Source organism: Pseudochaenichthys georgianus, chromosome 8 (genome assembly GCF_902827115.2).
Source record: "Pseudochaenichthys georgianus chromosome 8, fPseGeo1.2, whole genome shotgun sequence".
Taxonomy (NCBI): Eukaryota; Metazoa; Chordata; class Actinopteri; order Perciformes; family Channichthyidae; genus Pseudochaenichthys; species Pseudochaenichthys georgianus.
Window position 1 is genome coordinate 15,712,713 of NC_047510.2, and position 72,089 is coordinate 15,784,801.

At 40.8% G+C, this 72,089-nt stretch overlaps 3 protein-coding genes across 7 annotated transcripts; 2 read left to right on the forward strand and 1 right to left on the reverse strand.

Annotated features, from left to right (window-relative positions):
* Positions 1–594: 594 nt before the first annotated feature.
* On the forward strand, positions 595–8,620 carry LOC117451682 (cyclin-dependent kinase 6-like). Its single transcript, XM_071204008.1, has 5 exons — positions 595–842; positions 1,052–1,161; positions 1,301–1,351; positions 5,694–5,826; positions 8,120–8,620. The coding sequence occupies exons 1-5, from the start codon at positions 606–608 to the stop codon at positions 8,195–8,197; spliced, it is 609 nt and encodes a 202-aa protein (XP_071060109.1). The 5' UTR covers positions 595–605; the 3' UTR covers positions 8,198–8,620.
* Positions 8,621–11,669: 3,049 nt separating this feature from the next.
* svilc (supervillin c) lies at positions 11,670–34,846 on the forward strand. 4 transcript variants are annotated; one of them, XM_034088874.2, is made up of 33 exons: positions 11,670–11,758; positions 14,641–15,129; positions 16,485–16,634; positions 16,755–16,931; positions 17,827–17,861; positions 19,096–19,157; positions 20,134–20,279; positions 20,908–21,136; positions 21,425–21,966; positions 22,634–22,763; positions 24,158–24,205; positions 24,328–24,390; positions 24,906–24,980; positions 25,066–25,159; positions 25,377–25,409; positions 25,502–25,667; positions 26,494–26,660; positions 27,130–27,249; positions 27,340–27,476; positions 28,141–28,288; positions 28,898–29,043; positions 29,168–29,343; positions 30,115–30,259; positions 30,615–30,933; positions 31,078–31,229; positions 31,844–31,946; positions 32,413–32,620; positions 32,721–32,854; positions 32,935–33,090; positions 33,499–33,642; positions 33,728–33,840; positions 34,261–34,416; positions 34,622–34,846. In XM_034088874.2, exons 2-33 carry the CDS (start codon positions 14,864–14,866, stop codon positions 34,709–34,711), a joined length of 4,830 nt encoding a protein of 1,609 aa, XP_033944765.2. In that variant the 5' UTR covers positions 11,670–11,758; positions 14,641–14,863; the 3' UTR covers positions 34,712–34,846. The 4 variants fall into 4 exon arrangements, with proteins under 4 accessions (XP_033944765.2, XP_071060106.1, XP_071060107.1 ...); XM_071204004.1 differs by lacking the exon at positions 11,670–11,758 and adding an exon at positions 13,375–13,432; XM_071204005.1 differs by lacking the exon at positions 24,328–24,390.
* A 103-nt stretch (positions 34,847–34,949) lies between these two features.
* tmem98 (transmembrane protein 98) lies at positions 34,950–43,575 on the reverse strand. Of its 2 annotated transcripts, none has more exons than XM_034088875.2 (7): positions 43,480–43,575; positions 41,030–41,267; positions 40,139–40,270; positions 39,527–39,560; positions 39,334–39,449; positions 37,480–37,539; positions 34,950–37,130 (listed from the first exon to the last, which is right to left on the reverse strand). In XM_034088875.2, the coding sequence occupies exons 2-7, from the start codon at positions 41,158–41,160 to the stop codon at positions 36,929–36,931; spliced, it is 675 nt and encodes a 224-aa protein (XP_033944766.2). In that variant the 5' UTR covers positions 41,161–41,267; positions 43,480–43,575; the 3' UTR covers positions 34,950–36,928. The 2 variants fall into 2 exon arrangements, with proteins under 2 accessions (XP_033944766.2, XP_071060108.1); XM_071204007.1 differs by lacking the exon at positions 43,480–43,575 and adding an exon at positions 42,025–42,111.
* Positions 43,576–72,089: the final 28,514 nt, after the last annotated feature.

The window sequence follows — 72,089 nt, forward strand, 5'->3', positions numbered from 1 at the left end:
CCTAAAACCTAGGATTGATAAACTGTAGGAGCCACCAAGCCCACCCCTCCCACTAGTGAGGGAACAGGTATACACAAAGAGACACACATAGTGAAATGACAAGGACTGTTTATAACTGAAGACACACTGAATGTAATGAATAAATGGCAAAACAAACTTATACTTAAAAATACTGTACATGTTAACTATTAATATTACTGTTGAATAGTATGTATAATGTTATATATATATATATATTATTAAGACAGAAATAACTTTAAAAAATGCTCAAAATATATGTTTATTGTTCATATTACTGTTGAATATTATATTATTAAGACAAATCACGTTGTACTGTATCTACTGTTGATATTACTGTTTAATATTTTGTTAAGAATATTTGTAACAGAAGACACAATGAATGTAATGAATGAAAAACTAAAGATAAAAAACTAAAAATGTTTACTGTTAATAGAAGAATATCTGATTATTAATTATTAATAAAAAAATATATTAAGAATATTTATTTAGAAGCTGTATGTTTAATTTCTTACATTTGCCATCATAATGTACACATCATTTAAACAAATTGCAACAGGGGGGTCCCTGCCAGAGGATAATGCTATATGGGGGTCCTTGGCATGGCAACGTTTGGGAACTCCTGTCTTAAGCCATGCTGCTGTGTGTCTGTACAGGATTTGATGTGGCAGCTGCTGCAAGGATTGGACTTCCTACACACCCACATGGTGTTGCACCGTGACCTGAAACCAGAAAATATCCTGATCAGTAGCCGCAAAGAAGTCAAGATTGCAGACTTTGGCCTGGCACGCATCTACACCTATAATATCGCTCTCACTCCAGGTGTAAGTACGGCAACACATGAAGAAAAATTATTGTACAATGCTAATTATAACTGCAGAAGTCTATCCTTTGTCGTTTTACAGTACATGTTTTCCTAAATATAGCCCTGTATTCTGTTTGTTCCTAAGCCTGAGGTGAAATATGTTCTTTTGTCACTTCCCCCGCCCTGGTTGTGTCATCTCATTATGTTTGGCATCCTCTCTCTGTTCAGGTGGTGACGCTTTGGTACAGAGCTCCAGAGGTGCTGCTGAACTCTGTTTACATGTCCTCAGTGGACATGTGGAGCGCTGGCTGCATCTTTGCTGAGCTCTTCCTCCTGAGGTAAAGAGTCTGTGTCTGGCTCGGGGAAATATGTGCCACTGGAGACTAACATTTAAGATGTGAAACATTCTCCACAGTCTTCAAAAATCGAGATATCGTTTTATTTTCCTTTTTCATTGTTCCTTTAACACTCCCACAGACCACTGTTTAAGGGATACACAGAGGTTCAACAGCTGCAAAAAATCTTTGAGTGAGTATTTTTCCTAAATCTCTCTAGGTACTGTAGACTGTAAAGAGTATATTTACAGTTGTATGCTCATACTATCAAAACAGGCATTTTAGCTCAAACATACTTTTTAAATGATTCGTATTGGCTGTTTAAAACAATGCCAATATTCACTTCAATGTCAGCAAGAATGTCTTCCATTTTTGGATTCATTGTGCAGGCGCCATGGTATTTGCGGGCATTAGCATTATTAGCATTAGCCCTGCGCACCAACGGAGAGAGACTAACTTATGGCAACACAAAAAAATATATTGGAGCGGTGGAGTGATGAGGAGGTGTCGGCGTTCTGGCGATTTACTTGGAAGGCTTCTACTGAAGCCAGTCCCCAACTCCGGGGACTTCAGGTGGCAGTATACGCCGTGAAGTTGTTTGCGGCCTGCCAGTAAACCCAAAGCAGAAGAAGAAGAAGTGACGTCATCGGCTTCATTTGCGTAATCTTCCCTCAGGGAACTTATTCCAGTGTGAACGCGATCAGCTCTTAGTTCCATGGGGGTACTAAGTGCTGGGAACTAAGTACGGCAAAGTACTTGATCTTAGAGACATTTGCTTTTCAATGTTAATAAAATAAACCTGAAAAAGAGGCTTGATAGCAGACACACTGGTAAAAGCAGCATATTTTTTTTTTTTTTTAACCTTTAATTATACAGATAAAATCCCATTGAGATCATTGATCACTTTTCCAAGGGAGACCTGTTCAAGTAGTTCCACATGAAACATAAAAGCATAAACAGAACAACAAAAGGACATCATCCAGCATCATTTACATAATTATCCACATAAACAGGTACCAATAGCTTCTGATTGACTAGCATCCAACCGAGCTTTAAAAACATTTAGTGGCACCAGATTGTTCAGTTTCCATTTAATTTGCAGACTATTCCAAGACAGAGGAGCTGCGCATCTAAAAGCTGTCTTCCCTAAGACAGTCCTAGCAGTTGGCACATTTAATAAAACCACAGCATTCGATCTCAGGCAGTAGCCACTTACAATTTTCCGTGAGATCAGGGAGCAGATATAAGATGGAAGTTTCCCTAGCATGGCTTTGTATATAAAAATGTACCAGTGACTGAGCCTCCGTACAGTTAGTGAAAGCAAACCAGCCCTTGCATACAGGGTACAGTGATGGGTTAATGCTTTACAGTTTGTCACAAATCTCAGTGCACTGTGATACGCAGCATCTAACTTGACCAGGCAATTGGCAGGTGCATTCATATAGACCAGATCCCCATAGTCCAGCACAGGTAAAAAGGTCACAGTGACTAGCCTTTTCCTGGCCTCAAGCGAGAAACAGGACTTGTTTCTGAAAAAGAACCCTAGCCTAACCCTCAGTTTTTTTAGCAGGTTATTGACATGAAGTTTAAAAGAGAGACAATCATCAAGCCAGATACCAAGGTATTTGTAACAGGCAACAACTTCAAGTTTTGTTCCTTGCGTAGTTACAATATCTAAAACAGGCTCTGGTGTCTTTTTTGCTTTTGAAAAGAGCATTACCTTGGTTTTCTCAACATTTAAAAGAAGCTTTAGTTCAGAGAGCTGAGTCTGAATAGTGTTAAAAACAGCCTGTAATTTAACACCAGCCTCCTTAATGGAGGGACCTGCACAATACATCACAGTATCATCCGCATAAAAATGTAAAGTAGCTTCATCCACATTATCACCTAAACTGTTAATATATATGGAGAATAAAAGTGGTCCTAAAACAGAACCTTGTGGTACACCATTAGAAATGTTTAACCACTCAGAAGACAGTCCATCAAAATGAACACATTGGGACCTTTCAGAGAGGTAGTTCACAAACCACCCCACTGCAAGGCTGGATAGGCCAATACTGAGTAGCCTCTGCTTTAAGATGAGATGATCAACGGTGTCAAACGCTTTGGAAAGGTCAATAAACAGAGCTGCACAACTCTGCTTATTATCTAAAATACTAGTAATGTCATTCACCACTTTCATTGTCGCAGTGATGGTACTGTGTTTCTTTCTGAATCCTGACTGATGTTTAGACAGGATGTCATTTGTACATAAAAACTCCTTTACTTGTTCACTCACTAGGCGTTCAAGAACCTTAGCCAGAACTGACAATTTAGAGATTGGCCTATAGTTCTTTAAAATAGTTGCCTCCCCTCCTTTCAGTAAAGGCAAGACATAAGCAGACTTCCATACTTTTGGAATTGTGTTCGTGCTGAGGGAGAGGTTAAAAAGAGAAGTAAGAGGTGGAGCAATAAAGTCTGCAGCTATCTTTAAAAAGAAAGGTTCTAAGTTGTCCGGGCCAGCCGGTTTCCTAGGATCTAGCTTAGATAAGGCTTCATGAACAACATCAACAGTAAAAGGGGTAAAACTGAAAGGGTTTTCCGGACCACGTTGTTCAGAGTCACAGACTGTGGTGTTTACAGAAGCAGAATTAGTGACAGAATCAAATAGAGAACCACAGGACACAAAATGCTCATTAAAGCAATTTAGCATAGTAGCCCTGTCCGATATAGGGCCAGATGCTGTGGTAAGGCACGGAGGTAGCTCATTACGGATCTCACCGGTTGATATCGATTTTATTGCTTTCCAAAATGTCCTAGGATTATTTAGGTTTTCTGTGGTAACTGACAGATAGTACTTCGACTTTGCACTTTTGACATTTGAAGTGAAGCTATTCCTTAGCTGCCTAAAACACAGCCACTCTATCTCTGAGCCTGATTTCCTAGCCTTTGCCCAGGCCTTGTTTCTCTCATGAAGGAGACTAGACAGCTCAGCAGAAAACCAAGGATTGTCTCGTCCCTTTACTCTACATTTACGCAGGGGTGCATGTCTATCAATGATCTCCATAAAACCAAGATAAAAATAAGACCATGCGGTTTCAACATCAGCACACAGATCGATTTTACCCCAATCAAAATCAAACAGATCATGCACAAAACCCTGCTCCACAAAATGTTTTATGTCTCTCTTGATGATAATGTGAGGTTTAACCTTTTGGACCTTAGTGTCCCTAATTGTGGCTACAACACAGTGATCGCTCAGATCATTTGCAAATACTCCCACAGAAGAATATTTATGGGGAACATTAGTTAAAATGAGATCAATTAGGGAGGATTTATTAGGGGACTTAATATTTGGGCGAGTAGGACTGTCCACAATCTGAGTAACATTTAAAGAGATACAAAGGTTTTTTAAATCCTCTGACACTGCACTTAACCAGTCCCAGTTAAAATCTCCAAGTAGCACTATTTCCTTATAGTCTAGTTGTGATAAAAGATTTTCTAGTGAAGACAAGGAGTCTTTGACAGCTGAGGGGGGTCTGTAGCAGCCCACCACCATGACCTGTTGACCCTTTGTCACTTCTATATTTAAGGCTAAAAATTCAAATTGCTTACTGATCGATTTGGAAATTAATGTGGTTACACTGAACTTATTCTTAACATAAATTGCAACGCCACCACCTTTATTAGGCCGGTCGGTACGATACACATTAAAACCATTTAAGGAAATGTCAAAGGCCAAAATAGACTTATTTAGCCATGTTTCAGATAAGACAATGACGTCAGCGTCAGTCGATTTTGCCCAGATACGGACAAAATCTAGTTTACCTAACAGACTGCGCACATTCACGTGGATGAAACCCAACCCAGACCTAGCTTTAAAATCAGCAGGAGTAGCGATCTGACTATTACTACTGGGCGGACCAGGGTTAGGTTGTACATTTCCTGACAGTAATAACAACAACAAAAACAGGCATCTTTTCCTCTTAAATGACACACATACATTGTCATCTAATTTAGAAACACCGGAAAAGTCTGCGAGAGTGTGATTAGAGCTTAAGAAGCAGTCCTGAAGAACCATCATCGCAGGAAAATAAAAAAGACAAACATATTTTGTCGAGCAGATTGACTGTGACAAGGCAACCGGTAATTGTTTGTGTAACACATCCGAACCTTTGCAGGGGATGCCCACTGCAGGTGGCAGCACAGACCTGAATCCAGTAGTCTTCTCAGAATGACTAGAGATCTTCTCATAGTCCAAAACAGTTAACAGGCACAGCAGAATCCCGATATGGGCCATTTTCCCAGACCAGCAGAGCATCCGGATAGGCGTGCAAGCAGGCCCGAAATGTGGAGGCGCTCCGTTCTCCTCGCGATATCCCCGGTGCAGAACCTCCTCAGTAGGCCTACAGCAGGATAGGCGAAGCAGGACCAGCTCGAGGCGTAGAGGCGCTCCGGTCTCTCAGCGATATCCCCGTGGTAAAACGTCCTCGGCACCGTAGAGCACGACAGGTGGAGCATGTGCTCAGTTTTTCTTTTTTTATCCTATGTTTTAGGGTGATTGGTTTGCCCAGCGAGGACGACTGGCCCAAGGACAGCCCCATCCGATACTCAGTCAGCTGGGGGCCAACAGGCTCCAGCAGCAGGCTGCTGCACAACCTCAGCCCCTACGCCAACGACCTGCTATCTGTGAGAAAATCTGTGTTTCTGTTTCCATGACACGTTGCCATGCTTCACATTTAACACCAGCAGTTATATCCTGCACTCGCAGAGAAAGGCTCTGTTCATTCTGAAATCATTTTGGATCAGAATGCATTAGAGCACTTTTGAACAAATATATATAAAATAAACAGACAAAATAGTCATACATTTCTGAGTAATTCTGATGGATAAATCATTGCTGTGCACTCTTAATCATGTTACAATAAAACAATGTCAATATCTGTGACTAACGTAGGTTAGTCGGTTAAATGATAGCAGCTCTGTGAGGCTGTACTTAAGCACTGTGTAGTCCAAATTTCAGGCGATAAACGTATGATATCATATATTGTAGAATGTTGTTTAAAACACTTAGTGACGTTCTGAAAATTCTTTTTTAATCCTTAAAAAACTCTTCTATCCTACTTGACAAATATCAACTCCAACTTTGGTTGGTGTTTCAGTACAATTACTTGATACATTATAGCAGGAGGTTGAAAATGCTCAGATTCAGAGTTTTCTGGAACACGGAATTAAAGTCAGATGTTTTCAAAAGCCAGTAAGCATCATCCTTTCAAACCATAAATGTCTGCTTAGTTTCAATCCATCCAACAGTTGCTGAGATATTTCAGTCTGCACTGTGTGGAATGACTGGCGATGCTATCCCTAGAGCCATATTGCTGGCATGGCTAAAAATAGAAAATAGTTGGTAATTATCAGTGACGTGCGGTGAGGTTCATGGCTGGTGAGGCACTGACTCTTTCAGAGTCAGATTTACAAATATTATATTCTGACCTTAAAGGTGGGGTAGGTAAGTTTGAGAAACCGGCTCGAGATCGCTAGAATTTGAAAATACACAACCGGAGAAAATCTGCCACTTCCTTATAGAGCCCCTCCTCCAACACACACGAACGCACACATGACCAATGAGGGCACGAGATAAGTTTGTGCCCCGATGGAAGGCTGACAGGCAGGTAGGCAGGCCGTTGTACTTTTTACAGTATTACGGCTTCTACAGATGACATTTTGTTATGGATTTTTTGTCAAAGCACTTAAGATATTCATTGCTATCGGGATGTTAAGAGCATTCCATGGAATATAACAAAAAGTGTATCTCGAGCCGGTTTCTGAAACTTACCTACCCCACCTTTAATCGAAATATTCTGTTATTTTCAAAAGCTTTTTTGGTCTGATGTTTCGATTCATTTTAAACAGACCGTTCAACAAAAGGATACCCACAATCTAAATATTGGATTGTTCTTTCTTAGTAAGATCCAATTTTCATTACCAATGTGGTTTTACCTTGACTTGAAGATGAAGTCCATGCTATCCTTCTGGACAACAATCTCTATTACTTTTTTGTAAAAGTCCTCCTTATCTTCCTCTAGTTTCAAAAGTCTAGTTTGTTGTTTGCGTCAGAGCCCTAGAGAGATTAGTATCTCTTGGGCTCTGGTTTGCGTCTACGGTCTACCGTCTCTGCGTAGAATAACAGTAGCAACAAGGACCTGTGGGCTCATGTGCGCCCCCTTCAGTGCGGCAGAGGTTATGGCTGCCTCCCCTGGTGCTTTTTTCATTGCCGTTGTACAGCGAGCCTAAATATCATATATACGTGAAATAAGTTATTTAGAGACTATGGATGGCGAGGATAAATGTAATAAAGGGATCTACAAACATTACATTGGTGACATACAGTGAGATGGTGCAGGCATGCGCTTAGGGCCCGCTTTCCAGACAGTTTCTGTGAGGTGACGCATTTTGAGGTGAGGCAGAGCTCATCTGTGCCTCACCCCACAGTAACTGGCTGGAGAGCGCTCACAAAATAAGTGCCCGCGCTAAATTAGTGCCCGCGCTCCAGCAAGTTACTGTGGGCTTACGTGAGGCAGAGCTCGTCCCTGCCTCACTTCTCATCGCTATCCGTAGTTGTAGCGGAGCTCGGCAAATTTGCTGATTTTGACTATAAAAAGCGATTGGAATCATACATAAATCACATTTACAACACAGATCAGTGGAGACATTTTATTATTATTACTATTTAGTTTTTCTTTAGTTGTTTTTCCGTTACATTGTAGTATGGCCAGTCTATGAGTATGACAGGTGAGGCTCTGCCTCCCCTGACTGCACGTCGCTGGTAATTATAGCTTCACAGATCTAAAAAGTGTGCATGCTTATCTGTGTTTCATGGCATTATAAATATATGTTTTTGTTGTTGTTAAAAAGCATTACAGCAGCAGCACTGAGACTATAAACCTTCGGATTGTAAGGTGTGACCTCTCCTTACCTGCAGCAATGTTTGGCATTCAGACCGAGCCGCCGCATCTCCGCTGCCAAAGCCCTGACTCATCCTTTCTTCATGAAGCACTGAATAAAGGATGGAACTCCTGCTTCTCGACTGTCGGCTTTAACATCAGTTCTCCAGCATCATTACGCCTTACTGATAGAGCATGCAACACTTTTGAAGGATTGCTCCGGGACAGTTTTATTTACTTATTATTTGGCCAGCCTTCATATGAACAATGTAAAAGTATTTAGGTTCTTTAAATGTTTTACATTTTAAGTATGCTTTGTAATTCCACAAAACATAGTCCTGCTTTGTTGTTGATGAGTGTTGATGTTTTGTTGCAAATTACCAACTACACTACATATTATGAGCAACCAATGTTTATGGGTTTATGTTGTTTAAACATATAAAGTCATTTGTTTTTTTATTTATGGTGTTATCTCTGTAATATTACACCTGTATTTATGTTTGTATTGAAAGGTTTTACAAGATATTTTTCTACATGAGTTACACTGTTCATTAGAAAAGCATTGCTATAAATAATTGTCACCCAAACTTGTCTCTGCCTTTGAATGCAACACCATCAATAACTGTTACATCCGTGTGTATGTCTGCTGTGCAAGTATTACACTTTTTTATATATTCACTTTAGTATTTAAGAGCCAAATTAGCAGGTTTAAATGACGTGGATGAACAGAAGCAGGGGCGGACTGGCCATCGGGACATTCGGGACGAATCCCGATGGGCCGGTACTGAAGTGGGCCGGTCGGACGATGTGGGCCGGCCGGTAACCGGCAGGGCTCGACATTAAATGGCCCGCTGGCCCGGAAGCACTATTTAGACACCCCGGGCCAGCATAACGTACTTTCCACTTGCCCGCTCGGGCCACTAAAAATATAAAAATGGTCCTGTGGTATTGGTATTTTGACTAGCAATTTAGTTAAATTGTTTCGTTTATCAACGCTACAACATAGCGTTCCGTGAGTCGGTTGTCGTTTTTGTTGGGAGAAAAGCAAACAGCTGTTTGCTCCGGAGCGCAGCGGGAGCAGGAGCGCGCTGCTTCACTACAGACTATCGCGCCACCTAACCATTCGCCAAATGTTTTTAATACCAGCGGTAACCGGCCAAGCGCCGGGCAAAAAACAATCTTCAAATAAAAGAAAGTCACCGGAGGAATTAAAGGAGAGTGACAGGGAGCATGAGAAGAAGAGGGAGATAAAGTGTCAGCCAGCTTGATCGATGGAGTTGGCTGCAGTGACGCGTCCTAAAACCTTTTTATAATCTATCGATTAGATTTATGATTCGAAAATTATAAAAGTAGGGTAGACATGTGGAGATTATCCGGCTGAACAAAACGTGCATTTATCAAACAGGTTTGTTTTCCACAGACCTTATTTCCAGCTATGTTCCAAAACCCTTGTCGAGGGAACCAGCAGCTTACTTCCTGGTTTCAGGACGCGTCACTGCTGCACCTCTCCATATGATGCCCATATAAACAAGGTCTTCTGTCGGCTCTGTACATCAATGCCGACCTATGCTGACAAGTAAGTGAAGAGTAGACCATATAAAAAGGTATTGGCGAAATGTCCCAGCAGTTTAGGATAATGAAGGTGCTAATCAAATCTATTACATAGCCATGACATGTCTAACTCCTAATGACAGGAAGGCAGAAAGTGCATTATACAAATAATAATAATAGCAGACATTTTTTAACAATGACCACAATATCATTATTTTAATAAACCAAATATGAACAATTGAGGAAAATGAGGAAGAACTGATGATTAAAATGTTGTAGTACAAGTAGTAATGTCGTTAGTGCATACATTACTATTGCAACAAATGTGTTAATTTTCTTCATTATTAGTCGATTTTTTTTTTGGACGAATGCTCCGGGCCAGTGGTTACAATGGTGGGGCCAATGATAATACAAGTCCACATTATTTACCCTTAATGTCTACCGCTAGTAAATTGTCTACCCCCCCAGTCCCCCCGACAATTTACTAGCGGTATTTACTTGCGGTACCGCGGTGGGCCGGCGGTACCGAAGTGGGCCGGTCGAGAGTCCCGGGCTGATTTGTAGTCCCAGTCCGCCCCTGAACAGAAGGCATATTTTCTCTTGCAACTGCAAAGTGTGAACATATGGGGGCACTGCTGACATAGTATATAATAAAAGGGAAAAACCAGCAGCATTATGAGTCCTCACATAGTCCACAATCCCCAAAACCTTTGGTATATTTCCCCCCCCCATTTATAAAACCTATTTAATCTCTAGAAGTATATGGATGTGCAGACAGCTTTGGTTTTACTGTAGCCTACTTGCTAAGGTTTTTGAAATATGTGCATGTGACATATACATTGTTGACTATGGAATTTGCAACATGTGAGCACAAAGTAAAAAAAAAAAGAAGTACAGTTTACTTAAAGGTGGGGTAGGTAATTTTGGAGAAACCAGCTCGAGTGCGTTAGAATTTGAAAATACACAGCTGGAAAAAATCTGCCACTTCCTTACAGAGCCCCTCCTCCAACACACACGAACGCGCACATGACCAATGAGGGCACGAGATAAGTTTGTGCACAAATGGAAGGCTGACAGGCAGGTAGGCCATCCAGTTACTTTAGCCGAGCCGGCTCAGATGATTGGTCGTGCTTTTTTACAGTACTACGGCTTCCACAGATGACGTTTTTTTATGGATTTGTTGTCAAAGCACTTAAGATATTCATTGCTATCGGGATGTTAAGAGCATTCCATGGAATATAACAAAAAGTGTATCTCGAGCCGGTTTCTCAAACTTACCTACTCCACCTTTAAGTACTTTTTTAAATGACTTTTACATGAGTATTTGCTACTTTGTACTTCTCCCCCACGACAATTCAGAGGTACATTTTGTACTTTTACTCCACAGCATTTATTTTGTCCCTTTAATTGCTTTACAGATTTTGATAAATGGTGTGAAATATAATCAACACTTTAATCAGACATTATTACACCTGGAGCACAAGCTACCCTGCTACACAAAGGAATGGAAACTAGCTTTACCTTTACCAGCGTCGATAACACTTTAATGCATCAATCATTATCAAACATATCATATTATTCTAAAATGGGCCAATCTGCACAATAAGTATTTTGTGTACTCTAAGTATATGTTGATGCTAATACTTTGTACTTTTACTTGAGTAACATTTTGAATGCAGGACTTTTACTTTTATCAGTGCAATCATGCTCTTTGGTACAATATGACGTCTTCCACCTCTGGATGTTGACACAGCAACACAAGTTTAGTTTAATAAGTGTAGGTCTTGGTTGATGTTGTTCTAGGTGTGCAAATGAACATCTTAACAGTTAATCAAATTCCTCAAAAAAACGTAAGTGAAGTGAACGTGGGCTTTGGGGAGTTATGCTCCTGTAAACCAGTCTATGCTGTAAACCCAAGCTCTTGGAGAGCAGCGTCCGTCGGTTGCCATACTGACGGCTGCTTCCTGGTCGGGGACGGGGTCGTCCCATGGTGTGTCCATCTATTTATACCCTACTCCTCTTAATACGGACCCCTCTACAGCTGCCAGTGTGACTACATTTGGAGCGACAGTCCGGTGGGTCCGCCGTCTGAAGGGCAGCGGCACCACTCCTGCGGCGCAGTGCATGTAAGTACTGAATTATTCATTTATGTCTAATTTTACAGCCCAAAATGTAACCAGGCGCCAACTACGACCAAGTTCTGAACATGTTATCACAAGCCACTCATTTCGATCACTGAACTGTTGTTTGTGTTGTCTGTCTGTTGAAGTTGGGCATTGGTCATGGGAGTGATGGTGTACAGTGACTCTGAGCGTGTGTGTTCACAGTGTTATGGAGTATTGTCTAAAGTCTAAAAATGATATAGAGGTGGGGACGATTTGTCAGTAATGCCCGCACATGTTTCACGCGCAATTTACGCACGAGTTACTACGGAAAGTTCAAGAATCTTTAACCTTATGTGTGTGTATCACTGTTTTTAAATTGTTTCCCTTTTGGTTGAATCCTTTATGTGTTTGCAATGTGAATGACTGTAAACAGCCGTAGTTAAATAATTTAAAAGTAGTCTGTTGACATTCATAATATACATTAATCCCTAAAAAGCATGCAGCCAAAACACGTTGGAGGATGTAGGCAACTGTTATGTGCCTGGAAATTAAATTGTGATTTTAATACATTTGGAAATGTTCTCCATCCCTTGTTATTCTCAATCCATTCGAAATATAAGCAGTTTTAAAGGATCAGTGGCTATTTGTTGGAGTATTTTATCACACATAAACAAAAAACTGCCACAGATCAGCTGTTAGTGTGCTACAACCCGCTGAGGGAGTGGATCATGGTGATTGCATTAGGCTTTCCTTACTCTGCCCTGGCAAATGCCTTTATTGTATAAGGCTTAAGGACAATGCATTGCTATGTGTAAACCTATCCAGAAGCAAACATTGCTGCCACAACACATGCCATCTGTTAATGGAGAGTCAGTTTAAGTGTGAAAGAAGGGCCTCTCAGAATGTATCCCTGATTTATGGTGCTCCATGGGGGGGTTTCGTGCAGGTAGCCCAGGACAGGTGTAATTGGTCGGAGGCTTATTCTTAGATAGCCTTTTAATCAGGTTTACTCTGCTGCTGCGGGACACGGAGGTCCTCTATGCAACATCTGACATGTCTGCCCTTTGAGTTAAACCAGTCTGGTGGCCTGTACAACATATCCTGAAAAGCCTGTAATAGGGCTGGAACTGACAATTAAACTAAACGATAATACATCTTCCAATTATTTTCTTATTGATAAATAAAATGTCAGAAAATAGTGAAACATGTTCAACCCAGTTTCTCAAAGTCCAATGTGATGTCTGATGTCTTATTTTATCATCCACAACTTAAAGATATTACATAAAACAGAACAAAATTGCATTTCTCAAAATGTTCATCAAATTAAAGTATTGTTATTTAAATTGCCAATGCTTTTTCTATCAATCGACCAATCAATCAGTCAACTAAATAGTGGCTTCTCTAGTCTATAATGTTACACTGTTGTTTGAGTTTGAGTTGTGTGAGTTAGTGGAGAATGGCTCCTGTGTGCTCATCCACCGGCTTTATTTCAGAGCTAGTGTTGTTGGATTAGAAGCCCATGATCCCCCGTTGAGCCTCCATGGCATTCTCCCCTCCAATTGACAATCCTCTAGCTTGTCACATGACTTTTTGCTCTTTAAACAAGCGTGGCCACCAGCAAAAGCATAAAGGGGTGTGGCGTCGGTGGGACTTGGGCAGCTCGTGGCTTTGCTCTCTCTGGGTCCTGACAGGGAGGTGAGTTCTCCTGTTCTAGGTTGGCTGACGACGAAGGTGTTTGTTTTAAAGCACTTGCACACGTGTTTATGAGTTATAACACAGATGCTCATAACGCACATCTTTGAGCTACTTCTCTCATGTTGGGATCACTGAAACGTACAGTTCAGCTCATGAAAGCTCTCTGTGGCGTCCTCATTTTGGACTGACAATGTCTGCAAATGTGGCCTTCAGTTTATTAAATAGGACATTATATCTATAAAGTTTGGTTGTTTCTGATAGATTAAAGTCAGGCCTGATGAGTAATTATGCAGTCTTTAATCTTATCTCTCTTTAATTCTCTAGAGCAATCTAAGAAAAGCAGAAATCATGATTAAATGAACTTGCATCATTTACTTTGTCAACTTTGCTGCCACCAGAAGCATTCGGCCCTGCTGCAGATCTATCTGCTGTACTAAGTCCGAGGCTCACGTTTTTGTTCTGGCTCCATTGTGCTTCCTTCATCAGGAATGCTGACATCCACAGTTTTGAAAAGCAAAGAGACACATATGCAAACACTCAATTATGTTTGTACATATTTGTGAGCCACGTAGTCATTCATTTGTGAACATATGATGGTAAGCTGCTGCCTTTAAATGCAAATTGTATCATATCATTACTATTTATATGTGGCTTACTGCCTTATGCTTTGTTTGTGTTATTTATTCACTTCCAGGCAACCATGATGTAGCCAACAGGGACTTTTTTTGTCACTTCTCTCTGTACGTGTTGCCAAGTCATGTCATAAGTCAGATTGAATATGTATTTAAACAAATTTTGATCCAATCATTTTCGACAGATAACACTCTGTATTGACACACAACAGACAAACTGTCTATGTGGCATGTTAGATAACATTTGAACAGGAAAACTGACTTGTTGGGCTTGAGTTACATCCAGGGTTGTGGAAAAGACCAGAAAGTGTGCAGTGCCATCGAGGCCAGGACCCAGAGTGGAGCTGAGCTGCTGAGGTGTTGAGTTTCAGTGCAAGGGGAGATTCCTGCATGGCACTGCAGGCTGGTACAGGTCATCTTACATGGACTGTACAAGAGGAGAGAAGAGGATGCACTCTTACAAAGTCAATGTATAAAGAAGGCTAGGAAGATATCAACAGAATAACCAAGAAAGGGATGTCAATGTGTGGCTTCTGACCGTTTGATCTGTGTTTTGTTTGCTTGTTCCTTTTACAGGAGCAATGTCTCACCCACCAAGGAACAACATTGTCTGCAACCTCTGATTGGTTGGCTCTCAGCAAAGAAAGTCAATAGGTCCAATGGAATCTGAATCGCCATTTCACTGGAGAAAAGTTTGACTCTGGTTTGTTAAAAAGTGGAAAAAAAGCAACCCATCTGTTTGTATATGCTTTTTGAATAAGTCGAGGCGAAGAGAGTCAACTGAATCATCCTGAGGGACATGGACACCATGGAGAACCTAGTCCTGGAGCCCAGATCTGAGCGGATCGCTCGCTACAAAGCAGAGAGGAGGCGAGAACTGGCTGAGCGCTTCGGCAACCTGGAGGAGCTACCTACCAAGTGGGTGAGGAGGGATGGGAAAGAAGTCCACGACCCAGAGACCCACAACCAGAGAGGAACTTTAGACTCAGATGGCCTCAGTGAAAGAGTTAACGGCAGGACGCGCAGGGTTACTAACGGAATAGAGGAGTCCAACCACTTGAAGAGGTGAGTTATTACTGCACTCGATTGAGTGGGATACCATAGATTTCACCAAGAGCCAATTTAAACCAAATCCAAGAGCGATTTTTCTTGTTAAATACAAATCAAATATCTGAATTCATGTCTGTTTACTGATACACACATTTTAGGTGCATACAATATTTATTTTAAAATAAAATCAGGACACGGCTGTAGAAATCTGTAAATTATGATGATGAATAACTGAAAACGTTAGATGCAGCACATTGTTGGAGTCTGTACAGTTTTCTGGAGCTTGATGTGGAAGGGAGCGGGTGTGAAAGGCTTAATTTGTCACGACAGCAATAAAGCAACGGGTCTACTTCCTAACCCTATGACACCTCGACATCAGTACAAACTGTAGGTGTTGTACTGAAATAGAACAATGGATAGTTGGCAAGTATTTTGGTAACGGTGTGTGGCTTCATTCACTGAGGAAAAGTCTAACCTGATCAGTGACAAAAAAGTACTTTGTGTAGCTGTACAAGATAGATGTGGGACACTTGATCTACCTGTGTACTTTATGCCAAATGTGCAAACAAGTGGACTTTCTTTATCGGAAGCTGATCCACTTAGCATTGTTTCAGATTCTCACCGAAACTTGGGTTAAATAAGACTTCAAATAGGTCTTACTTTAAGACTCAAAAGAATGAGACTGTTTTAAATAGTAACGTTTTTATTTAAAATGCTTGTGTTTTGAGCATATGACTGGATGAATGAGATTTGGATTATACTGCAATAGTTGTATGAAAGTTAATGAGCAAGAAGAACAACATTTCCCTCCAAAAATTCAGGTTAACATGCGGTTAGCTATTGGTCAACAAATTATCATATTGAGGGTAAAATGATCATTTAGGTAAAAGTAGATTGTGAGAGATCAAATACATGCAAATGTATTTATCAAACATTTAAAATCAAACTTTTCTTTTTTAGAATGTAACACATTGGAATATGATACAAATTGGTCCGCTACTTACCAGCGACCTTTCAGCAGCTTCAGATCCTTGACTTCACCAGTTGCTCTACGGACTTTGTTTCTAATTAAAACTGAGAGGTCTAAATCTGTGGGTCACAGCTGGGAGTTAAAGAGCCAGTCTGATGCTTCTTTTGTATTTGATTGGTACCCGTCCAGCCTGACACTGGGTACTTTTCCTTTGAACTGGCACTATGGAACAGAGACTGGGAACGTCTTTCGTGTCAGAATGCACACCATTGCACCTTTCTCTGTTGGAGCTGCACATTTTTGTTTGTGTTCTCTTGCCAGTAAAGGTTTGGTTGTATTGTTGTTTCCCGAGAGTGTTCCCCACCCTCAACTCCTTCCCCCCTACTCCCGCCCCCTCCAGGCAGGGTTCCCCGGGCTCTGCCAGCATGCTGGGTGGGGAGGGGCACCCCGTCCCTGTTGGACTCGATGCCCCGCAGCTCCACACTTGGGTGTCGGTGGGCCAGTTGAGAAGTTCTCTTCTGCAGCAGACTGGGAACGGAGCGCAGAAAGTGTAGGGTCGCCTGCATGAGTGTGGCCCAGACTGTCACTGTCAGCCTGTGTACTTTTGTGGCCATTTTTACCTCAACATCTTCTTCCTTCCCTCCTCCTGCTCTGTTCCCGTGGGTACCAGTTGCCCTGACGCTGGGCTGTCCACCTCCTCTTTGGATCTGGCTGTAAAGCCTGGCTCTGAGGGGGGGCGGCGATGCACCCGGCGTTACCTCCCCAGCGGGTCAGGTGGGGGTCGCAAGACCAGCGAGCGCTTCAGGACACAGCCGATCACAGCCAATGAGATGGAGGAGAGCAGCGGGTAGGGGCTGTGTGCTGTGGTGCAACGTTTGGCAACTGGTTGGTGTTCACAGAGAAGATTCTGTTTGCAGTGTGTTGTGCCTTTTACACTGTTAAATTGTATTTTTAGTCTTGTATGGTTTTAACAGAGACATATGTTAAGGATTTACATTTCAGGAGAGCAACACGAAGTGTAAAAGGTGGATTTGCAAATGGTTAAGGACTTGGGGGTTTAATGGTGGGGATGTTAAGATAATGCCCAATAGAATTGAATGGTGGGACCAGTTGGCTGTTCTCTCTATACAGTGTGACTGTGTTCTGGGTACAGCATTAATTTTTTCCTCTGAGGATGAAGTTGCTCTGTTCCTGCATTTGAGATCGATTTCACTTGTATATTGACTTCCTTTATTACTTTATTAAATATAACAAAATACCAACTTTTTCCATGAATCATTTATCAGTTTCTCTTAAGAATTGTCTCCACATTTTGCTGATATCATTTGAAAATGTGGTTTTACCATTTGCCAGTGAAGTGTATGACATCTGGGAACCTTGAGCAATATTCAGACGATTGCTGATGGTTTTTGATTAATATCTGCTTCTCACTAATACAAATGCAGTCACACTTGAGGTTTGACAGCTGCAGCACCTTTACATATATGTCCACGGGTGGTGTGGTTTGCATGTGTTTGTCCTCCTTCATGACCTCCACAGTGTTGATCTACCGAGCATGCAAATATGACACAGTATCTTGCTTGTTTGAAGCTGCATACTGAAGCACAAAGACATGTATTGTGAGCCCGCAGCTAGATCTGAAATGAAACGCATGCATCGGAGCTGGAGTTTTTAAGTCCACATAATTTTCCTGTTTGTTCTTCACCTGTGGAATTCATTCTTTACTCTTCTCACCCTTCTAGGGGGTTGGACGCAGAGGAAGAGGAGAATTGCAAAGGTGACGCTGTGTTCCCGCCTGGCTGTAATCATACAGTTTGTTATTGTCTTTGGAGACAAACGGCTTTTGTCTGCTAAGCTGGTACACTGGTGACTATGTGAGACCGAGAGGGAGAAGGTCAGAGTATCACAACACTGGTCACCACTGACAACGCAATGATGTGAACATAATGATGAAAGGAGGAAAAAGTTAAGGGGCAACAGAAGAAGACTCGAAAAACCTACGATTCTCTTCACAAGCTTCTTACAAAGCAAACGTTTAGAGCGTGCATCCAACTTGCACAGTTGCTTCCACAAACTAATATAACAGCTCATGAATCGGGTTATATTTTTAGGCTTGCGATATTTAAACTCCTCTTTGATGACAGATTTACGTCCCACTAAAACGATTTTAGCAGTGGAGCAATGCTATGGCAGTCCCTCTCTTTACCTCACCATAAAACCTTACAAGCACGTTTTACAAAGATTGACCGACTGAGAATTCACAGCACGTCTGCGGAATCAAGCAGGCAATGGAAATCTAGCTTTATATGCTACTGGGATTCATTTCAGGCCATACGTCTTCTGCCTTCCACTTTGCACTGGATTGAACCCCCAAATTCAACAAAAGTTAGGGATTTACCAAGTCTCACCGTTTCCTGTTGGAATACTTAAAAACTCTATTTTATAATGCTAAAGTGTACACAACATTCAAATGACAATATGTCAAGAAATGGGGATAAAATGTGTTTAGTAATACCTTTCAGGTATTTTATATACAGTTAGAGTTTCCTGTTTCCTGACCAAGTGGTCTGGCCCCTTTAAAAACTCACAAGATGAGGGGTTATGAGATAATTAATGTGGTAGCAAAGAAAAACCTTTATCTAATCTTTGCTTCTTTTTGTGCTAAATATTGGATAGTTTTTGCTCCAAAAAGTGGTATTGTATTATCCTTTCTTATTTTGTGCAACCTTGATATGAAATTCGACTAGTCACTATTGCTATTTGATAAGTATAGTAACAAATTGTTTGTAGAGAAATTGACAAATTATTTTGTAAAATACCTCACATTTAATAATCTACTAAATTAGTTTCCACCTTTTTAAGAATCATCACGTGTAAATTACATAATGTAATTTGTGAGGATGTCGATGCCTGTTTGATCACCAGTGCTGCTCCTTGCTGACATATTGCGTCTGAAACGTGTGATGGATGGCAACTGTTAATGACTGAATTATATCTCTTTATTCTCCCAGCTGATGTGAAAACAGATGACAGAGCCAAAATGAGTGTGGCAGCCAAGATGTCTTTGTTTAAAGTGAGTCTATACCCTGAAACCAGATCCGTATTGCTGCTCAGGACCGGCTCAATTCCTTTTATGTTAATGTTTATGTTTGTCCTATTGCAACAATCTGCCCGTAGCTATTCACTGCTCCTCAATCAAATGTGCAAGGCGAAGATTCAGCTGAATAATGTAAGGTTTTCTGAAAGTTCCTCATGACAATCAAGCATAGACAGACTTGTCTAGCCTGAATGGCTTCCCTTACAGTATGTAACTGTCTACTGAAATTTGTAAAATGCAATATCCTATATTAGATTAAAACTACCATAGCTCAGTTAAGAAGTTGGGGGGAAATGTATAGAACAGCTAAGGGAATGCTACACTTATCACCCTCCGCTGCTCACCTTACAGTCTGAGAATCATGGTGAGCCAGCGCTGAGCATGCAGAACACAACCTGAACATGCTGATGGATATGAACGGTGAAACAGGTGCAGTGATGCTACAGTTTGTAAAGAAAGACTGTGTAGGTGAAATGAAAACACAGTTTTTGTCTCTACACAGAAGAGCAAACACCTTTTGGATTTTCATTTCAACAGTTGAAATTCTGTTTCTAGAATGAACCCTTCTTCAACATTGCCATAGCCATGGAGCTTCAGGTGAAAATGTGCCAGACACTGTATTACTATTAGCAACCATGGCAGAGGTGTGTATAATTAGCCTGCTAGCCTGTGAAGGCAGGCTGAGGTAACTGAAGCAGGCAGCAGAGCTCTGGTTACACTGCTACCCGCTGAGCTGGCTGGCATTCTATCCATGTAGCCAGCACGCTCCACCTTACAGCGAGCTGCTTTATTCACCAGCTATCTGACCCCTCCCTCCATCTGTCCATACAAATAGAACAGGAGACATCTGCACTGACATGTTTGTGCTCTCATTTATTAGTTATTTAGCATGTGGAGGCTGTGCATTGAAGATGTTGTGGGTGATATTAACACGTTTCCTCCTCCTCTGTAGGAGCTGGAGAAATCAGCCGCCCCCGAGGCCTCGGCCTTCCTGAAGCCTCGCTCAGGCAGCGTCTCTCATGAGCGCAGGACGCGCCGTGGCAACGATCATCGCTTCCTTACTCAGCCAATCACCTGTGAGGAAATCGTGGCAATCAGGTGGGGAAGCTTAGTGGTGGTCAGATGGAGATTTTAAGCTTAATTTCTATGAATACAAATACCATACAGCGGCATGGTTCTTGGCCATTTGGTTGATTCAAAACACTTTTATGCAACTCAACTCAACTCCACTTTATTTATAGCACCCATCATACAATGATGCAACCCAAAGCAACAGGCTACACAGATAACGTTATAGTCAACTTTAGATATCTGTTCCATTGCTGTTTCTAATAGCCAAGCAATTTGGAAATGATCTACGTGTTAACTATTGTCATCCCATAAAGTACACCAAAACAAAAATGACAGGATCATATAAACTGTAAAGTACTGAGGAGGACAAGTCACAGTTTCTTCAAGTTTGTGTGTGTGTGTGGCATAAAGGTTGAGAATCAGTCTAGGGAGCATGTTAAATAAGGTCACAAATATTTGTTAATTAATATAAGTGTCCAACTATGTTCATAGTTATAAAGGAACATGTCGATGTAGTTTTGGTAGAATGTGAACAATGGATCTTTGCGGCACGTACTGTATGTAATACATGTATCATTGACTATTCCGGCAATACTTGTTAACAAGATGAAATCACTCTTGGCTTTAGTCTTTGTTTACTCATGTTTCCCCACAGCGCCCCCAAACCAGCCCCCCCAGTGGAGCCCCAGTCTGCGCCGGCTGAGGCGGTGGAGGATGCTGACGAGAGCTCCAAGCTGAGCATGAGTGAGAAGCTGGCACTCTTCAACAAACTGTCCCTCACAGGGAAGCAGGAGGGCGGCCCCGCTGACGGGCCCCCAGAGAGACGGAGGCAGAAGGGGGCCAGGTACCGCACACAGCCCATCACTGTGGAGGAGGTCAGCCTGGTGAGTACACAGACCTTCAATGCTCAAAACTAAACAAAACATGAAAATGAAAGAATGTGCTTTTGAAGAAGACAGTGCTGACCTTTAAGCTTCAAAATGTGTAAATAATTAGAGAAAAAGTCTGAAACATGTGTCTTTGTCATGTTATCTATTTACACACATAAGCACAACAACCATTATACAAAGTCCTACTAAATGTCTTGCCCTGATGAAAGTTTTCTACTGTGTATTTAAATGTGAACAATGATCTATACCTGTGTCTCACCCTTGTGGCGTGTCTCTTTTCAGCTCCAGAAAGGCCCCGTTCAGCTTCCTGCCTTCTCTTTGTCCCCTCATCTGTCCGACAGACAGCAGGACTCGTCTGTCAATCTGAAACCCAGTGAGCTACGCCTCGCCCAGCCAAGTCCTGACTCCGGCCCCGTGTCTGGAGAGGGTCTGCAGCTGCACGACTCTGAGCCCGTCCTGAGAGGAATCCTGAAGAAGAGCTGCTCCGGAGGCTCCGAGTGGAGCAGGGCGACTTGCCATGAACAGAATGGTGGAGGTTGTGAAGATGCAGGAGCACAAGGGAGGATGGAGAGCACAGAGCGGCAGGAAGTGCCTGTACCCCCACGGAGAGAGAGGCGCCAGGCTCCAGGTGTGGAGGGGGGCTCGCTGCCTGCCGCTCCCTGGAGGCAGAGGGCTCGCACCAGAAGGGAAACCATTGCCTGTACACCGATAAGAGCCGTGCTAGAGCAGGACGCTGCGCAGGGGGAGAGGGGGGGCCAGACAGAGCTGCAGGAGCAGCTGCTCTCCTCTGTGGAGCACCGCTCAGATACTACTGGGAGAGTTCTGTGAGTATCTGAATGTGCTGATGCATGCCTCTTTATAAGAACAAATATTTAATTTTGCAAAAGTTCATCAACTTAATAGTCGATGCAACTTGAGCTATCTTGATATGTTTAAAATGGCTTGCAGGGATTTCTTTAAAATAAAGAAAGTATAAGAACGTTTCTATTACACATCTGCACATTGCACATCCTACTTTAAACATTGGTTGTTGACTTAATTTTGTAAAATGATTTCTGTCTTTACATTTTAGCAGAGAAACAAATCTGTTACGGTTCAAGCCTGCTCTGTGTGTTACTTTTACATTTGCATCATAATATATTAAGTGGCAGCTTAAGCCACAGACCAGAAACCAATTATTGACAATTTCTGTCTTTTATCTGAACCCATTTACCAAATAACATCATAATATTTTAAGTGGAGACATTGGCCTTTTCACTGTTTTAGTGTTACAAGTACTGAATTAATTGAAACTAAACTCAAGAGAGGGTAGGCTGGTACAGACATTATCTTTGTAGGGCAAACCAATAAAATACTGTAATGTTAAATAAAGGAACAATTTTGTTAAATAAAGGCACGATTTGGGATATCTATCCATTTACTGTTGTAAACAACACGTTTGTCCTCCGCTGTTCTATGTTTTACATTCTGTATATCTGATGTGACCAAAAGGCCGCAGAATGAGGAGAAGAGTGAGAGGAGGAGGATGAATGAAGAAGCCCCAGCCGTGGGACATGTTGAGGTCACACTGCTAGATGGCAACAGCAACCTGCAGGAGTCCACCAACACCAGCAGAGGAAAGGTAAGAACCTACAATGATTTCCTTCACATTGTGAATGTATTGGCCTGCGATGTCTTCAGTATGTAGAATGAGACTCACAATGGATAAAAGCACAGCTGCAGAATCAACAGCTGTTGTCTGTTAATGGGAAACTCTTTGCCCCTCAATAATCTCTAATCCTATGGAGCCAGCGGGCTTCAGACTGTCAGCAGTGGGATAACGTTTAATTTCACTTTTCCAAATCCCATTTTTGCAGTTGCTGATACAAATCCCAATATGTTTATTTACACTGCCATCAAGTATTGCCATGCAGTGACAGTATTACAAAACTGCAATCCTACAACTCCATTTTATGCACAGGAATTACATGTACTTCGACTCATCATGACACAAACAACATCAGTATAGTGCACGTTTGTAGTCCAACATTCACAGTACTTTTTTATTTTAGGTTCCCAGCTTATGTTCTGTCAAATAGGGAAATGATCCCGTCCCACAGAGCTGGTTTCAGATGATGTAACCAAGCATCAGCTGTCGGCAAACACCTTGTCACTTCAGTGGTTGTATAAAACACATGCTGCTGTCATGCCATGTTATAGAAAAGCAACACTTGTTGTCGAGGGAGATTCGGCCCAGGGCGCAGAGCGACACCTGCAGTATTGTTGTTGCACATACACACTTATAAACAGACAGTAAGAATTTAAGAAAAGTTTGAACCTTGCGCAGGAGAATTAAAATGCAAAAGTGGCCCCAAAGGATATCCCGTTGTTGATGATAATAATCATACAACAAAAAATAAAGAATCAAAAGACAAAAATACAGATTGCATAATTCGTCAAAGTTAAAACATCCAATGTAGTTAAAAGTCAACATGCATATCAATGAAATAGATATCTTTGCTAATGAAAGTCCACTCAACGTTTTCTGTTAAATGATCCGTGAAAGGAGCCTCGAGATGTTTGCAGAAAGCGGCATGGAGAGGTTGTTGGGTTCACTCTCCTTGCCATCCTCAAATCCATAATGAGAAGAGGCCGCCTGTTAGATCGGTGTGTTTGTCATTCCAATGAAACCAGATATAGCATCTCTTAGCAACAGTGCTATGCATATGGTAGGTGCTAAATGTCTTGAGATCAGACTGAAGTCACTGGGATATCTCTCCAGACTACCAAGTGTTTATGAACTGAGAAGAGTTTGACTGTCTCGGGCTTTATGTGGAATGTACGCAGACTAAATGTTGACCCTTTTATAACCTTATTATCTCACAATGCTGACGCACGTGTGTGTTCATATACTGTGTTTTGGTGTTTTAAATGTATTGTTCATTCTGTTCGGTTTCTGTTTTTAATTGTACTCTTCTAGCAACACTTTAATTTGTTTGTTCTACCCCTCTGTTCCCCCCACACTGCCCTCTGCAGGAAGAGACGGAACACCTTCAAGTGGACGGTGTCACCCCTCAGTGCTGGGTGAGTCTTCATCTGATGCTTTTAAGATCCTTCTAAATCTCCCTTATGAAGATTATATTCATTACTAATTTGACCATAGCTTTAGCCTGCCCGCCTCTCTTCTAATTCCTCTTCTCTCCCAGGATCCCGTCTTTGCCTCTGTCTTTTCTAGCAGTACCCCCCAATATATCATGTGTTTCAATCAGGTAATTGTTTGCATGGCAGATCATTCGACGCCTTGTTTCGGGTTTGCAGTGTTTTGTATGCAGTGAAACGTTTTCGTCCTCGCACAGTTTCACACTATGACACTGATTTTGACAAATGATGTGTGAAGTTTCACTCATGCTAACGAGATAAGTCTGCCACCTGCGGAGTGTTTCTTTAGTTAAATAAATCATCCTTTTTCTGTAATGTAACATCACGGCTCAGTGTCTGTCACACTTGTGTCATACCCTTTTTTTTCCAACCTGCAACAATATTGGAAAAAACATTTGCTAAAAAAGTAACCGAGTTTCGTTTAATATTAAAGTCATTTTGTTCATAACTTCTGCTGCTCAAATAGAGTTGTTACACATAAGCAGTCTCTCCTGGTATGATACTGATATGTTTCTTTGTCTACCATCACATTTTTGACCATGCACGTCTCCAGAGGGGTCTCTCACCACTTTCCTACAATTAAAACTAACCTGTTGCCTGCATTCTCTGTTTAACTCATCCTCAGACAAATTTGTCTTTTGAGGCACAAGAAGTCCCCTCTCCTACCAAGGTTCTGATTCAGCCTCAGCGGAGACGGAAGGTGACACAGGCCGAAGTTTTCTTTAAAGCTTAAAGTTTATTTTAATATATAGACAAGCTTGACATCTGTTTTTCACGATGCCCAGGTTAATGGAGTTGAGGATGAGAATGGCGAAGACGAGGACATGAATACAGAGCAGGAAAGGAAAGAGGAAAATGCCGGATGTTTAGCCCAGAGAGGTGAGTTTATCGAGTTCACTTGCTCTGGTTTCTCTGTGACTCTACCTCAGGACGATTGTACATCTGACTCCTGCTCTCTGTGCGTACTACCCGTCAGGATCTCCAGAATCAGACAGAAATGAAACCTCATTACAAAGGACTCTCTGAAGCTCCAACACACACATGTTTTGAGACCTTTCCTGATTTCTCTAAATAGTTTGTTCTATTTCCTCAACAGAAATCTCCCTGCAGCCTTTAACAGAGTTTGAAGGTAAGATCATGTAAACTAAAGGCTTATAAATATATGTTCATAAAGTCATTACAAGCACACAAACGAGTATTTTGTGTCCTGTGCGCCCGCAGATCCACAGGTGTCTCCACATAAGGTGAGGGAGGAGACGCCTGTGGATGAATCAAACACTGATGGAGGTTCCGACAGAGATCAGTCAGCCCCCCCACCCTGTGGAGACGCTGCTGCCGCAGAGAGTGAGCAGGACCTGGGCGTCCTCTGCCAGACCAACGCACCCATGTGAGCTGGTTTTACTGCAGATTGTAAGAGTGTTGGCCTTTCTTATCGCTGTCATTTGGAAATCTGACAGTCAGGGATGTGCTAGAAGGGCCCATCTGATTGTAGGTATTTTGTGTTTAAATAATAATCATCTAGAGAATGCTATGGTCTCTGACAGGTTTGCAAATTAGATTGATTTAATTGATTTTTTTTCCCTATAATTTAACTTATGAGCTTTAAAAATCTTGTTGCAAAAAACAAAAATGATGAGGTGTGTCTAAAAGGTTTGATTATTACGTGCCCGCTGCAGTGGCCTAATGTTATGTTGACAATATTACATTTGGAATATTATGGTATTATTTAAAGAAGGACAAAACTGATTTTTTTTGTATTAACGCTCTGTAGAAGTCCTACATAATGATTGCATGTGAATCAAATACTATTTTTGGTTTCAGGTTTTCTAAAACACCTAATTGTTTGTTTTTACATTGAGTCATGTCTATGTTTTTTTAATTCAGCGTTGTTTATTGAATTTCACATTAGTTTTCTATTTGAACTCCCGGCCAATAAACTTATCATCATGATTGGTTTATTTAGATGTAGTTTATGTGCAGAATCCATCTTGGATTTCAACTTCTCTAAGTTTGTTATATATTGAAAAGTATAGCTATTTGCAGGTTACTCCCAACAAGGATAGGACACTTGTGGAACACACTTAAATAATAATAATAATAACTGAGCAGCTTTTTACATTCTGGCTGTGAGAGAGATTATGTCAAAGTTTAATGACAGATCAATAACTAATCAATATAATAACTGAATTCTTATATATGTGTGTGGTGTGCAGACTGACATCAGCAGTAGCGAAGCACAGGCGGTCGGTGCGCCCGTCCCGCCGTACGCAGGGCTCCAGAAACCCTCTGAGGGCCCTGGCCGCCCGGGAGGACATCCGGCAGGACTACATGGGGGAGAGAGTGGACTCCGCGTCTGAAGAGAGCAACCAATCAGAGAAGAGTGAGTGGGGATATTACACTCTCTTTAGTCTTTAGGCAAGGCGAGGCAAGTTTATTTATATAGCACCTTTCAACACTAGGCAATTCAAAGTGCTTGAAGACATTAAGCATTAAGAAATAGTGCCGCAGAAACATATTATCATATGGCATTTAACATTTAAAAGCAAAGATAATACAAACATGAATAACACGGGTACATGAATACAAGTTACAGTGCAGTGTGAGATATGAATCAAAGCAGTGGCAAAAAGAAAAGTCTTCAGCCTGGATTTAAAAGTAGTCAGAGTTGCAGCGGACCTGCAGGTTTCTGGGAGTTTGTTCCAGATATTTGGAGCATAATAACTGAACGCTGCTTCTCCATGTTTAGTTCTGACTCTGGGGACAGAAAGCTGACGCGTCCGAGAAGACCTGAGAGATCTGGATGATCCTTTTTCATTCAGCTTAAATGTGTGTGTCTTCCCTCCCCGTAGAGTCCAAGAACCCGCCTGTGACAGAATCAAATCTTTCCAGAGCAGAAGACGTCCTCTCTTCCTCAGACACAACCAAGTCTTCTCCTCCCTTCAGCAGCCTCATGCTCATTCACATCAAAGGTCAGAATATAGTTATCTGTATGCACGAGTGTCCCAACGATGACGTGTTTGTATTCAGGTTTTTATATTAACTTGGGCTTGTGGCAACAGGTAGGCGGCAGGTCCAGGTGCGTCTGGTGGAGCCCTCAGCGCGCTCCCTGAACAGTGGAGACTGCTTCCTGCTGGTCGCCCCGCAGCACTGCGTCCTGTGGAGCGGAGAGTTCGCCAATGAACATGAGAAAACCAAGGTACCACCGAACACAATTCAGTTCAATTCAAGGCTTTATTGTCATGTGCACATTAACTACAGTGTAGATATGGCAATGAAAAACGTAAGTCACAGGCTCCTCCAACAGTGCAACATCAATATATATATATATATATATATATATAATGTGTTGAGATGTGCAAGTAAATACAAAGAAAATAGAATAGAACAGTTACATATGTAATGTTAATATTTTCTATGGTGGGGATCAAAACTGTCTCAAATGTAAAGGGTGCCAGGCTATAATAGATGTTCAGGGTATAAGACATGTTGTGCTATAAATACGAATTTGATGAAAACATGTAGAAATGCTCACTTTGAAATACTTATTACCAATCACTTTCACACCTTCACTTTCCTGCTGTCACCACATACTGTATTTTGATAGCTTTGACCAACCATGGTGAAACTACAGTTTCTGCCTTCACACATATCAAAACGTGTGACTCAATCTAAATACTGGCATTGGCACTGGCAATACTGCTAACATGTGTACAGTATCTGATGGGGCACATTATTTAGTAAAGCACCTGTTGCAAAACTCTTTCATACCAGAAATCAAAATGTTAAGAGTATTTTGTTACCAACTAGTTCCATACGCCTGTTTGGACGCGGTATTAGAACATTTTATTTTTATTTTTCAGGCCTCTGAGCTGGCATCATCCATCCAGAGTCAGAGGGGTCTGGGCTGCCAGGCCTCCCAGGTGGTCCACCTGGAGGAGGGGGTAGACTGTGACGGCAGCCTGGCAAAAGACTTCTGGGGCCTTCTGGGAGGACGGACACAATACAGAGGTTAGAGGTCAATGTGTCTGCGGAGATCATTTATCCTTAGATGGTTTTACATTTTATGTTTATCATTTATTAAGTCGGAATAGAAAATTAAAATACCTGCTTTTTTCTTGAGACATTTACCTAGCTTATCAACTATTTAAAGAGAACAAAATAGAAAATTGGAAAAATAGGATTTTAACATCATTTTGTGGAAAAGTAAAAGTACGAATGCCACATTATGAAAATACTCGACTACAAATCAAAGTACACAAAATGTACTTGTATCAAAACATATTTTGAAATAGCTAATTATTGGAATATTACTGTATACTGATACATTTATGTTGGCAGCTTATGTTCAAGGTAGAGCTTCTTATAATATACTGTGGTGATGTTTAATTTATAACACATTACATTTTTACCTTTTCTTATTTTTCCCTAATATGTTAACAGTAAATGTAGTTATCAGAAAATGATGGTGGATTTAAAAAGTACAATATCTCTCTCTGAAATGCTTTGGAGTAGAAGAACTGAATTGCAAAATAGGATTGTTTAAAAAGTAAAATGCATGCCACCACTGACCTGTGTAGATGTGGACTGAGCATTCTGGATGTTCTTGTGTTTGCGTAGGAGCCAGTGCAGAGGAGGAGGATGAGCTCTATGAGCGTGGGGTGGTGGAGTCAAACTGTGTGTACCGGCTGGTGGAGAACAGGCTGGTGCCTCATGAGCAGGCCTGGGCCTCCATCCCCAGTGTCTCCCTGCTGGGCTCCACTGAGGTCTGAACTCTCTAAATATGTTGTCCATTGCGTGCTTGTTCTAAAAAAGTCAGACAGTTAGTTTAAACATCTGATCATGTCTCAGATGAAATGTATGCCCATTCTGTCATCCTTTTTTCTCCAGGCCCTGGTGTTTGATTTCGGCAGTGAGGTGTACCTGTGGCATGGCCAGGATGTCTCCCTCAGTAGGAGGAACGTTGCCTTCCAGCTGAGTCACCAGGTGTGGGTCGGTCCTTATGACTACAGCAACTGTGGAGTGAATCCGCTGGATCCCACGCAGTGTAACCCCAACACACCGCTGTAAGTTCACACCGCAGGCGTAAAGCTTTTAGACCCTACCTTACAAAGGAAAATCATCATATCAATGTTGGGACACAGAAGAGTACAGCTGTAAGTATGACCTAGTTTGAACATTGCTGTGCACCTAAACAAGTGTGGATGTAATGCCACACTGGACACAGTAAGCACAAGAAATTAAGTTTACTGTGCATGCAGCAGCCCAGTAATATGCAGTAAAAGTCTTTAGTGCATGCTGTAAAGCCAAAGCAAATGGCATTTCATTCCAAAGTGAAACCCCAGGATACAGCATTGTGTCCACATGACGTGCTGTTTTATGAATACACTTCACACTGACGGGCTGCAGCTGGCAAAAGACAGTGGAAAGTCAGAATTCACAAAAGTAGCAGGACACCTGTTGAACATGTCATTCAAAACGAATGGGCTTTAATGCTGCTATAATAGCCATTTATCTTTTAAGATGATTTTTGGTACAAAGTTGGGGGCACGCTAATGTCTAAAACATGAAAAAAAGTTGGGGGAAAAGCGCTTTATTTTTGATATGCACAACAATTACAGAAAGGATTTGTTGATAAAAAAAAAAGTCTGCTAATTTATAATGTATGAAATGTCACAAGTAAAAAGTGAGACTTATACAATAAGGACACTGCAAAGCCCAATAATTTACCACAATGTGCAAAAATATCATTTAAAAGTTACATAATTGCAAAGCGATCATTAATTGGGTTTGGATTCGGTGTCAAATTAATTTGTTTTGAATGACTCTGTCCTCAGGAGGGGAGCGGGGCGTCCCAGCTGGGCGTTGTTCGGTTGTGTCTCAGAGCACAGCGAGACTGCTCTGTTCAGGGAGAAGTTCCTGGACTGGACAGTCAGGAGTGGAGGCACGGAGGAAGCTGCTGCCGTGAGCCACAACACACAGGTTTGTCTGATAGAATGAGTGCACACACACACACACACACACACACACACACACACACACACACACATACACATACACATACACATACACATACACATACACATACACATACACATACACATACATATATATATATATATATATACATTTAAGATAATCAGTTTTCTCAGATGATTTAATCTTGACCTCTAATTTACATTGTTATTTTTTCGATTCCATACATTTCACTTTCAAGATTCTGGGTTTAGTTAATCATTGCAATCAATCATCATTATCTTTTTTCCAAATATAATTGTTGCTTTTATTTAAGCTTTAAACTGATTCTGATTCTGATTCAACTTCCATCCGTCCACAGCCTGTCCCAGTTCAGTCTTCCGAGTTAATGCCCCCATCCTCAGACGTCTTAAGTGCCTGTGATGCCAAAGCCTTAGTGTCCGGTCAGTTACTAGAAGGGGATGGCGTGGTCCATAACGTGTTGGCTGGGGTTGACGTCCAGAGGGGGCACGGTGTCATCATGCTGGAGGAAGGACGTCAGATGGAGATGAAGACAGTTGCTGTGGACACGTGGCACGTCCAGGAGTTTGATGACAGCGAAGTTCCCGTGGAGAGTACCGGGCAGCTTCACGAAGGAGACTCCTACGTCATCCGCTGGACGTACAGTATCAACACTGTCGGTCAGAGACATTTATCGCATCACCCTCACATTCCTTACTGTGGCTTATTCTGTCCTTTTAGTCAGTGTTATTTGATTTAGACAAAAACATCAGCTATAAAAAATACCTCAAATAGAAATGTAAATATGTTCTCCTCTGCTGTAGATAAGATGAACAGCACTGAGGAGTGTAGAGGAGATTCCGAACAAAAAGAAAACACTGCCTTCTTCCTGTGGCGGGGCCGTCACTCCAGTGTCAGCGGACGGGACACCGCTGCTTTCCTGTCCATTGGGACGAACAAGCAAGGGGAGTCACAGGTGAGGCCTTCAGAATACCGTTTGGTGGAAATAAAACCACACCCTAAAGTAATTACTCTGTAAGAACGTTTACTGAAGGAGCATATTGAAGGACACCTTTGGCCCTTTGGTGTGAGGGTTTACTTTAATTTAAAAAAAAAATTGAATTGGAGGGATGAAACCCTCTTTAATGGTCACACATGCAGAGCACACAGCACACACAGTGAAATGTGTTCTCTGCTTTTAACCCATCCTAGTACCAGGAGGCTAGTACTAGGAGCAGTGGGCAGCTATTGCACAGCGCCCGGCGAGCAATGGGAGTGAGGGGGGAAGGGGGATGTCCATTGCCTTGCTCACGGGCACCACGACAGGGCCCTAGAGGTGAACTGGGACCTCTCCAAGTGCCAGTCCACACTCCATACTTTTAAGTCTGTTCGGGGACTTGAACCGGCGACCCTACGGCTCACAGTCCAAGCCCCTACTGACTGAGCTACTGCTTGATCGAAATATACTTTACTGATTGCTGTATTTAGTAGATGCAATGCAGTACAAGGGTTTACATGCAAATACACACTGTGTGTACTCAACAGTTTGACTGATTAAAATATGGACTTTTTGCTGTGTTGTCTCTGAAGGTGGTGGTTCCTCAGGGAAAGGAACCTCCCTGCTTCCTGCAGCTTTTCCAGGGAGGCCTGGTCGTTCACAAGGGCAAGAGAGAGGAAGCCTCCACTAATGCAGGTACTGTACAGGAAGGGCCTGTATCTGTTCTCCTGGTTCAGTCATCAGGCTCAGAAATACTTCATTTATCCCTTCTAGAACATAAACATAGAGAAATGATGATAAGAAAGATGTATATAAATAATGTGCATATTTTTAACAGGTTGAAAAATATAATACTAACATTTTTATTTTAAGTGTGTTAAAATACAGGAAAAAGTGTTAATAGAACAATAATTGAAAAGCACATTTGAATTCAGTATTAATGGCGGAGTAAACCAGAAGAGTAATAACTACACAGACGGAGCTGCCGATAGGGGTAATTAAGTGCAAGAGCCAGTCTACTGACTTGGATGATGTGACACTCTGAAGGAGAAGATGAAAAGTTTGATGGCCACAGGCAGGAATGGACTCCTGTGGGGCTCTGGTGCATCTTTGGACAGCACGCAATGTCATGTGATTTTAAAACAAATATTTTCTTTTGTAGCAGAGTGGCGTCTCTTCTGTGTGCGCGGAGAGCTCCCGGAGGAAGGCTCTCTGTTGGAAGTGGATTGCTGCTGTGCAGGTCTGAGGTCCAGGGGCTCTGTCGTCCTGCTCAGCAGCCAGCAGGGGCTGATGTACCTCTGGACGGGCGGTAAGGCTCACAGCGGCTCCAGAGAGGTCAGCAAGAGGGCAGTGGAGCATCTCACTCAAACGTGAGTCAAGTCAGTGGGTCAGCTTTTCAAGGATTCAGTGATGTCTTTAACATAGAACGTTGAAATCACTTTCCAGCCTTTGAATTGTTTGTGTTTTTAGGTGTCCACCAGAGCTGGGTCTCGGTAAAAGCAGCCCTGTGAAGGTGCAGGTGGTGGAGGAAGGCTCAGAGCCGGCAGAGTTCTGGACAGCACTGGGACAAATGGACAGGAAGGCGTATGACTGCATGCTGCAAGGTAGAAAACAACTCAACGTCTCTTCACCCAGGACCTTCTCTAATCTTCTAAATCACACTTAAAAAATATGTCTTTGTTAGATCCCGGAAAGTATAACTTCACACCTCGCCTCTTCCACCTGAGTGCCTTCTCTGGGAGTTTCCAGGCTGTCGAGCTGCAGAGTCCAACTCGGCTGCCGGGGGTCGTGATGCCATCGCCCTTCATCCAGGAGAGCCTGTACTCTGTACCACAACCAGGTGACAGCATACACATGCACGCATGCACAATACACAAACGTGTGTGTCTCTTTCTCTGTTATCTTTTTATGTACATTCATTGAAAACAAGAACCACATTACTTTTGAGTCAACTATTTACTTTATCACACATTTACACTGGTTTGTTGTCATCAATTTCTAAAATTGTTTTGGCAGTATCCTTTTTTTTCCTTTCTGCCAACATCAAAAGTTCACTTAATTTTATAAGTTCATTTGGCTTGCATACATTTACCTAAATAAAATGTATATTCTATTAATGCTTTTTTTTGGTATATACATATCTGACTTCTTTTCACCAATGAGAAACGTTTGTGTATACGACTCCCAGAAGGGCTCCGAAATTCACTTTATTGTCTCATATCCACTGTCTTTCTTGCCTGCCTGTTAGCCTTGTTCCTGCTGGATAACCGTCTGGAGGTGTACCTGTGGCAGAGGGGTCAGCCTGAGCAGACGGAGAGCTCGGCCTCAGCCTGGAGCTGCTGGCATGCTGAGAGGAGGTGTGCCATGCAGACGGCGCTGCAGTACTGCAAGGGTACGAGAAGGCTGTTTAAAATGAATGAGTTGCTGATTAGTTGAGAGTATTTACATTTTTCAATGTTTTTTTCTCTGCAAAACAGAGATGAACCCAAGACGCCCACCGCAGGCTTACCTAATTGTTGAGGGTTTAGAACCTCTTACCTTCACTAATGTGTTTCCCCACTGGGAAAAGAGCCTGGGACCCCATCCACAGGTAAAAACCCCATGCACTTATCTACACCTCACTGTTTCTAGTGTAGATATTCAAAGTATAATACGTAACATTTCTACATTAAAATGTTTAATCTCTAGACTGATTTTCTATATTTTGTTGAGTTTTGTTACGTTGTCCAAGATGTCATAAGTTGTCCTTTTTATCCTGACACTTTTTTATGAAACACATTTTAGATATTTGTCATTTATTTTAGCCAAATATAGAATTTAATAGAGTGGATGACTAGATCTTAAAATATTAGAACGACAAGCTGAGCAAATGTAAGCTGCAGCTCCTACATCCTGTGTCTACCAGAGAAACACAGATTTGCACTGTGACACTGCCTTATTCAAGATTCTTTTCTACCAGTTTTAATCACCAGCTTTGTTCTATGTATTTTTCCATGAATGTCTGTGTAAGGGTGATGCGGGGCGGGTGAAGCTGACCTTGGTGCAGGACGCCCTGGCCCAGTTGATGAAGACCCAGTACCCTCTGGAGGAGCTGCTGCAGAGCCCCCTGCCTGAAGGAGTGGACCCCCAGCGCCTGGAAGTCTACCTGTCGGATCACGACTTCCAGGTAAACTGATGGAGCAATATGCAGTGATGTCTTTTAACCAGCAGGCTGCAGTGTTATCCAAATGTTTTACAAATAATAATAGATGCTCTCATATTTTTAATCTGATAATAAATTATTTAGAAGTTTTGTCTAAACTTTAACATTTATATTTTATTTTATAAAATGATTTCCCCAGTAAACAAATCACTACAATTATATGTTTCAGAGTATTTTGGAAATGAAGAGAGATGAATACGCTTCCCTCCCAGACTGGAGGCAAATTGATCTGAAGAAAAGCAAAGGGCTGCTTAGCTAGACAGCGAAAACAGATGGAGGCTGACTGATGCTCCTGCAGCAGGGACTTCCTCCTCCACTGAGAAGAGAAGATGGCAAGGGGTATTAGCACCGCGTTGCTGCACAAAGGACTGCTCACACTGTTATAAAAAGAGGAAAGAAATTACCTTTTATTTATGTCAAACTAGTATGAGTGTTTAGACTTTTTATCAGACATGAATTTCTCTGTAGCTATTGTTCAGAGCAAAAAACAACACACCTTTTCCTATTAAAGTAAACTTTATCTGTACAAATCATTGAAAGATATAAAGAAAATGTATGAGGGTGTGAGCGAAGGACATCAGTAACCAACTGTGTAATAAGGATAAGAAAACAAAGGAATACATACAAAGAATAAAAGGCTAACTACTTTTAAAAAGGTTTCCTCCTCGATTGAGATCTTTCCATCAAAATATCTCTGCATTCTCGGAACTAAAGTTTTGCTTATTTTCAGTTGAAAGATTTTCAGCTGCTGCTTCTCTTCCTGATTGTCACTACAATCTTAAAAACAGTGTATTTGACTCCTATGATGTGTATTATTCAGAGCTACTGATGTGTTCATTTGTCTGCCTGCCTTGTGTGTACAAAGGTTTGTGCCATGTGTATTTTAGCTTAAGCCCATGTGTTCATTGTTGCTGTGGGTAATGCCTTATTAGGACTCCTTGGGGATTCAGTATTAGCTATGCATGGGGGAGCAGGTAGACATGCTCCAATAACATCCATCTGGCCCCAAACAACACGCTAATTCTGCTCCACCTCAATCACCACGCTATTCACAACACCCCTCCTAACACAAAAAACTATAAAGACATACGGCATCTCTATTGTGTGTGAAAGCTCAATATTTCTGATAATGGTAACACTGAGCTGATGGTGATTAAAACATATTTTGATGTACTTTGGTGTAATATCCCATTTCCTGGATGAATCTAAATGGAATGTTTAACTTGAATTCTTATAAAAAAAAAAAACACCTTTTTGTTGTCAAAATTAAAAAAACAAATGTTTCTTGGCTCACTGTTGTCTGCAAGCATTTACATCTTAGCTGCTCTGTGAGGCTAAGCTAAATGCTAACATCAGCATGCTAACATACTCAAAATCAAACTGATGTAAATCGGTAATGTTTACCATAGTTGTGTGTTAGCGGCTTACACATGCTAATGACAAAGTACAGGCTGATGGCAATCTCAATACTTTTCAGGTATTTGATAACAAATACTGGAAGTATTTAAAATCAGCTTGCCTACTAAAACGTATCTGATTAATTGTTTGTGGTACATGGATGTCTGTTCCAAATGTTGTAGCTATCGAAGTTGTTTGGATACTCAAAAACCACAAATGTTGACCTGCTTGTGGCGCTAAAGAAAAGGTCATGGGATCAACAAAGTAATTAGGATTCATCCTCTGGGAACCATGATATTCTGTCCACATTTGTATCCTAATCCAGGGAGTAGATGTTGAGATATTTCAATGTGCACCAAAGTGGTGGTTATTCATCCATCTTAGCCTCAATTAATCCTAATACAATGCAGCAATGGGACAAATGGGCTTTTCTCGAGTGGAAAAAACCCCCCTACTGTGTTGCTGATGTGGCTAAAACTGATGCTGTTGTGTGATTACAACTCACAAACTGGTGATTTCTGAGTTAGGTAAAACAATCTGAGAGACGTTTTAGAGTAACCACAAGTCATGTGTGCTCAACAAATTGTAAATAGGTAAGGTTGTTCTTCCATTGGTCCACTGAGTAGGAGCCCCTTTGGGTTCACTGGCTAACTGGATGTTATTTTCCTCAGAATGGATTAGCTGACTAAGCCTTCATGTGACTGTGCAGTGCCATATTAGATTTAGGCCCACCGCTGGGTGATGGCGCACTTGAGAAAGACATTTCCAAAGGCCTTTTACTTGCAGGCATCTAAAACGGACCAACTCTAGAAAAGGGTTACATACTGAAAACGACCTGAATCCTAATGTCTTTGCAGCCATTATGTAGCTGGAGTGAAGGCAAAAATTGTGCTTTTTCTAAAGTTGAAATGTAAAAATGAGGAGTCCCTGCATCAATCGGCACAACCTTAATCATTTGGGTTTGATGGTGAGTTTGTGAATCGTGCCTTTCCAACACTACCAGGTGGAATATGTGCCTGTTCAATATCAAGTGAGTACGGCAGAAAATTGACATATTTTCATGCCCTTGTTTAGATGTCTAAATGGCCTGTTCTCTTTGTGCATCATGTCCGAGTATGAATCGATCCGGTTCAGAGGCCAGTGCCGCCTCACGCAAAACCACCATGTGATCTTCTGCTGCGTTGAGTGACTGGTCGATCCAGTCCATACTGCCGGACATGTGACAGGCGTTGCGGGTGACCAGCACCAGGTGGCTGACTGAAAGAAGGAGAGCTGTAGCCCTGAGGAGGAAAATGAAAAATGGGTTTGATTTAACTTTTTTTTGTTGCTGGGTGAGATGCACTGATTCCCAAAATCCTTTTTAAAATGAAGGAAAACTGGCTTAGAATGGGTCTGTTGGGCTGAGCCAGATTGCATAACTTTAGATTTGTTTTTTAAGGCACAAAATATTTGATTTTGAAGGTTTTTCCCTATCGCTGCATATATGAAAAGTTATTTCATTATGGATATATCAAGTCATGTGGTCTTCTCCAGCTCTTATAGGTCAATCACGGTCACAGGTCTTTGCATAAGGTCATCAACGTCATACAAAGAAGCTGATGTTATGGATGGGAAAACAAATGTGATTACCTGGCGTCCAGGAGGATTGGATCCAGAGGTGGGTACATGGACCTGACCACGTCGTCCACCCTGTGAGGAGAGGGGACAGAGAGGATGTGAGGTTAGCCGGAGTCAGTAGGCCTACTGTGTTCATTGCAGAGGTGGAAGTAATACATGGAACATTTATTGAAGTAAAAGTACAGTCCCACAGTGTATGTTAAAAAGTCCTTAATTAAAAAGTATTATCATCCCAAAACACTTAAAGGTAGGGTAGGTAAGAATGGAGAAACCAGCTTGAGTAAGCTAGAATTTGAAAGTACACAATCGAAAAAAATCTGCCCTTTCCTTCAAACTTCCTTACAGAGCCCCTCCTCCAACACACACGAACGCGCACATGACCAATGAGGGCACGAGATAAGTTTGTGCACGAGATGCACGAGATGGAAGGCTGACAGGCAGGTAGGCCATCCAATTATCTGCCGCGGGCCGAGACAGATCATTGGACTTGCTTTTTACAGTGCCACGGCTTCCACAGATGAAATATTTCTATATATTTATTGTCAAAGCATTTAAAACCCTTTAACTGCCGGACCAAGAAAAAAACTATGGAAAAATATTTTTTTTGCATTTTCTTATTAAATGGGCCACAAATAAGCACAAACACTTTTTTTTTTTTTTTTTTTACTGACCACCACACAGTTTTGTTTTTATGAGCCTCTACCAAATGGTCGAGCTGGCCTTCTATGGTAAAAGTACATTTTCAACAATCATCATATACAGTACAGTATTTGTATGCATCAAACTCAAATAAAACACAAACTCAAATACAAATATATTCATAAAAGATAATAAATTATAATTATAAAAAAAAGTGTTACTTGCTAATCTTACTGTATATTCTGAATTGGCCTAACAGGAAACCACTGGCCTAACAGCAAATGTCTATATCCTGTGTTGGCCTAACTTGCTCATCTGTGTGCAATTTTGGGCTGAATGCCATGCATGAAAGGTGCTATATAAATTAGTATCACTCTTTCACTCTGAGACTCATAAGGCAGTACTATATTTAGTAATATTACCATGAATCTAGCCACTTATTTACCATATTTTATTGGAAAACATCTCTGAAACTCTGAAAAAGTCATATTGCTAGCTTACCATAAAAGGCCAATTCGACCGATTGGTTGAGCATATTTTCCAAAAAATAATTACACCCTTGTTAAAACTTTTTTTGTGCATCAAGTTATCTAATTATGTTCAGTAAAATATGTCAAAAATAATATGGTTACCTTACAAAAGTTGACCAAAAAGAGTGATTTCTTCAGCAGTGATTTTTAGCATGCCAACTTTCTCAGTGGAAGCTAGCTGAAGGGCATTCTGTTTGAACCACAGTGACATCTAGAGGTTGTTTTGTACATAACATGTCAACCAAAGGGTAGAGCTGGCTGAATCAGATGGAGTTCAACTTTTTTTTTTTTTTTAAACAAGATATCAAGACACAAAATGTGCTCTACCAAATGGTGGTGCTGGCAGTTAAAGGGTTAATGTATTCATTGCTATCGGGATGTTAAGAGCATTCCATGGAATATAACAGAAAGTGTTTCTGAAGTGAATTACCTTTAAAATATCAAAAGTAAAATAACTAATTTTGTTGTAGAATGTCTACAAAATGATGTATGTTATGATACTGAATCACAATTATTGAAGCATTAAACTGTTCATTACAGTGGGGAAATGTTTCCAGATAGTTTGTGAATTTACCAAAGGATTAGTAAAGTGTTATCTTACTTATTCAATACATCATCATTGATATTAAATATCATACCAAGTACCTTAAAATAGTTTTTAAGTAAATGTCCTTAATTACTGGTAAATGTGCGTTACCTCGGGCTGATGCGTTTGGCCACACTGATGATGTCACTCAAGCTTGCCGGTGCCTTGACCTTTGCCCCTGAACCCATTGTCATGGCAACCAACTTTTCAGTCAAAGTGTGGCAAATCTGTAGATCGAAATATAACGTGTTAGTTTTGCTGAATAAACAATATAGACTAGAACTAAAGTAAAGACTTGAGTTACCTTTAGGATTGAGATACAATGAGAGACCAATCCACTGTGGGAGAAACATTCAGAGAATTAGGTAGAATCAAATACTCAGGTCATTTACTTAAAAACAGCAATACCAGTGTACCACAAAAAAAATACCCTATCGGAGTAAAAAGAGAAACCTAAAGTAGGGCTGCAACTTACAACTTATTTGCTAATGAATTGTTCTTCTGAATATTTTAGAATTTAATCGATTGGTCTATAAAATGTTTTAAAAAAGTGAAAAATGTTGAGGCAAAAACAAAAATACATTAATAACATATATAATTCCCACTTGTGGATCAATTAAGTCTTATGTTTATCTATAATAACATAACATACTTTATTTGTTGGTTTAGTATTGTATTGTTAATTGTAATACTCAAAGTAACTAATGCCATGTAAAAAATGTATTGACATGAAAAGTAAAATATTTCCCTCTGAAATAGAAAGTATCTGAACATGTAAGAACTCAAGCACCTCAAAACGGTACTTTTGGCAGTACTTGGGTAAATGTGCTGAGTTAGCAGCAGCATTTGAAGACTTAACCTAAATGTCTAAAGCTTTAAACTTATGTCATGCCACAATGGCACCAGTAAGACATACGAGGCGTCCTCTATCCAGTCCTCGTTCTCCAGGATGGCCTCGATATGCGGGTTGGTGATGACCACATCGTCCAGCTCCAGCTCCGACTGCTCGCTCTGGGTCTCCATGGCTCCAATCAGATCCACTGTGGGTCTGTAAAACAGAACAGGGAAACCAGAGGAGGCACGGCTGGATTACCAACCAGCAAGTCACAGTTAAATTACCTTTACATTTGCTGTGGTTAACTGAGCAAGTTTATTGACTGAACATTTGCATGAGGATATCACGTTTTAGTGTTTTTCACATAGTATAAAGGGGCTCTGTGTCTTTGAGCACACAATACAGGTTTCTGTTCTAATTTCAATATTTGTCCTGGCAGGTTGTGGATATCAATGTTTAAGATGAGTATCTTTTATTAGCAACACTTTTTCAACAAAAGGCGTATAAGTAAACAAAGCTAACAAAACAGCCTGATTTTGTTGTTGTTGATTGAACAAACACTAATCAAGGTGTAAAGCGTATCAATTAGATGAAAACACTGGAAAAAAGAAAAAGAGATGTTAAATGTTGAAATAAATGAGTCCAACTGAGGTTGAATGGTACACAAATGGAGTGCCCCTGTGGCTTAAAGGATTTAAGAAGCCAACCATGAAGTGCAAAGTCCCTGTTTGAGGTCTTTGTTGCATTTCTCTGCCTCCTTTTGTGGCATTTCTCAACTATTGCTAATTAATAAATGCCCATAAACCACTAGTGCTAAAAAGTGTGAAGCCAACCCTAATCGTTTAGTACAAACAGTATGTAGGCTAGCAATGGTTATATTTTTTTAATAACTACAATTTAAGACTCTAAAATCTAATAGAAGTTAAAACTCTTTCTAGTTCACATGTCGAGGCTTTGTATTGATTCACTGACTTGGTGTCGAAGGGGTACAGCAGGTGGTGAGGGTGGCAGTAGCGATGTCTGCACACCACCACAAGGGCGACAAAGGAGGCCAGGAAAATGGTGGCCAACACCCCAATTGCCACGATCACCACTGTCTCCATGGCGACTCCAGCTCCCACAGCAGCTGCAGCCAGCAACTTGTTTGAGAGGAAGAGAGTCCAATCAGGGTCGGCTGATTGTCCGAGCTTGATTATGGATGGCCGCTCATCTGTCGAGGAGAGAAGAATTGCTGGTGTCAAAGTGATTGGGTGAGAAGAGGAAAATCATCCCTGTGCTTGAAGATACTTCAGCTAGATTTCTCCTGATTTTGACTTCTGTTGAAACACAATTCCCCTCTGAGCCAATGGAAAGAAGGATACAATCAGCAGTGTTTCTGAATGTGGCACACCTACAACACACGGCTGATCTTTATCATGAGTACATAAAAGCTGAAGTGCACTTGCTCTTTGTTTGCATGTCATACAGCATAATGAGAACACAGTGTTTGCTATAAAGAGACTTTATTTGCGAAACTAGGGCAACGACAACTCACGACAAATATTATACTATTCTATTGAAGCAGCCAAAAAGTCGAATAGTTTGAAAATAGTGTAAAGACTGCCTGTTTCCTTTCACTTTGATTAACACACACACACACACACACACACACACACACACACACACACACACACACACACACACACACACACACACACACACACACACACACACACACACACACACACACACCCACACACACACACACACACACACACACACACACACACACACACACACACTCACACACACACACACACACACACACACACACACACACACACACACACACACACACACACACACACACACACACACACACACACACACACACACACACACACACACACACACACACACACACACACCTAAACCGCCTGTCTATACCTGAACAAAGAACTAAACTCTCATAAACTTTGACCTCTTACCATCTGATGTGTTCAGTCCTGGCTGAAGTATTCTGGATTATCGATTATCTGCAGTATAATTCAGGTGACATGACATTTACCCTTTCGTTGAGAGTGTAAAGTATAGCTGCCCTCTGCTCGGTTTTGTCACTCATTAACCCGCCCTGCCCCACCTGATCACTCATAGAGGATGGGAGTAAACTCTCTGCCAGAAAGCTGTCATTGGCTCAGCGTTCTCAAGGTACAGTAAAGTATAATTGATTTGTAATGATGCCTGCCATTATGAACAGTGTTCACTGTTACATGACTGCAGGGCAGCTGAACTGAATGATTATGTGAGATTCTGCATTGGAATGCTGTAATTCTTTAATCTGATTAATTTGTGTTACACTCGCCGTATCGCACAGAGCTTTCTCCTGTCTCTCTCCTGCCCCAACGCTTTCCTGACTCCCTTTTCTTTTCACAGGCCGGAGTGTAAGAACTCCTTGAAATGTCTCTGCTAAAATAAAACAGATACAAATGTTTCATTGATATATTTCAGGAAATAACAGGGTTTCCCCTTAAACCAAGCTGATTTCACTGCAGAGCAAACTGCTTGTCTTAAATTGTTGAAAGTAACTGAGTGAATTTAGTTAGGTACAACTTTGAGGTATTTTTTGCCTAATTTACATGTTCTGCTATTTCATACTTCTACTTCTCAACATTTCAAAATGAAATAATATACTTTTTACTCCACTAGATTTATCTGATTGCTATAGTTACAATGCAGACTCAGATTTGACATTAAACACATCCCTTATGATCTGATTACTCGCTTGACCATTGCACTAGATAAGACTAAATAACAGTAAATACACTATTATTATTTTTTAAGATTCTTTAAATAACTTTTTGTCCATTATACATCAGAGTATAATAATTGTAATTGTATGTCCTTACTGTTGCTATTAAAGGGAAGTATCTTAATAGTTATCAGACCATTTCAAGTACTGATCACAATAGTTTCTGCAAGTGGATAAACCACAAACTAACATAAAAAACGAAAGGTAAAAAAGTAAAAGCGACTAAATCAATCAATCATCAATGTATTGGTTTTAATGGACTGTATGCTGAGTATTTACCACACACAAAGGTTTATTAACGTGGGTCTAGGTTAAACAAATCCCTATTCTTATCTCTACAAATTTGCGGAGAGCAACAACAGAGGCACAAAAAAAGGGGGCAACCAAAGTTCATTATTTCCCCTAAATTGTTTGTCTAATAGAAACACTGGCGCTCGCTCACAGTAACACATCCGCACATATGTAAAGTTTGTATCTGTACTTCATGAACACAGGCAGTTTCTACACTTATACATCAAAACCATAGCACACATCAGTTTTACTTTAAGTCTACTGAACTTTTCCTAACGTTACATTTACATGTGCGACACGTTACTTACACGTTGATAAAGCAAAGAAACAATCGATTACTTACCTAAACATTTTGATATTTTAGTTGAATTCCTTTTAGGAGACAAAATACTTTCCTCTGCGCCACTAGGCGCGCGGAGACGGCACCGACATCTCCCAATCTGGGGCGTGGACGCGCACGGCTGACTGATGATCAGACCAAACCTCCCAGCGCGCGCCTCTCCAGTCCATGCTGGAGCTGTGTGATTGAAGCACGCCTTCGCTGCTATGTTTGTTAATGTTGCTCGTAGTTCCAAATAAAACACACAGGTGGATACAGTTAACGCTAGGTGGCGTACGCTAACCGCCATAATGCTTGGTGTTCATCATATGTGGGAGAAGGTAAAGCCATAATGTCAGTTCTTAATGTTTCAATGGTTTACTGAAGTTACATGTCGAGCAGGTGGCACATTTAAGCTAAAGTAGTAACACATGCTAATGCTAAATGTGACTATCAATGGAGGGAGAAATAGTTATTCTCTTCTTATACCTAATTTATTAAAAGTAGAAATACTGCACTGTAAAAATACTTTTGACATGCATTTAAGAACTTGCTTAGGTAAAATAAAAAAAAAGCATAAACGTCAAATAAATAAAGATGAATAGCCTACATGTTGGGCAAAGATATACAATTGTATTTATCTTACAATTGAAACATTACTACTGATGCTTTAAGACTCAAGCAACATTTTACTGACAGGTAAAGGTGGAGCAACTTTTTAACTAACTTTGAACACATTGAACTTTTTACATCTACAGTTCCATTTCTACAGGGTAACCTACATCTGCCTGTGATAGTAGGATATAAAGCTCAAGAACAACTACTTGTAAATGGACATTAAGTTAAGATGGTTTGGCCAACAATTTTCCTCTCAGTAACTCAAACAAACAAAAAAACAAACATTTGTGAATGTAATTAGTTTGACATGCAAGTGTTTTACAATGTCTAGCCTGGTGTTAATGTGATATTCCTATTTTGCAGAGCGTTGAGCATGGGTCTACAGATGGATGAGGTGCTGCAGGAAATAGTCAGGAATACGTCTTAAAGAGGTACAGTATGGCCCTTGCATACACTGTGCCTTTTCTCATACTGTACACTAATGCCCTACATCCTGGTTTCCCTGCATGTGCCGCTCTGCTGGGGCAGATCCACACCACCCGCAGAGATAATTATCCCCTCTTCAACTGAGCATAAAAGACGGGTACCTGAGCGCAGAGCCTGCAAAAGCTGCTTAATGTTTGTCCTGCCAATCTCAGGGATGCATCATTAGGTGTGTCTGTGCAGTATTCGGTGCAGAAGCCCGTTTTTGAAGTTCGACTTGGCACAAGAATGGATCCCAGAATAAAAAATATACATGTATTTTTAAACAACGCCATAGAACAGAGGTCTAGATTCTCAAAGTTCCACTGAAACCTTTTCATCTCAAAATCGTGATTTTGTACATTATAAATATTTCTACTTTTGCTGCTCACAGAAAAATGCACCCTTTCATCAACCTTACATGAGGGTAGCAGGGTATATTTCTCCATATAGAACTGCAGTGCTCTAACATCTACATCATATTTTAGAGGGAACTTGACAGAGTCTCCTCTACTAGTCTCTGCTCACCTTTGTCTCTCTCATTGATAATCACAATAAGAGCTTTGCATTGCAACTAGGTAAGACAGGTGAGTGCTATCCAGTAGGAGTATTGAGCAGAGCAGGGCTATCGGCTGGTAATAGTCGATTCCTCCTGACAGCGATCCTGTCATGCTGTAATTAAACTAGCTGTCCTTGATCCTACCGAGTTGGCTGTCAGGAGTCTAGGCTATGAAAAGGAATGTACACCGAGTTCACAAAGAAACACTTTATTCATGGTAGAATGTTGTTTTTTCTTTGTAGAAATAGTGGCCTTAAACAGCAAACACACAGGTCTTTATAAGTCACCAAGGATGTTTTCATTGAGAAATACTGCAAGATAAAGGAATGATTGACACTTTTGGCAGCATCAATTGTTGGATCAGGAACTGTTTGAATTAGCTGAATGTTAATGAATAAGAATGATGGGAAATGCAGAGGAAACATAAAACAAGCACCAAAGCTATTGCTAAAACATACAGTATGTACAAATGATATAAACAGCAGAGAAACAAAGTATTAATAAAAATGCTTAGGGTTGTTGCATCTCCTCAGGACTTTTGATACTGAACTGAAAATCCTTCACTGTTTGACTAAATAAGTTATTTAATTATGTGAGTGCTGGCTCGTTAAAATCCGTGATTTCTGATATTTTCAATAAAAAGATTACATATGAAATGATTTGGCAGATTGATAACATGCATGCGTGATATTATATGTATGTCATTTGTGAAGAAATCACAACATTAGTCCTTCCACTGAGGGGCAGTGATACGTAAGTTACAGAGTTTGGGGGAACATTAATTATAAATAAGGAAGAAGCCAGTGGTCCTATGGCTACGTAACAGGTGGAGTTTTCTTGTTGAATCTGATGTTTCCACACCAAGCAGACGCAGCTTAACAGGAGCAGCCTTTAGTATGTTGGCAGGTTTACCCACCAGGCATAATTGGAACCAATGGATTGTATAGTAATATAAATGTCCACCTGTTGTCTCCTCCAGAACCTGTGAGGGACAAACTGGTGTGCCAGCTGAGAGCTGCTGTCGACAGGATGCAGCAAATGATGCATGGTTTCCCTACAACTCTTTATTTCACTTCCCATTATCCCGGGCATGCTTCTCACAGCACGGGTGGATTCATGACACGCTGAGTTAGTGCATGTCTGTGCAGCTTTGCTTTGCTCTTAATATGGATTGCTTGAGTAAAGATCACAGATTGGGCCGTGTGCCTTTTGACCGCTGGATGTGGAGGGAGGAAGCAGCCTGGTTTAACGTCCCTGTGGCCTTTCATGACATCTGTGGCCCTGTGTAGCTCTGCAGGCGGCAGGGGAGTTTACACATCAAGTGTGTGTATGTGTGATGGGTTGTCTTTCTTTAACAGATGGCTGAGGATGGCCTTTGAGAAGTGGTGGATCTAGATCAGCACTCTGATGATTTATCTATTTCTTGCTTTCTCTTAATCAGAACCAGTGGCAAACATTCTTCTCTGTCAGTGCTTGACGACAGTCTTTTTGTTTCCTGTTGTTGACAGAGTGGCAGGCAGCACAAATGTATTTGTTCTCAGCCTGGTCGTTAATGTGATATAAGCGGAAAATCAATCAACTTTAACAATTTCTTGCAATCTTATTTCACATTATTTTGATGACTACGGTTCCTATTTAATTCAACGCCCAACGCTATATAATAAAATGATGGTTCCAGCCTTCAGATGTTATCAAGTGTTTTCTATGTTCTTCATTCACCTTGCCTGAATTCACCCTCTCTCTCTTATTCTCTTGTATGGGTTTTATGCTTTACTTCTTAAAACAGGAGACAGAAAAATGAGAATATGTTTGTTTGAAAAAAAAAATGTAGGAATTGTTGTCATCTCTTCCAAACAATATATTGGAAAAATATTTATCGGAGAGAATTGTTGTTCAAGCCCATATAAAAGGTTCAAGGTAGAATAATAATGTATTGTCAAGTCTACACAACAAAATGCATTCTTAGCCTATTGCAATATAGCTACACACGACGGTACACACAAAGTACCCCCTATTGTATTCTCTTTGCCCATCTTGTGTGTTTTGCGTGGGTGGCTTTGCTTCCCAAATTTGAAAAGAAAACGTTTTGTTGTATCTGTTTTATCAGCACTCACACTGAAGCTGGAGGCAAACCATGACAACACCATCTGTATCAGAAACTCAGGAGAAGCGCAGAGACAACAGATGCGGTCCAAGGCAAAGGTAAGATAAAAGTACTAAAAACAGAAACGGGTAAAAAAATCAATTTCTTGTTTCTGAATTTGGTTTGGTTTAGACCAAAACTCTGACGCCAACATCCCCGCATGGAGTGAATTCTCTGTGCCCTGTTACATGAAATTGATCTGGATGTTAGCACGAAACGTCCCTTTTTTTATTTGCATTTCACATGTACAGTTTTACACCTTGTGGTTTGCAACATCATTAATCTCGAATGAGCAGACATGGCTAGAAACAAACCTCAGCATGCCTGCCACAGATGGCCGTGCTATTATTGAGTATGTAAGTCGCTTTGGATAAAAGCGTCTAACAAGTAACATGTAATGTAATGTAATGTAATATTCATCTACTTCTCCATATTCCAATAAGAAATGATTCAAGTAAGTTGAGTGATGTGTGGAGGTCGGAGAGAGCGAAGAATGTGCCTGGGGAGATGGTATGTCCTGTAGCCAGATAATCAGAAATTGAAGAAACGCACAATGCCTACCAGAAAAATGTAGTTATTTACAAGAGGAATCATTATCCATGTAAAATACTCTGCTGACCCAAGCCTTTTTGGAAACTCAACAAATAAGATAACCCAAATCTCTAAACAATACCCCTATTGTGGAAAGTCTCTAGGAGTAGACAGATGTTGAACTGTTTTCCATGGACAGCTGACCTTTACAAAATAAAATACAGATTGTTGTTATTTTTTGATGGTGCTAACAGACAGCTGTGGGGTTGTGAAGTATGGTTGCAGCTCGCCAGAAACAAATCAATAAAAAAAAAATCAGCTCTGGTGACAGATGGATGGCTAGTTACTATAGGTAACTTCTCCTTCTCCCGTGCGGCTGTGAGTGACCGTAGCACCCGCCGCTGTTGCTGGCCAACAGCTTGCCGTTGGGCTCATTTTCTTGAACACGTTTAACATTACAGCATGGTGGACTCAGCTAAGTGACTTGCATGCAGTTGACTATTCCTATTCTATATCTATGTACACTTCTTTTGAGAAAAACACTGAAAATGTCATAAAAGATCTCTGTAACTAAATGCATTATGTGGTGGCTTGGTTGAAAGGCTGCGATCATAAGAGGCATTCTTTTTTTCTGTTTTCTTTGTTAACAACACAGCAAGAAAAATAGTTTTTCAAGATTGTTTACTAAAGAAGTTCATGATGTAAACTATGACTCGGAATGAATGAATCACCATTTTTTGTTATTGCATAAATGGATGAGTCTGAAGAGGTCAGCCAATGAATTAAAACACGAATATTTAACTACATAATCGTTCAAGGTCTGAGTGCCACTTATGATGACGTTTGCTTTTGAGGACCCTATTTAGGTCCTGTACTGCTCGTAATGTTCTCCGGCATTCAACTTTTTAAAAAGCCAATTTTCTGTGAAGAGCGATTTAAAGTCTGTCTACTTTTAGAAAAAACTAATCCAAAAAGGAAACTAGAGAGTTTTTCTGAATGTACCCAGCTTTACCCTAGGGAATCCAATCCCTGTGGCTCCGGAGGCTTACACAACTTCCTATTTTATAAGCAGCTGGGTAAGAATTGCGGGGAGGCTCTCTGCAACTGAGAACAAAACAATGATGCTGGGTAGGGTGGGCTTGGATAAATGGTGGGGGGACTTGGTATAGTGTATGACACATAAATGTCCTTGAAAAGGAAAGCATCCAGCCGGTTTTCAGCCAAACGGCTCTGCTTCTTTATTTTTGCTCGCCCTTGTCTCTTCAGTACTGCTGAAATCCGCATTTTGGCAGGCAAACAGAGAGAAGCCGCAAACCTTTTTCCTTTGTTGCAGATAAAATGATGGTGTTTGCTAGTACAGCCCCTCAGTGCATGCATATTATAGTATTAACGGATTATTATGTGTATAGTTCATTTAGAAATACAATCATATGAGTTGCACAATATAGAAAATTAGGTTTGTCCTGTTGCATAAGATATCAGTGACATTATATCTCTAATATCAGATGGTTAGAAATCAAGTACAGTATGTGAAAATTGTTGGAGTGAAAGTCCATTTCTGTGATGATGATACACTGATAATCTTTCTGTCTTTCTTAAATTAACCATAATGAATATAACAGGTCATTTCCCTTTATTGCTGACAAAGTTGTCCAGGCTTTACGCTCATAACCAGCAGAACACATCTTACATCCAAGCGTTTCCCTGTCACAGTGTGTTTCATTGAATTATAAACTAATCATAAGCTCACTGAAGTCTTAAACATCAGGGAGCACAATGTGAGCTAGAGGCAAGTCAGTCCAGATTTAGTTTGGAGTTAGGAGTCTAGACAGAAAGACCACAGTTCAGAAAACACTTGCATATTTATTATATTAGGGCAGAGAAAGTAAGGAGTGAATTCACCCTGAAAATAAACTTTTGTTTAGCGTCAAGCAGAGCCTCTGGCTGAGTTTAGTCATTCGTCTATGTGCTCCACCTCTGTGCTCGGTTACATTTGTATCTTTGTTGCAGGTAAATTAAAAGATCCAGGGCTGCTCGCTATTCACACAGAAATGTTGAGTGTATGGCTCTCTTCATGCAGATTGCAGAATTAAACTGAATTAAACTCTTACCATTTTGCCCCTATATTTAGAGGGGTAGGCAGGGTGAGGGATGTTCAGGGCTAGATAAAAAGTCAACAGTAAATGCCACATAGAAGTGTGTCTATCCTCTAACAGCCTTAATGTTGAACGTTTATAGTGTATTAAAGCTTAGATTATGAAGTTCCAATTATAAAATGGCCATTCCCATGCTATATAATGTCTGATAAGTTGTTGCAGTCATTTTTACTGTTTTAGCCTTTGTTGCACAGGTTTAGTGCCAATTTAAAAAATAATGTAGGCAAGGCAAGGCTTTTACAAAATAAAATAAAAGACATTTAAGAATAAATACAGCAGAAAGACATTATATAATGGCATTTTACAACAGGCATTTAAAAGCAAAGATAATAAATTAAACACAACAGTTATACAATACATGAATAAAATGTGTACTGCAGTGCGAATATGAACAGCTCAATTAAAAGCAGTGGCAAAAAGATAGGTTTTCAGTCTCGATTTGAAAATACTAAGAGTTTCTGCGGACGTGCATGTTTCGGGCAGTTTGTTCCAGATTGTCGGGGCATAATAGCTAAACGCTGTTTTTCCATGTTTTGTTCTTACTCTCGGAACCGAGAGCAGACCCGTCCCAGAAGACATGAGACACCTTGATGGTTCATAATTATGCAGGAGATCGTTAATATACTTTGGTCCTAAACCATTTAGTGATTTAAAAACTAGCAATAATACTTTAAAATCAATTCTTTGGCCGACTGGAAGCCAGTGTAAAGATTTCAGAACTGGGCTGATGTGATCCACTCTTTTAATGTTAGTGAGGACTCGAGCAGCAGCGTTCTGATGGATTTTTTTGTCAGCCCTGTGAATACACTATTGCAGTAGTCGCCTAAATAATAGCTAAAAATGGTTTAAAAGGCTTCCAAAATGCCACATTGACAAACCAAGACTCTAGAAAAATTCCTGTTGTGATTTAATATGAAAAAGAAAATGTGTTGAGATCTCTGTAAGATTACATTTTGTTGTGATTCTTCTGGAAATTACATACATCCTCTGAAATCCCTCAGTCTCTTGTCCGTGGTTGTACATTTTTACGAGGTTGTGATCAACCATCTTTTACATCAGGTAATTTTATATGTTGAGGTCAAAGAAAAACAAATGGTCTTCCCACTGAAAAGGCCCTTATGGCGACTTACGTTATACCACATGAATATAATTTGGCTCATTGAATCTACAAGAGTCAAATTATGAAATTACAAGTCCCTTTAGGGGCCCCAGCATGCAAAAAACAGTTTTAGAAAAGGCGACGGGGGCAAACGGGACCAATCACTTCTCTAATCAACCATCTGATTTTCATTTCCCCTTCACACTGTGATTTGTCAGCTGTGTGTAGAGGTTAGAAAGTGAAAGAAATGTCAGATGTTTCTTTTGGCCTAGTCCTTTGACACTTACTTATTCATTATTTTGATAATATCCCTTTAACAGGAGTTCTGTCTCTGTGTAAATGCCAGCTTTCTTGGAAACACTGGCATGACATAGATAGACGGTTCCAGTCAGCTGTGTTTCTGATGAGGGTTTATGTCCTCAATGACCTCAGTGTTTCGTCAAACGATCCAAATCAGCGATGGTCCATGACCAATGTGGTGATGCGATGAAACGACTTAATCAACCATGTAGGGCCAGTCAGTCCTGTGCAGGGGACACGCTGCCACCATCAACACTCCCTAATCTCTTTAATCAGATTCTATTACTGACAGACCTGCCTTGGTTTTTTTTCTCCGCTCTTGGTCAGCTGCTGCGGCTTTACCCAGCCGAAGTGAAGCTCATTGAGGTGATAGGCTGCTTGACAAGACGCTCGAGTGGTAGCGATGTGTGTACCAAAAAACCTCGCTCGGCAGTGCTGATGAAATCCACTCTGTGGTCTATTGATCTGGCCTGCGGTTTGATTGATGCTGTCTTTAAAAATGCATTAGTTTGAGGCATGTGGGAGCTGCAGGGTGGCAGGCGCTCCTGTAGGGCACATTTGTCTATGTTTACAGAACCAGGAACGTTCAGACAGCAGCGAGGAAAGTGTCCTGACAGGGCCACCCAGGGCCCAATGAGTCACACTGTACACACACACACACACACACACACACACACACACACACACACACACACACACACACACACACACCCACACACACACACACACACACAAACACACACACACACACACACACACACACACACACACACACACACACACACACACACACACACACACCACACACACACACACACACACACACACACACACACACACACACACACACACACACACACACACACACACACACACACACACACACACACACACACACACACGTATACATCACTTCAGGGGACATTACATTGACTTATGCATTTCCTGGAGACTTATCCTAACCTTAACCATAACCAAGACATGCCTAACCCTTACCCTTACCCTTAACCTTACCCTAACCAAGTCGTGACCCTAAAATTAATGATTCCCCTTATGGGGACCTCCATTTTGTCCCCATAAGGTAGGCGAGTCCCCACATATGACAGATTCAGGTCCCCACAAGTATAGTAATGCTAGGCCACACACACACACACACACACACACACACACACACACACACACACACACACACACACACACACACACACACACACACACACACACACACACACACACACACACACACACACACACACACACACACACACACACACACACACACACACACACACACACACACACACACACACACACACACACACACACACACACACACACACACACACACACACACACACACACACACACACACACACACACACACACACACACACACACGTTCTGGAGCAGCAGCACCACAACTTGTTCATTTTAATCAGTTGTTAAATGCATGCACTTAATTGAGAGGTTGGGTCTGGATCATAAATCAGCTGTAGGGTATTCTGTATGGGCTTCTATGAATGATTCATAAGGCGCATTCACACTGCGGTACTTTTCCCACAAAGGTTCATGCGAACTTAGTTCATGATCGCGTTCACACCAAAAAGAGCCGGTACTAAAAGTAGTTCATGCGAACCTTTTTACCCCCTTGAAAGTCCCTGCTAGAGAGCAGGGACTTTCGAGCGGGTCTTTTGTGAGAAAAGAGCTATATTTCTGATTGCCTGGGCAACGGATCAGAGTAACATTAAGTACAGTCCGCGGCATATCACTTCATAATGTATCATATCTCCTTATCTGAGTCAGCTGAGCCGTATCTGGCCGTGCAACACTCACAGTGTCACATACTGTATGCAGAAGTATTATTTTAAGCAACACATTAAGTTGACGAAACACTCGAGACAAATGTAATTAAAGTCAGATCGTGTTTTAGACGGGCAGTGATATCATAAACCTGTTGATGTACGCATTCAAACACTTTTGCCAGCTGTATTCACCTTGCAGGTGCAGCTCTGTGGCTTTGATCCTGGATAAAGTGTTTAAGTCATGGATGTTTAAAGTTTAACTTCTTCATATGTCTAATATTATAGTTGACTTTTCATTCAGGAAGTATGACGCTGCGCTGTCAGTACGCTTCTCCATGTTTGTGATTGGTCGAATGCTCCAAATACCACCCCTTTCATGTGAACGCGCACCTAACTAGATAGGACACGGCTGGCTTGAGCGATTTACTTGATAACCCGCGTCGTAGTACCGTTTAGCGAGAGCGCGTATGTTTTGGATTAGGCCAACCGGCTAACTCAAACATATCCAGGTTAGGTTGAACCAGCTTCGTAGTACAGGCCCCAGGCCTGAGGGAGGAGGACCTGCACCAGCTGCACCTACAGAACTTAGCCCATGCTGGGCATAGCTGTTACCACCTGCACAGGCCTAGCCTGTCACTTTATTTGACAAAATGTGTTTACTTAATCAATTAACAGATTAACATTTAGTGTAACTTATGTATATTATTTCATTTTTATTTAAAACAAATTGTGATGGTTCATGCTTGATAACTTTTAGTTCACATTTCAATAAATTGTATTTGCATTTGCACTCCTTTTGTGAAGATTGAAGATTGGCACCATTTACTTGGGTATATCCAGTCTCTGATAGTGTTACGTTATTATGAGAGTGCTCCGTTTGATTCTGAAATTGTATATATTTATATAAATATATACATAGGCTATGTGTGTGTATATGTCCGCATCTGTAGCCTGTTATTGTCTCATTATACCGCACTGTGAATGAATCAAAGTAAATATATAAGTGGTCATGAACACATCTGTCCATCAGACAGAGGGCTGCTGTGCCTCCTGTCATCATTAATGGACGTCTCTTTAAGATGACCGCTCAGAGGAGAGGAGGGCTGCAGTCGGATAGTTTAAAAATCAGCTCCTAAGTTCTAACCCTATCGTCTATTCCTTGACCTCTGAGTGAAACGTCACAGGGTTAAGGGATAGTGGATAGGAGAATTCAAAAGGACTTAGGAGAAGAGACTGCGGTACTTTAGAGAATCCGAATGCACTTTCACTATCCGACGTGTTTATGATGCGCCAGCGGACGTCATTTTCTGCGTCTGCTGCTGTGGGGGAACTATGGAAACCACCGTTTTCTATACAGCTGACTACAACATGGATGTTTAATAAGAACGAGGGACTGATGTAAACTCATCTAGAGACTCTGCACCGTGCTCTGATGCTGCTGCTTTGCTTGTCACCCTCTCCCTCCGGTCCACATTAATACAAATGATCCCAATACGACGTATGATTGTATGAACTAAAGATCTAAAAATCAATACAGATGTATTTATTATAAACGTTAGTCCTTAACATCTATCACTGTGTATATCACCATTCAAACATCTTTTAAAAGTTGAACAAACCCCACACAGCTCAGTGAAGACTGAAATGTTGACTTTATTTGATCATTTCAGTAAAAACTAACGTTCATATTTCTCTTTTTGATTATAATACTGATGAACGTTCAAAACAAAGCACTTTGGCAACTTACCACCTATGTTTTAAAATGCTTAATAAGCACCGTAACTTTCATGATATCATTTCTCGGTCATAATCAGTTGTTTCCGTGAACGGCCGACTGTTGAGTGACGGCAAATGCTGCGGCTGCAAGGAATTGTGGGGCAGCATTTTCGCTTCTCCTGTCGGTTAGGGAGGTCCAGTGGTTCCTAAGCTAAAGGAGGTTATAAAGGAAGTTTGAAACCTCCTTTCCTATCATTCTCATCATTCTAGAGAATTCGAACGGCACTTATCATGGCTGCCACTGAGGGACTTCCGGGTCATTTCACTCCTTTAGGAAGGTTCCTAAGCTAAATGGACTATTCGACTTCAGCCGAGTTCTCATTTCTCTAACCGCCTGCTGCTTCCCCTCCTCTCTCCTCGGTTCTCCTCCTCTCTCCTCGGTTCCCCTCCTTGGCTCCTCCGCTCGCATCTCCTGTGGGCGGGACTAAGTCTCGAGGAGGGCAATTAGTGAAATGAGAAAGGGCCCTAGTTTTGACAGTTTTTTAACTACAATGGGGGGGATTCCGAAGCCTTTAAGATGATCTGTGGAGATGCATCAATCTGTTACACTTTATTAGGAAAACAGGCTAATTTCACGAAAACCAAGCAATTGAAAATTACAAACCTGAAGAGTCAGTGCCAGTGCCTCACCAGCCATGAACCTCACTGCAGAAGCTTATATATAGACATCTACGTTTTTTGTGCCCCACCACTTTTTGTACATATAGAAACGCCACTGCGAACACAGGAGGGGGGCTTGGCTGTCTACAAATAAAGACAGCTCATTTTAATTCTCCCCAAATATATTGAGGCTGAACCTGAACTTTGAGTTCTCTGCTCCCATCATAATCTTGGCGATCTTGTTAAAATTGTGAATGCAGAATTAAAAATACTATGTAACTGGTTTGCAGTTAATAAATTATCCCTTAATGTGGCCAAAACAAATTACATTATTCAATACAAAGTCTGAGAGTAGAAATGACTGCATTATACGGATATGCAATACAGAGATAGAAAAAGTTGGTGCATGTACATTTTTAGGACTGCTTGTTGAAGAAAAACTCAATTGGAAGCAACATAATCAATTATGTACAAACGAAAGGACAAAAATGGGAAGGGGCCAGATTACAATTACTCCTGTCAAGACACTGATGAGCCGTTGCCCAAACTTGCTCCTCGCCCGACCCTTTTAACGAGGCGGTATCGGGAACGAGACAGCCTGCAGCAAGCCGTGGTGGACGTGAGGCTGCACTTTCTGCCACAACTTTCCAGAACTGGTGATGCCCACCATGGTTCAAAAGATGCAGGTGAACCGTTGCCTACGAAGGTAAATTCTGGATGGCAGGGCACCCCTTCCATGGAGGAGAAGATAAAGCAGTACCGAGAAATGGACAAGTTTCAGATCAAAGAGAGCAGTACTGCTGATGAGCAGCCAAGCTGCTTTGACAGGTTATCTGAGGAGCAAAATAAACTAGAAGTTTATTTAAAAAGACAAAACAACATTAAGCATAAAGAGGTTTTAATATCCGATGCTGCTGTAAAGAAAGCCCTTCTTCAATACGAGATAAGAGAGGAAATACGTGCTGCCAGAAAAATGCCAGATTACAATTACTCCTGTCGAGAAACTGATGAGCCGTTGCCTAAACGTGCTCCTCAACCGACACTTTTAATGAGGCGGTATCAGGAACGAGACAGCCTGCAGCAAGCCATGGTGGACGTGAGGACGCACTTTCTGCCACCACTTTCCAGAGCTGGTGATGCCCACCATGGTTCAAAAGATGCAGGTGAACCATTGCCGACAAAGGTACATTCTGGAAAGGACACGTTTCAGATCAAAGAGAGCAGTACTGCTGATCAGCAGCCAACCCCCCTCCCAACTATTAAAACACAGGAAGCACCTGCAGGACGACGCTCTCCTCGAACTGGGGTAGAGTCATCAAAGAACCGTGGGAAAGAAACAGGAGAACGGTTGCCGATATTGGACACTCCTAAAACCCGGGAAACCAAGCTGGAGAACATTAAAGAGAATCAGCAGCGTACCCTCCTCCCAACAATTTACAAGAAGAAGAGTGAAAAGAATCTGCAGCGTGTACCACCAATCACAACAAAAAACACCCCTGCAGTAAAAATCCGTTTGCCTCGGAGTGTGTTGCGGGCCCAAATGATGGTGACAGGTGAACCATTGCACAGATTATCCACTGAGCAAACACAAATGATCAAGAGGAAGCAGCTCCTCCTTCCTCTTAATTAAATGGCCGATCTACAACCCCCAACTCTCCAACCCACTCCTCTAAATTCCTATCTGTTTACCCTCTACCTTATAAGTTCATATAGTCTTCATGAATGGGTTTTCTCCAGGTGCTCTGGTTTTTCCCGCTGTCTGAATGTATCAGTTTATGATATACAGCAAAAAACACTCTACCTGGAAGAGGACAAGTTGCAGCTCTGCCTTTATTTCTATTTGTTCTTTATCTCTCGCCAAACTGCAACATCACACCTCTCACTCCTTTACATTGTCAAGGTGTACTCAATCACACACATATGGGAATTTTACAGAGGGCTCTGGAAGGAATGGTGAGACAGTTAACTGCTTGGAGTGGAAACTGCTCGCATTCTGTGGATCACTGATCTCCAGAGACCTCAGCTGAGCAATTATATTCCTTATCACAACTGAAATAAATCAACTTTATCATAACTTTATTGCCTGGTCCAACTCCTTGCTTCGCAGAAGAATTCTGAAACACGACAGTATGGTGCCATCAATTTACAGCAACTTCCTGTTGCCAGTAGGTGACGGTACGACTTTGGGTTAATGTGGCTTTATGAATGGCGTCAAGACCGAACGCTTTCCGTTTTCTTCAAATTTCGAGCAGTTTAGACGTTGTAAAATGAAGTTACACCAACTTCCTGTTTCCTGGCGAAATTGCGTAAAATAACAACCACGCCACAGCAAGGGCACTTCACGAAAACCTTTAGATGGTCCGGACCAAATTTGAATTGGATCAGACTCAAAACCAAACAGTGCTGTTTCTTTTCCTTGGATCTAGCGCAGTAACATCTTTAAAAAGTACAGTAGGCCTACTTATTAAAGTAAACTGTTTACTGTTTTAAATATTTATTAAATAATCACAATTTTGACTTGAATCTAGCGATAGAGACCGTAAACTTATAAAGAAAATGTTTGCTGGAAGTGATACTGAGTTAATGAAGTGATAAGAAGACCATTTTCTCGTTAACTTCTATAAAAGCTGATTATGTTCAAGCAGAGGAGACGCCCCCTATTGGAAATGAGAGAGAATGCAAGTTTAAGGCACTTGCAGGAAAAGATCCAAAAGATAATGATTCACTTCATAAACACATATCAAAAATAATAACTGCAATTTAAGGATAATAATGTGTTGCTGTATATCAAGAAAGTCATCACAGGATTATAATTCAGACACATTTTAGATTGCACACAGTCATTGTTAGTATTACAATTGATTAGTTGTAGTTTTTACAAAAGATTTCCACTATAACTCCGTAACATTCACACCCTTCATCGCCAGCTCCAGCTTGGTCTGAAATGGAAAATAGAAAATAAAGAAATTAAAAGCAAAGCTCACAATATTATTTATTTTCAGGAAAATGTGCAACAAATTAAGGAAAATAATAATAAAAATAAATGTTTGACTTTAATCTGACATGCCTATTGTTGAATTGTCTTAGTGTGGTAGTTGCATAAACAGAAATGAAATATTATGCAGGAATGTATGTCGTTCAAATCTCGTACTTCAATCTCAATTAAAGTTTAAAAATAAGGGACCATCCTTCTTAATGGCAGAGCGGAATAACATGATACGATTAAAAAAGGTCACCTGGATGCAAAAATAAGGCTGCTGCATACTCTTTTTTTTACAGTATGCAACTATTGCAACTGCACTAGCATGCAGAATACACACAATTGGGAACAAACGTCTTACATCTTGAACTTTAACCCTCTTTCTCATTTATCCATCGCAATTTGTGCTGCAACATTTAAAGCTCACCTATTATTTGAACAATATATTATAGGGCCATATCTATACACAACATGTCTATGAAGTGTTTTGCTCACCCATGTTTTTTACATCTGGCTTTTTTACACATTCTCTCCAGTACAGCGTTAGCTCTGAGTGTTAGCGATGCTTGCTAATGTAAACACAGACCATATTACTTCCAAAACACGTCGTGCATTGTTTCTGAAACAGCGACGTTTCTGATTGGGCCGTGGGTTTAAAGCCAGCCCACATTTTAGTAATGTCATCATGACATAGCAAATCTGGATCAATTCCATTGTTCCCCCGTTTTTAGAGATGTGGGTAAGGAGGAAAAGAGAGAAGATTGTATTTTCTGATACTTTGTGAGTCTCCTTACACACCGGGGACACATATTTACGTATGAAAGACTTTAAAAAGACACTGTTACGGCCACAGCTTCTACACAGCTGTAGTGGCTCGCGCTGAGACCCGCAACATGAAAATACACGCAACAATCAGTAAACTTAGTATCGACCATTTATTTTTATTGAGCCGTCTTCTTACAAAAGCCAAACTAGAAATGAAAAAAGGTCTGGAGGACTGGCCAAAAAGAACAAAAGGAAGGAGGGAGCTCGAGCCAGCCACACCATGGGCCGTAGGACCCAGAGCTCCCCCTAACTAAAAGGCAGGTGTAAACCCAATGGAAACAAAAAAAGCTGCGAAAACTGGACTACCAGGTCCTGCAGGCTAAATATAATCAAGTCTACAAGACACACTATCGCTCAAGCCCAACTACACAAAAAGGGTCTTCAGAGTAGAGTGTTCCCCGGCGTCAGAAAAGGCGATATATCCTTCTCCTCCAGATTCTCTATCCTTGATTGAGTGGAATTTGGAACACCTGGGCAGAGGCGGGGCAGATTAGGTGCACCTGCGCCATATAGGGAGAGAGAAAGAAGACAAGAAGGGGAGCACATAACACACAACTATATTTATCAATCAAGCCTGGTGAAATTAATCATCTAAATAAAATTCAAGACTGCCTTAAGGACTTAAAAACGTGGATGACCTTAAACTTTTTGTTGTTAAACACGACCAAAACTGAAGTTATTGTACTTGGCCCGAATAATCTACGAAACAAATTATCTAAAGATATACTAACTATGGATGGCATTAATTTGGCGTCCAGTGAGACTGTAAGGAATCTTGGTGGCAGGCGCCATCTTACCTTAAAGAACTCATTATACCCTACTGTCCTACTAGGGCATTGCGTTCCAAGAATGCAGGGTTGTTGGTTGTTCTTAGAGTCTCTAAAAGTACAATGGGAGCCAGAGCCTTTTCTTATCAAGCTCCACATTTGTGGAATCAGCTTCCAGTTTGTGTTCGGGCGGCAGACACCCTATCCGTTTTTAAGAGTGCGCTTAAGACCTTCCTTTTTGATAAAGCTTATAGTTAGGGCTGATTAGATTCAGCCCCTAGTTTTGCTGATATAGGCTTAGTTTGTCGGGGGACATCTTACTTCTTCCTTCTCTCTGTCTGTACCTGTGTACTCTCATGTTCCGATTAACCCAGCTTCCCCAATTGTCTTTCTTTTTGGTGTCTATATACGCCGGGATCCGGAGTCATGGATGATCCTGCGGTCCTGTGTCCTGGATCGCGAGCCCTGGATCTTGAGTCGTGGCTGTGGTCCTGGATCATCGGTCCTGGATGGATATCCTCGTGGATTCATCTTCCTATTATACACACATGCATTTCCAAACATTTGAACTACCTATGTTGCAAATGTATTATCTTTTCAATTTACACACGGCATCTATTGCACGTCTGTCCGTCCTGGGAGAGGGATCCCTCCTCTGTTGCTCTCCCTGAGGTTTCTCCCATTTTTCCCTTTAAACTGTGGGTTTTCTCCGGAAGTTTTTCCTTGTACGATGTGAGGGTCTAAGGACAGAGGGTGACGTATTGTCATACTGATATTCTGTACACACTGTGAAGACCACTGAGACAAATGTAACATTTGTGATATTGGGCTATATAAATACACATTGATTGACATCAATTGTAGACAAAAGATTCAACACCACACATAAATTACTTTGCTTAAATAATAATAATGATAATTCATTACATTTTTATTAGAGCGCTTTTCCATGTGCTCAAAGCATTTTAAAATAAATATTACACATATTAGACATGTAACAGTTATTACTGTGGACAATACCCACAGGAGCCAATTAGGGTCAAGTGTCTAGACCAGGGGTGCCCAACCAGTCGATCGCGAGATGTGTCTAAAAATAGAAATTAATGTCCTATAACATAAACTTCCTGTACCAGAATAATGCACTTGAACGCATCAAAGTGTTGTGATTGGCTGGCGTGACCCCATGTGTCGGGGCGCCACGTGGCTGGTGGGCAGTGGGCGCTGACGTTGTCCGTGTCAAAAAAAAAGTCCAAAATATATAACTTTCACTCCGAGTTGGAGGATGATTATTTTTGTATCTATTCCAATTCAAAGTCCATCTGTCTCATCTGCAATGCGAGCGTGGCTTTATCGAAGAAGGGTAATTTAGGAGCGGCATTTCAAAACAGTGCACACACGCTACGAGATGGAATTCCCTCCTAATTCTGCCCTACACTCCCAAAAGGGGAGGGGCCTGAAAGGACAGCTAAATGCACAGCAGTCCATTTTCACCAGGCCCAACAACAAGAGCAAGGCTGCTACCAGAGCATCTTATCGTGTCAGTCACGTTCTTGCGAAACACATGAAAGTTGCGAAAGAAGCATTCCTGGAGGCTGCCGACGCGTTTTTGGGGACAGTAAAAATAACAGTAGCATTTCAACAGGTTTTTGATATAATAAAAACTCAAGTTAGATACCGTCATTAATCAGCTGTAAGTTTTAGTTTGTTTTAACTTATTCATTATAATTATTGTACAAAATTGTATAAGAATGCAAACTTAAATTGATTATAGTCTATTATCAATTCAGGTTAAGAAACTAGTGTTGCTTGCATCCTATTTTAAAGGCATTTCTTTTTATACTCTACTAAAATGCAACAAAAAAAGGGTTTGATTCTATTAATGTTGTCTTTTATTGCACTTTGACAGCAGATTCCTGAGTAGCTTCAGATCTGAGTTGTCTTATTAGTAAGCCTAATTTTAATTTTGGAGCAACACTATTTTTATATAATGGCAAAGAAAGGGTTCAGTGTCTTTTCTTTTTTCCTGTGTCATATGTGGCAGCACTGTTCAATGTTTCTTGAAAACATTGTGACGTGTGAATAAACTTCAACTCTGTATCAACAACACTGTTGTGTAACTTCAGTTAAATACTTGTATGTGTGTAGATTAGAAAGAGTTAAAATAAAGGATCTGCAGTATTTTATGAAGTATTAATCGTACAAAGGTCAGTTTTATACAAGTAAAAGTGTGTATTTACCTGGTAGTAGGCTGTCAGTAATGGCTACGCCTCTCTATTTGGACTGGTAGATCTCGGCAGACTGGCAACTTTAAAAGTAGCTCTCGGTTCAAAAAAGGTTGGGCACCCCTGGTCTAGACCCTAATTTGACACAGTGGCAGCAGAGGCGGGTTTCGTACTGGTGTTCCCCAATGTCTCTTGATCTGATGGTCAATGCTCTCTAGCCGTGGGTGGGGGATCCTCTTCAGAGTTCTTCGGTGTTGGTGCAACTATGGTGGTGATGCTGTCTATTTGTGACACTTCTTCTTCACAAATTTCCATCAGAGGTGGCTCATTATTCCACCCTTTGCTTCTGGCAAATATATAAACATACTCCATGAGATTAGGAAACAGCATCAACAGATCCAATGTGGCTGCCTCCTCGGGACTGAAAAACAGAGAAATAAAACCGTATTAAAAAAACCTCCTTGACATTCGTCTGCAATTGGCCAGTGGTTCCTATATGTTTGACTGCGGCCTATTGAAAAGAACTGAAAGCTGAAGTGAACTGAAAAGTTACATCGGGAAAAACATTCAGAAACTCTTATCATGAAGAAATACTTCCTTTATCCTGAATGTTAGAAGGAATATTACTTGTCAAACGACCTGCTCCCAGTTTACTGAGCATCATTTTGCACTTCCTGCCCTCACACCAGTACAATGAAGGTGCATTTATTTTAGGAAAATGTGTCCTAGTGTCAAATCAATTAAAAAGAAAATATATTCCTTCCAGCAAAAGAATAGCTAGAGTAATAAGTAAGAAAATATGATGATGAGGATATGATTAAGGCCCCTAATGATTTATAATTCAGTTTGACTTACTAGTGCTCATGGAGGTTTCGTATGCAGCGCAGTAATCCCAATGTGTTTTCTGGGTAGCATTTCTTCTTGCCTTCCATCTTTTCCAGCAACTCTGGTGGAAACTGATGAAAGATATATAGTTAGTTGGTTAAAAGGTGGAGTTCAGTAATACAAAAAAGTGGGTTGTCAAATAAAGAACAAGTGTTATGGTATGGTCACCATATGTTTCCACCCGTTAAAGGCTCCATCCCCAGCACACTTATCCAGTGAAGAAATGAATTCCTGGTCAGCATCTTTATATCTTGCCAACTCCTTCCTGTTTCCGATCTTCTTCAAGTATTCTACTTTCCTGAAAAATAAAATGTATATTTAGGGAGAAAGCTTTGAATGTCTATTTTCGACAAAGGACAGTGTAGATACAGACTGTTCGAGAGAGAGAGAGAGCAATAGGTATTAGTACTTGGCATGAACTGTAATAATTTGGCAACACTTTACTTCTAGGGCTACATCTTTGACAAAATAAAAGAAACTCAAACCTTTTTGTCACACTGTCTTGTTTAAAAAAGCTGACATTCTACACACGTGGGGAATATGTCAATAACAGCAGTTGATGACAAAATCAGATATGACTTTAAGGAAAATCTTATTATTTAAATGTATTGTTTGATTTTGACTAATCATGCTAGCTGCTCTTTGGGTGGTTAGGCAGTTAGTCGGCCAGTCCACCATCTTGGTTCAGACTGAAATATCTCCTCATCTATTGGATGGATTGCTATCAAAGTAAGTACAGAAATGATTAATGAACATTTACTTTTCTCTAGTGCCATCATTAATTTAAATGTTGAATTGGTTCTCTACTAGGTTTCTGAGGGAAAACCATGTTATTTGTAAGAAGTGGACGTTGTCACCAAGACATAGCATGTATGCCGATTAGAACAGACTCCCTTGCTGAAGACCTTAAAGGCCCTGTCACACTGTCCCGAAATTGACACCCGATGGACACACGAATATGGAATTGTGAATTTCGCACGAAGATGGCCCCGAACCACACACGAAGGCAACATTTACATTACATTTAAGACATACAACTGCAATGAAAGTACCAAAAACAATTATGTTACAGTACTATGATACTGTACTGATATCTTCAGACTTTGTTCTTTACTTTATCCGTCTTTATATGTAGAAAATATTACGTTTTCTCCGTAATGTTGTTTCCATAACAACAACAATTTCCTGTCAACTGTCCTTCAAAATAATATATTATATCCTTTTTAGTTTCACAGAACACAAATTGGGTTATTTACATAATATATTTACATGATTTTGTTGTGCAATAAAACAACCCGATGGACACACGATAAAGGAAATGTTCAAATTCGGCTGTGATCGTAGCAACATCGGGCCGTTCGTGAGGGCATCTTAAGCCATCGTATGACCGCCGGCGGAGTTTCTCAGGCTCCGGCAGCAACTTCGTGAGCGGAGGCAAAATCTTTGACATGCCAAAAAATAGCCGAAGGACCTTGCGAAGGTTCATTTTCGTGTTGAATTCGTGTGTCAATTTTGCCCTTCGTAAGGCCATCGTGAGGGCATCTTGTTATCCTCGGTGCCATCGGGCATTCGCCCCGATCAGAGTGAATGCACCGATGATAACACGAAGATGACACGATTTGACAAGATGCCCTCACGAGTGCCTTACGAAGTTGCCGCTCACGAAGTTGCTGCCGGAGCCTGAGAAACTCCACCGGCGGTCATACGATGGCTTAGATGCCCTCACGAATGGCCCGATGTTGCTACGATCACAGCCGAATTTGAACATTTCCTTTATCGTGTGTCCATCGGGTGTCAATTTCGGGACAGTGTGACAGGGCCTTAAGTCAGGGGTGTTAAACTCAAGGCCCGTGGGCCAAATCCGGCCTGCAACCTCATTTTAAGCGGCCCGCAAGAGCTTGCCAAGAATATAATAAACAATACAATTGGTGTAATTGTTGAATATTTGCTTTCAAGTTATTACCAGAACTGATAATGATCCAATGCAGAGCCAATAATGTAATATAATACATTATTTAATATATATTATATATGTATATTTATATAGTCTTAAAGTTACAACCGGCCCTTTCAGTGCAACCATAATGCTAATGTGACCAGCAATGAAATTGAGTTTGACACCCCTGCCTTAAGTCTTGTTAACGCTATGCCATAAAACATACAAATAATATAGAATCAGTTTATTTAATCAATTGGCCATGATAGATAGGATTGTACCTGTAATGTTTCCAGAAGAAGGGATGATTCAAGCATTCTTCCACTTTAGGTCTGTTCTTTGGTTCTGCATCAATCATCCGCTCAATGAGGTCTTTTTCCAACACGTCTTGAACATGCTCCAAAGTGTAGTTCCCTTTAACAATGTTGTTCTCACATTCATAGGATATGTCTCCAAAAGGATGGTGTCCTCCAGAGAGGACATAATAAATCACCATCCCTGCCACCTTAAGAATAAACACAACATTTAAGCAATTGAGGAAGTATTTGTACACAAAGTCACCAATAACATTTGTGTAGCAGAACGACTGACCTGTATGTCAGAGTTTGACTTGTACCTATCTTAGTGTTGTCCTTTTCTGATAAAGTCTCCTTGACCATCCAGCAACTTGTTCCTGCTTTGTCTGTGAGACAAGTTGTTTGGTCTTTGGGTAACCGTCTACTGATGCCAAAATCAGCTAATCGCACCTTCCCCTTCACATCTGAAAGACAATCAGGAAGACAAAATCAGGAACAATATTTTTGACAGAGCTTTAAAATTAAATATTTTTCGGAATTTCTTTTCATTATTTAAATTGTATTGTAAACTTATCTTACCAATCAGAACATTCTGTGGTTTGAGGTCCCGGTGGAGAATGGGACGATCTTGACAATGAAGAACACTTAGACCCTCGAGAACCTGAGAGACAAGTTTCTTTCTTTCTTCTTCATCATCATGAGTTTCAATGTGTTCTTTCAAAGTGTATTCACACAGTTGAAGAACAAGATATCCAAAGTTGTTGTCTTCTGCAAAGTCAATGTATTTCACAATGAATGGATGATCAAGAGCCGGATGTCGTAGACATTTTTCTTCACACTTCAGCAATGCATAGTTGCGTTTATACATTTTCTTAATAGCAACTTCAGTGCCATCATCTTTCAGCCCCAAGAAGACATCAGTGCCATTGCTTCCCTGTGCTATGCAGAATTCTTCTTTATCCACATATATCATGCTCCCTATTCTGGTTTCCTCACTTTCATCAGTACTCACAAGCTTCTCTAACTTTTCTCTCCACCTCACGCTGCTTTGTTCCCATCTGCGTGGCATTGATTTAGTAGTTTGGACATGGAATGGCTTCTCATTTGAAGCGGTCTCCTCAACAGGGCCTACTGTTGGATTAGATGAAGCAGTGCAAACTTTCTCATTTGGTTCTTCTTGCTTTTCTGACTGTTCCTTGTTTTTCTTTTTCTTCTTCTTTTTTTCTTCTTCTTTTTGGATTCAGGTAAGACTGTAGAGTCCTCAGAGTCCATGCTTGGCTTGCTGAGATGATCTTTCAGTTGCTTAAGCACTTCTTTCAGCTTCTCATTTGCTTTCATTTCTGCAAACCTCAGTATGTCCTCCGGCACTGAAGTTATCCCCACTGATGCAAAGATGTTGGTTGCATTTTTAACTGAATGTAAGTTTGCGAATGTGCCGTATGTGGGAAGTCTTATGTCAGATGTGTTTCGGCTCTCTACAAAAGGAGCTATTGTCTTGCATATCTTCTCAACAAAGTTCTGATCCCAGCTATTTCTGCCTTTTGTCTTCTGTGTTATCACATATAGAGTGGACAAAACAGCTTCCCATATATCAGGTCTCTCTTTTGAGCTAAGCTGGTTCAGTAGTTGGGAAATTATATCCAAAGATTGCTCATTTGGTATATCTTCAAGAGTGCAAAAAACTGCATGCAAAGTGATAATTGAACAGTCAACATAGTCCTGGGGAATGTTTGGAAAGCGACTGACGGCACCTGCAATGTAGGTGTCAAGATTTCCAGTGTCCTTCAGCCATTTGATACTTAGCTGCTTGTATTTTTCTGCATGTAGCCCAATTGAATTAAAAAGTCTTTCAATCATTGTCAGATGGGTCTGAGGATCCTCCAACAGCATGTGACTGTCAAACGTTTTGAACACTTCTTCAGGTGTTTTTAATGACACAGCAATTCCCATATCTAGGAGATATCTGAGTTTGCAGCACAATTTATCTCCCCTCGATGCAAGGTCATGAGTCATCTGAGATATTTTTTCATTGTGTAATTTATATTGAACACCAGGCAACTGTGTTACCATTGCTCCAGCTGAAAGGAGAACCCTGAAGACATCGTCCCTGTCATGGATGGCAGCAAATTGCAGAGGGGTACACATTGGATTCGTTCCATTTGGATGAGCTTTGGCTTCAAGCAGTTTCTTTACGTAAATAGCTGGTGCTTTGGATAGTGATACATAATGCAGAGGTGTAAAGCCGTTAGCGGAAGCCTTGTTTGGGTCAGCACCCCGATCCAAAAGGAATGTCAAAATATCTGAATTGTGATTTACAACAGCAGCTATCAGTGGAGTTATATAGTCATTATCTTCTTTGCATGGGTAAAGTTTATTAATGATGGTGTCCTTTACTAATTCTTTGAGCTTCTTGAGGTTGTTGTTAATAATACTCTTTATTAGTGAATGTCCTGTACTGCTCTTAAATCTCATCACATCAGCTATTCCTTTCCCTCTTGGATGTTCTTCTGGACAAAATGCTGCGGCTCGTGTACTAACCAGAGTTAGGAAAAGGGACCACATTACTCCTGTTCTGGCTGCCTTACACTGACTCCATATAGAACACAGGATAGAATTTAAAATTCTTCTTCTCGCCTACAAAGCCCTTAATGGGCAGGCGCCATCTTACCTTAAAGAACTCATTATACCCTACTGTCCTACTAGGGCATTGCGTTCCAAGAATGCAGGGTTGTTGGTTGTTCCTAGAATCTCTAAAAGTACAATGGGAGCCAGAGCCTTTTCTTATCAAGCTCCACATTTGTGGAATCAGCTTCCAGTTTGTGTTCGGGCGGCAGACACCCTATCCGTTTTTAAGAGTGCGCTTAAGACCTTCCTTTTTGATAAAGCTTATAGTTAGGGCTGATTAGATTCAGCCCCTAGTTTTGCTGATATAGGCTTAGACTGTCGGGGGACACCTTACCTTCTTCCTTCTCTCTGTCTGTACCTGTGTACTCTCATGTTCCGATTAACCCAGCTTCCCCAAATGTCTTTCTTTTGGTGTCTATATACGCTGGGATCCGGAGTCATGGATGATCCTGCGGTCCTGTGTCCTGGATCGCGAGCGCTGGATCTTGAGTCATGGCTGTGGTCCTGGATCATAAGTCCTGGATGGATATCCTCGTGGATTCATCTTCCTATTATACACACATGCATTTCCAAACATCTGGACTACCTATGTTGCAAATGTATTATCTTTTCAATTTACACACGGCATCTATTGCACGTCTGTCCGTCCTGGGAGAGGGATCCCTCCTCTGTTGCTCTCCCTGAGGTTTCTCCCATTTTTCCCTTTAAACTGGGTTTTCTTTGGAAGTTTTTCCTTGTACGATGTGAGGGTCTAAGGACAGAGTCAAGTGTGTTATTTAAGAAAGAGGTGTGTTTGTTTGTTCAGGGGCTATAAATATAATGATTTTTTTATTTGAATGTGTTTTTTAAATCCAACAGTGTACTACAAAAATAATCAGATTATGAATAAACCGTTCTAAATTCATCAACATTGAAATAAATGTATTATTAAAATAATATTTAACTGTTATCAAAACTTAGTGCAACTGTAGAAGCTTGCTCTGTCCGGTTGTCTCACTGAAAGACAAAGGGTCGCAGTTCTCACTATGTTCAATACTATTTGCCTTAAATACATTGAAATGTGAAAGTTGAACAAAAAAGTGATGTTGCTTGGTAAAATGTAAATGTAACCTTTAGCTAAGAAAGTGCACTCAACATCACTGATGTGTAGGTGATCTAGTATTCAGTCATGTTTAATGGCATGTCTATCAGTGTATTAGAGTCATTACTTTATGCATTCTTTGTAAAGTATGAAAAAGGTGTACCTTGGAATCCGTGCTGAAGTTCTCTGCTGCTAGGAGTCCAGATCTGTCTCTCCTCCTCTGGTCCAGCCTGTCTGGATCACCTTAAGGACACTTTGAACAAACAGATGTAAAGTTACATGCGTGGGTTACAGACTTCTTTACATGCAAACTACTTTTTATCTTCTTTTAAAAACAGGTCATAATCTTATTGTTATACTTAAGAAATTGCTGGATATCACAGTCCTCATACTGTATCAGTTTGATTGAGTATTATTGTGTAGGTCCTTTTTATGTTACTGTTACTTTGGATGTGTTCTCATGAGTCAGTCAAATTAATTTGTTTTCATATGCCACATTGAACAAATGCAATGGATAAGCTTAATTTTCACTGAAGTCACAGATAACGTCATATCTAATATTTAAACAAATAATTTCCTTGTCACTAAAGCATTGACTACGCTATTCATCATCCTTAAATGCAGGCATTAAGTTACATGTTCTGTTCTACAGCCACGATAAGGCTGTTTCTCAAGTGTGAGGATAATACAATTAAAAGAGGCATTGGTAATATAATATTAAAAACAACAATGTTTGTGTCGTTCGTCGGATAGGCGGTTAGCTGCAATAAATAACTCCAGTTCAACAAACCATATTACAATATCTAAGGGAGCGTTATTTCTGGACCATCTTGAAATGTGACGCTCATATTTTAAAGATACACACATTTCATTGTGAGGTTGATTTAATATACACTAAGCCTCTCTTCAACAATACGTTGACGTTAGCTAGTCTATTGTATGCTATAGTAGAGCATAGCGAATTTAAACGAACCGTAACAATGCATACAGTAACCTAACTATCTAACGTACAAGGATGACCTTATTTTAGCAACCTCGCACAGAAGCCCAAAAGGCTTCTGTGCGAGTTGAAATGTGTACCTGAAATGCGCCTATAGTGGCCAAATGGCACCATTTATAAAAATGTAATTCTTTCAAATAATCCCAAAATATTTTCAAAAGGGTGGAAATCAAACACTAAGGGAAGGCACAATTCAAATGGTCATCTTTATCTTTTATACAACACTTTTTAATTAGCTTGTTGATGTAGCTGACAGACGCACAGGCTACAGCTCAGAAGCTTTTCCTTATATTTCGTTTTTTATTTGGAACATGGTGTGTGATGCCAGAGCACTCGTACTCCTGTATCATTTTTTCTTATTGTGATTTCAAAAATTCACGAATATCATGTCAGACAATATTCAGTGAGACTGATTGTTCAAAGCAACACCAACAATCGATTAGTAAATGGAAAACTATAGGACGCAATTTCTCAATCTAAGGTATTTTAAATCTATAAATACTTACCATTTATTAGATTATCCAGTTAAATATTCATATATGGATTGTTATATTAAATATATCAGGTATCTCGACAGCAGGTCCGATGTATGTGTGAGATGATGATATTACAAGAGTGTTTTCTATTTCTATCTATAGCTATAAAAGTTCTACACTGGAGACAGACAAAAAGACAGTGATTGAAAACTGCTGAGCTAAATTAAGGCTTTGTCAACAGATTAAATAATGTCAGCTGGCTTATTTTAAATGACTTAAAGATTTACAAAACTCACAGTAAGTCGGAAACAAAGAATACATGGAAATTGCTGTAAAAATAATGAGAAACTAAATCTTAATCTTTTAATCTGTATAGCATAGTGATGATCAGTCAACCTTCAATTTAACAGTCACATCTACAGTACAAAGCAGTAATTCAAATGGTATATCTTTTTTAAGTAACAGATATGAGTAGTCAATATTTTGACTGACCTTCAAATTAGTATTTTGTATTGGCAAAAATGTTCAACATGCATGCCATTTTTGAGTTTTTTCCTTCGCTGCAAAAGTTGTGTAAATTCCTGCAGATATACTGCACATAGTCAACATTAGTCTCTGAAACTGTCTATGTCTATAATGTGAGTATGTGTCATTTCTGACTGTGCAGCTGATAGTAAATGTTGGAGCTACGACAGGGTGTGTGTGTGTGTGTGTGTGTGTGTGTGTGTGTGTGTGTGTGTGTGGCAGTGGTGAAATGAAGAGTTAATCACCTGAAGCACATCACGCACTGTGGAAAAAACCCTGGACTTGATAAGCAGTGCCATCAAGATGCGCCAATTAAGGCTTGTTGTTAATTATAGCTGTGTTCTTCAATTAGTGCAGAATGGAGGCAGGTCCGGCCTGTACTTAATGATGAGCAACGGGTCAGCAGAGTCGAGCTCTCTGATTGATGAGTGAGGCGGGGAGGATAAATGATGCTTAATAGCTGCGAAGAAGAAGGAGGAACTGAACGCCAACAGAGAGAATAAAAAGGAGTGAAACGTGCCGAGAAAAGAAAGGAGAGAAGAAAATGGCTTTCTTTAGCCTAATTATCCTGCTGCTGTAATTGTACTTGTAGCGAGTATCACGGTAAAACCCTACACCCACTCAGCTTCCGCCACAGACAAATGCCCACAACGCTCTCACTTCCACATGAAAGCAGAGGCTGAACAGAAGGCAATCCCCGCAGTCTGTGCGCTCCGCTCCCCCGCAGTGGATTCTGGGTCAGGTTGTGTTTACCAGCAGGGCAGAGGCAAAACCTTGGCTGCCAGGACATGAAACACTAAAGAGCTACAGGCTTTCTGAAGCAGGGAAGTGAACATTTGTCTCTTCTGGCAGAGCTTGCATCACCCCTGCTCCTTGCCCACTCCCATGATGGAGAGGGGTAAAGTTCAGACACACCATTCCACACGGGCTTTGTCAGCAAAGACCAGAGCCCACACTTTTGTCCTCCATT

Excerpts from the sequence above, each read along its gene's own strand:
- svilc (XM_034088874.2), top strand. The coding sequence starts at position 14,864 with ATGGACACCATGGAGAACCTAGTCCTGGAGCCCAGATCTGAGCGGATC. Across the intron at positions 21,967-22,633 it reads GATACTACTGGGAGAGTTCT|GCCGCAGAATGAGGAGAAGA; the intron begins GTGAGTATCTGA and ends TGTGACCAAAAG. Across the intron at positions 33,841-34,260 it reads GCCTGGGACCCCATCCACAG|GGTGATGCGGGGCGGGTGAA; the intron begins GTAAAAACCCCA and ends TGTCTGTGTAAG.
- LOC117451682 (XM_071204008.1), top strand. The coding sequence starts at position 606 with ATGGGGGTCCTTGGCATGGCAACGTTTGGGAACTCCTGTCTTAAGCCA. Across the intron at positions 1,162-1,300 it reads GCTGAGCTCTTCCTCCTGAG|ACCACTGTTTAAGGGATACA; the intron begins GTAAAGAGTCTG and ends ACACTCCCACAG. Across the intron at positions 1,352-5,693 it reads CAGCTGCAAAAAATCTTTGA|GGTGATTGGTTTGCCCAGCG; the intron begins GTGAGTATTTTT and ends CCTATGTTTTAG.
- tmem98 (XM_034088875.2), bottom strand. The coding sequence starts at position 41,160 with ATGGAGACAGTGGTGATCGTGGCAATTGGGGTGTTGGCCACCATTTTC. Across the intron at positions 40,271-41,029 it reads CTGTACCCCTTCGACACCAA|ACCCACAGTGGATCTGATTG; the intron begins GTCAGTGAATCA and ends TCTGTTTTACAG. Across the intron at positions 37,131-37,479 it reads CCAATCCTCCTGGACGCCAG|GGCTACAGCTCTCCTTCTTT; the intron begins GTAATCACATTT and ends TTTCCTCCTCAG.